Source organism: Erpetoichthys calabaricus, chromosome 13, assembly GCF_900747795.2.
Source record: "Erpetoichthys calabaricus chromosome 13, fErpCal1.3, whole genome shotgun sequence".
NCBI lineage: Eukaryota > Metazoa > Chordata > Cladistia > Polypteriformes > Polypteridae > Erpetoichthys > Erpetoichthys calabaricus.
Genome location: NC_041406.2, coordinates 53,933,629 through 53,994,576, shown reverse-complemented (window position 1 = coordinate 53,994,576; position 60,948 = coordinate 53,933,629). Strand labels below are relative to the sequence as shown.

General features: G+C 41.2%; 2 protein-coding genes across 2 annotated transcripts; both read left to right on the top strand.

Annotated features, from left to right (window-relative positions):
• Window positions 1-24,434: 24,434 nt before the first annotated feature.
• gpnmb (glycoprotein (transmembrane) nmb) lies at window positions 24,435-30,249 on the top strand. The gene is made up of 11 exons (XM_028818284.2): window positions 24,435-24,662; window positions 25,643-25,780; window positions 25,854-25,991; window positions 27,194-27,364; window positions 27,478-27,639; window positions 28,071-28,394; window positions 28,568-28,711; window positions 29,262-29,367; window positions 29,461-29,666; window positions 29,746-29,833; window positions 29,951-30,249. The coding sequence occupies exons 1-11, from the start codon at window positions 24,572-24,574 to the stop codon at window positions 30,087-30,089; spliced, it is 1,707 nt and encodes a 568-aa protein (XP_028674117.2). The 5' UTR covers window positions 24,435-24,571; the 3' UTR covers window positions 30,090-30,249.
• Window positions 30,250-42,760: 12,511 nt separating this feature from the next.
• malsu1 (mitochondrial assembly of ribosomal large subunit 1) lies at window positions 42,761-51,333 on the top strand. The gene is made up of 4 exons (XM_028818283.2): window positions 42,761-43,034; window positions 45,533-45,714; window positions 46,043-46,121; window positions 51,031-51,333. The coding sequence occupies exons 1-4, from the start codon at window positions 42,806-42,808 to the stop codon at window positions 51,189-51,191; spliced, it is 651 nt and encodes a 216-aa protein (XP_028674116.2). The 5' UTR covers window positions 42,761-42,805; the 3' UTR covers window positions 51,192-51,333.
• The last annotated feature ends 9,615 nt before the right edge of the window (window positions 51,334-60,948 follow it).

Sequence of the window (60,948 nt, the reverse complement as noted above, 5' to 3'; positions counted from 1 at the left end):
CTGGATGTCAGTTTTGTTTTTCCTAAAGTCAATAACAAGCTCCTTTGTTTTTTTGTTGTTGAGGAGCAGGTTATTGACTGTGCACCACTCTGACAGTCGCTCCACCTCGTCCCTGTATGCTAGCTCACCCTCCTTGCCCGAGATGAGTCCGACCACCGTCGTGTCATCCGCAAACTTTATAATCTTGTTGCTATGGTGAGTGGGGACACAGTCATATGTGTAGAGGGTGTAGAGGAGCGGGCTGAGCACACAACCCTGCGGCGTCCCAGTGTTGAGGCTGAGAGCAGTGGATGTGTGGAGACCCAGCCTGACCCTCTGGGAGCGACCCGACAGGAAGTCCAGTATCCAACTGCAGGTGAGTGATGGAAGTCCCAGATCTGCCAGTTTGGACACCAGTCGTTGTGGGAGGATGGTGTTAAACGCCGAGCTGAAGTCTACAAAGAGCAGTCTGGCGTAACTCCCCTGCTGCTCCAGGTGGGTCAGGGCAGCATGAAGGGCTGTGGCCACAGCATCCTCCATGGATCTCTTTGCTTTGTAAGCAAATTGAAATGGGTCCAGGTCTGCTGGCAGGCAGGCGATGATATGACTCCGCACCAGTTTCTCAAAGCACTTCATGATGACAGATGTGAGTGCCACTGGGCGGAAATCATTCAGACTGTTCGTGTTGGATTTTTTCGGCAGCGGAACAATGATTGAGGACTTGAGGCAGGATGGGACAGTGGCCTGGGACAGGGACTGGTTGAAAATCCTGGTGAAGATTCCGGCCAGTTGATCTGCACAGTCTTTCAGCACCCGTCCAGCCACACCGTCGGGTCCTGCAGCCTTCCTCGGGTTCACTTTCCTCATCACCCGCCTCACCTCACACTCTTCCACTGTGAGTATATTGCTGTTGTGAACAGGCTGTTGTGATGGAGCTGCTGTTGGTGTCGCCTCAAAGCGGGCAAAGAAGATGTTCAGCTCCTCTGCCAGAGAAGCATCTCCCTCAGCGGCCAAGGAGTTGCTGGATTTGTAGCCGGTGATGTGCTGGACACCCTGCCACACCTGCCTGGTGTTGTTACTCCTCAGATGATCTTCTATCCTCCTTCTGTATGCTGCCTTGGCCTCTCAGATGCCTCTCTTCAGGTTCGCTCTGGCTACACTGTAAAGAGCCCCATCCCCAGACCTGAAAGCAGTATTCCTAGCTTTCAGCAGACTCTGGACATCCCTCGTCATCCAGGGCTTCCTGTTAGGATAAATCCTTATGTGTCTGTCCTTGGTGACGTTGTCCATGCAGAACCTGATGTAATCCAGGACTGCCGTAGTGTGGTACTCCAAGTCTTGGTGATAGAAAACCTCCCAATCGGTTCTCTGGAAGCAGTCCTGCAACTGTTGGGAGGCCTCCTCGGGCCATATGGTAACAGTCCTGGTCATAATGGGAGCTTGTTTCCTGAGGGGAGTATATGCAGGGATTAGAAGCAGAGATGTATGATCAGACTGGCCAAGGTGTGCTAGGGGTTTAGCCCTATAGGCCTGTCTGATGTTTGTGTACAACTTGTCAAGTGTTTTTACTCCCCTGGTTGCACACTTTATGTGTTGATGGAATTGAGGGAGAACTGCTTTCAGATCTGCATGATTAAAGTCCCCAGAAATGATGTGAACAGCCTCAGGATACTTGCTCTGTTTACTGCTGATGGTGTCATGCAAAAGCCCCAGAGCCGAGTTAGCATTAGCATCTGGTGCTATGTACACAGCAGTTAGCAGTATAGCATTGAATTCACGGGGGAGGTATATGGGTCTGCATTTAATTGTCATAAACTCCACGTCTGGAGAGCAGTCTGGTGACTATGGTGGAATTTGTGCACCAGCTATTGTTCACATAAATGCACAGCCCCCCTCCTCTCTTCTTACCGGAGCGCTCTGTCCTGTCTTGTCTGTGTGCTGTGTGGCCTGCTATCTCGATCGACGTGTCCGGTATGAGTGGATTAAGCCACGTCTCCATCATCAACAGGATGCAGCAGTCCCTGATGATCTTTTCTGTTGCAATCCGCAGCTGCCACTCGTCCAGTTTGTTTGCCAGCGACCTCACATTTGAGGAGAAAATGCTTGGAAGCGGTGGTTTGTGTGGCTGCTTCCTTAGCCTCACTAGCACGCCGCCTCGGCACCCCGTCTTTTGTTTACGTTCTTTGCGCTGCCGCCGGCTCCTCGAAGCTGGGATTGTAATCCACGGAGAGCCCGGTGTTCGTGCGATGTCGTCCGGAATGTTGTGGACGCGGAGAAACTCAGAGGTCGAGCAACTCTTGCTCCGTAAACCGATAGATAAAATATCCTGCCGGCTATACGTGTATTTATCCAGGCAGGGTGGAAAAAACACAATCTGAGTCGGAGAGCACACAGCTGCAGCGTCTAAGCGCGCCGCCATATTATGTGCAAAGCATACAATTATTCAACTCAAAATTATATATCGAGCTCATCTGTCTCACTTGAAATTGTCCAAAATGTTTCCAGGGCAAATTCCAACCTGCGAATGCTGCAATCAAGTTCTGGCCTCACTGGGTCACATGTTCTGGAACAGCACCAAACTAACATCATTCTAGACAAAGATTTTTAAGTGCCTCTCAGACAGCCTTGGTGTCACAATCCCTCCTAACCCATTAACAGGTGTGTTTGGTGTTCTTCCAGATGGGCTTAAAGTGGTGAAGGACAAACAAACTGTGATTGCCTTCACTAAACTATTGGCACGCAGACTTATTTTGCTAAACTGGAAGAATCCTAACTCTCCTCTTTTAGGTCAGTGGGTAACTGATGTTTTATGTTATTTATAATTGGAAAAAATCAAATTCTCACTTAGAGGATTTGTGCAGAACTTTTTCAAAACGTGGCAGGATCTAATCAATAACATTTTAGATTAAGCTCTTAAAGCACTGAGGAAGCAGATTCTCTTCCCGTTTCTTTTTCTTCTCCATTTATCTTTATCTGCCTATTAAACTCATCAATTTATTTATTTTTACTATTTTTAAGTTTTAGTCCGTTGCCCATGCTCTCTTTCTCAGTTGTGGGGGTTGATTTGTTTTCAATCCTATTTTTTGTAAAAAAAAATGATCTATTTGTATGAAATGATTACAATAAAATCAATAAAATTAAAAAAAAAAAGAACTGACTTTAAAACACCACTAATAGTTTATAAAGCCTTACATAATCATGCTCCATCCTATATTTTGGAATGCCTGTCCCCCTACACTCCAAGTTGTAACCTTAGATCTTCTAATGGGAGTCTGCTTACAATTCCAAGAGCCAAACTTAAAATAAATAGTGAGACATCCTTTTTCTGTTATGCACCTAAAATCTGGAATACTTTACCTATATAAATTTACCAGGCTAATAACGTAGGATATTTTTAAAAAACTGCTAAAAACCCATTATTTTAAGTTGGCTTTCTCATAACTTCATTTTAGTTGTATTCCTTATAGACTAAATGGGCATAAAATTATCACATTCCTCTAGGATCCGCCATTTTTACTAATCTCTACTTTCTCTGCTGTCTTCTCCGGGTTCTTCTGTGCCACCACCTCCTGATCAAGGCACCATGCAGCCACCTGTGATGATGGCATGAAGGTGGGGGCCTCAGCTGTCCATGAGACCAACTTCATCAAATTCTCTCATATGAGGACTGAAAACAAAAAGGACTGATTTAGGAATATCTACTGTATGTTAGGTTGAAAGCCCAGTGGGGGCTGTGCAGTCATTTTGGCCTTGGAACCCCTGCAGATTTTTTTTCTCCAGCCTAACTGGAGCTTTTTTTGTTTGGTTTTTCAATCCTCCTGGCCATCTGACTCTTATGTCTGAACTCATCCTTAGAGACTTGCATCATGACATTGTCTTCTACTTGATATTTATTTTTTAAGATTGTATAGATTTAGGGCGGCATAGTATCGCAGTGGTAGCGCTGCTGCCTCACAGTAAGGAGACCCGTGTTCGCTTCCCTAATCATCCCTGCGTGGAGTTTGCACGTTCTCCCCATGTCTGTGTGGGTTTCCTCCGGGTGCTCCAGTTTCCTCCCACAGTCCAAAGACATGCAGGTTAGGTGGATTGGCGATTCTAAATTGTCCCTAGTGTGTGCTGGGTGTGTGGGTGTGTGTGTCCTGCGGTGGGTTGGCGCCCTGCCCGGGATTGGTTCCTGACTTGCGCCCTGTATTGGCTGGGATTGGCTCCAGCAGACCCCTGTGACCCTGTGTTCGGATTCAGCGGGTTGGAAAATGGATGGATGGATGGATGTCCCTTTGTCAGTTTGCATCTCCTTAGGATGTACATCAGAAAATGGGTTAATGAGGGTTTACTGAAAATGGGGAATTACACCTTTAAGGGGAAAACACAGCACGGACAGAATGGTTGGGATGAAGATGATTTAACCCGGAAAAGAAGAGGGAGAGAGAGAGATATCGAGCTGTGGAGCAAGAAGAAGCAGCATATTAGCACCAAGAATCTACCTGCGTGCCACCTGCTGGAGGAAGGTTTTATTTTACTCGGGATACAAGGGAGATGCATCTCTGAAGACAAACTTTTTTGTGGTTTCACTGGAGCGATTGACCTTCGGGACGGGTAGGACAGAACAATTATGTTATTGGCATCGGCTGCTGGTGTACTCCATTGGGTTTCCAGCATTTCACCGTGCTCTTGAACCATAAAGATAGTGATCCAATTTGGTGGAACCAGGTTATCTCAGGCAAGAGCATCTCACACCCTAATCTGTGAAAGTTTGTCTTTGATTCTTGTTATGTAGTTCATAGAAACCGTGGTCTGCCAGACAGATAGTCCATTATCCAGGACACCATAGAATCATCCACCTGCATATCTCTGAGTTTACTCCTTAACAGAGATGGCAAGATGGTATTGAAGGCGCAGGCGAAATTAAAAAACGTAATCCTCACAATGCTGCCAGTTTTGTCCAGGGCGAGAATAAACCTTGTAGAGCAGACAGATAATTGCATCTTCCACTCCAATCTTTGTCTGATAGGCAAACTGCAGTGGGTCCAGCTGGTCTAACACAAGAGGGCTCCTATAGTCCTGGACCAATCTCTCAGACATGTTCATGATGTGAGACGTAAGTGCCACTGGTCTGTAGTCATTAAGTGAAAAAGTGCCTGCCTTGGAACAGGAGCAATGCAGGATGTTTTCCACAGCAGTGACACTTTCTGAAGCCTTAGGGAAAAAACTGAACAGGTGACAGAGGACAGCACAAACTTTGAGGACTGACTCCATCTGATGCTGTGGCTTTTCTTATGTGTAGCCTCCTCAGCAGTCTCCTCACTTGTTCTTTAGTTATGGACGGTCCACACTTATGGTCAAGGAGGACTTGGCATTGACCAGTCCAGTTGATGTGGTAGGAGTTGTTGATGTAGTATGGATGGTGTGGGGAGGCTGGTCATTGGAAGAAGATGGCAGTGGGAGGGGAATTGTTTTTAAAAATTGGTTCAGGGCGTTAGCTTTGTCCACATCCCCTTTTTGATTTTTTTAAACTTTATAGATACATTTATTGTATCAAATTCTTAAGCTACCAAAACAATTGGCAAATAACAATCATTTGTTTTATAAATTGTATAAATCTTTTTTTTCCCTTCCTTTTTGGTAAACTAATAATAATTATAAGTACTACAAAACAGTCCCCCATCTACAAGTCCCTCACTCCAGTTATAGACCAGTTAAAAATAAGTATATAGATTCTAAATAAATTCACCACCACTCCCCTTATACATCCCATATTCTTCACATAAATTCACCACATTTTCAGCAGTTTGGTAGTTAATAAATACTAACAAAAAATAATGAAGCCTTCCCCAACAGAGCACTTCACTCTTCTAACTTCACTTGTAAATCACAAATATCAGTTGTGATAAGCTGCCCGGACACAGACAGACGGACACCATGTTAAAGTCCACCACACGTTTATTATACATAATCACAGTCCAATAAAGTGCACAACCCAGTGCCTCAAGCACCAAACTCCCCTAAAGTCAGTCTCTGCCTGCTCTTCAGGCTGCCTCCACTCTCCTGCACACAAACCTTGTCCACTCCTCACCCGACTCCAGTCCTCCTTTGCAGGGAGGCAGCCCCTTTTATAAGTACCCGGATGGGCTCCAGGTGATCCCCAACACTCCCTAGACACTCCCCTGTGTGGCGGAAGTGCCGGCTGTGTTCCCAGAAGCCCTCCGGGTATTCCCAGTCTTCTTCCCCCCAGCACTTCCTGGTGTGGCGGAAGTGTTGGGGTTCCGGGTCCTTCAGGCATGGGGATGCCCCCATTGGTGGAGACCATGGGCCCCTACAGGGTTGGGCTTCCAAGCCCTGCACCCGTGGCCCCCAAAGGAACCAGGGCGGTCACCCCCTCGTGGTCTGGAGGAGGCATGCACCCTCCTCCTGTCTTCCAGGGCGTCCCGGCTGGGTGCCACCCCCAGCCGCGTGCCACACAGTCTATAACACATATACAGTATTCAAGTTTTAGTCTGCTCTTTACTAGAATGTACTCCCCTTTTAGCACCCGAGCCCCAGACTGCCTGAGTCCCGTAATTAAACCCAGTCCATTCCAAACATCTTTTGTGTTATTCTGAGTGAGTTTGTTTACTATTTTAACTTTTTAAGCGTCAGTGTCGTTCACTCAGCTTTTTCTTCAGCACTTCCCTTCAAAGCCTTTTTCTCACCAGATTAGCTCCATGGTGAGTTGCTTTCTAGACAACAAGCCCTGGATTGCTGCCTTTGGGGGTACCACAGTGGTGTCACAGAAGGTTAATACCGCCTGTGATGCAGTGACTGAGTCCTTCAGAATCGTCCCCATGTGACTCGCACTTCATTTCCCAGTCTGTCTTTTGGAAGCAGCCATTCAGAGCCATTTCAGCCTCTGGGCTCCACTTCCTCCATATCCAGCTGGATTGGTGTTCTGTGTACACAAATTATTGTATTGAATTTGGAGATTCCAAATAGGGTCAGAGCAGAGCATTTCCGTTACATTAGTGAATGCTTCATCGGCTTTAGGTTACGACTTCTTTGAAACTTGGTGAATTGCTAATTAGATTTATAGATTGTCAGCAGTCATCATAGGTCATTAATGCTGTTGCTTAGCTTGTAGATAAGTCATCTCACTTTTTCATATACATATAGTTTTAGATAGCAAGAGTATGAAGATTGCCACGTCTACTATATTACTTATTTGTTTATTCCAGATTTGTATGAACAAGTGCTTCCTACAGATTTTCTTTTGAATGATCCTTGCATCTGTGATTTACTATTTAATCGAGGTCACGTTTATCAGTTCCTTTGAAAATTTAGAGGACCTGGATTACTTCCCTGTATAACATATCCCAGTCAAGACTAAAGAGTTTTAATTCTTTTGCTTGCCATTGTAGGAGTTGCTGCTTTTCTTTGCACAACTTCTATCGTAAGTAATCCCCTGACAGTCATATAACCTATGTATTTGGGACCTTGCTTACTCCAAATATACAGTACATTTTGTTAACTAAGCTGTATGTTGAACAGTACATTTTCATTTGATTTAAGCTAATGGTAATGGAAATGTGCCATCATGGATGAGAAAGGGTTTCTCCTCCTGTGCTTCTCCTATCTACCATATCTGCCAGCAATAGTGTGTATTTTTAAGGTCAGCAAACTAATTAAAATAATTTCCCATTTTTAGTCTTTTTGATGGAATTCAGACATAGACCTTTGTGTTTTTTATTACTTTACTTGATCTAATTAGTTCATGAATGCAACTGGTGTCAGAAATATAACCCTTGTGCATATTTGCAATCATGTGATATAAAGTTTCTTCCTTTAAGATACAGAAACACAAAGCAGTGTCAGAGCAGATTGGGGGAATTTAAAAAATGAAAACTATTTATGTGTTCTACTTGGAAGACATGATAGCTGAATGCACTTATTTGTGTTTGCAGTCTACTTCTCAGCTCTGGTAACTGTGTAAGGTATTATTAAGTTGGTGACATGTTTATTTCATGTCAGTCTTCATTCACATTTTGACTTCCTTTAAGTCATATCCATCCACTCATTTACTCAACCTGATTAACCTAATTGTAAGGTTGCAGGGTCACAGTATAAGTAGATAGATAGATAGATAGATAGATAGATAGATAGATAGATAGATAGATAGATAGATAGATAGATAGATAGATAGATAGATAGATAGATAGATAGATAGATAGATAGATAGATAGATAGATAGATAGATAGATAGATAGTGTCACACACGTGCATGGGAGGCAGTCTAAGGGCTTAACTAGCCGTAAGATGCAGAGCCAGGGGTAGATGAACGATACTAATGCTGTTTCTCCCTCTTCCACAGACCACCCAGCTAAGACTCCACTCATGTTCGCTGCTACATCACGCCTTCCAACAGATATCACTTTCACCCAAGATCCCACCCTTTCTTGTCCTTCACCTGCAAAACCCTAAGCCTTCACTCTTTACAAAAGATAGAACTTTATTTGTCCCCAGGAGGAAATGTGTTTTTTTTACAGAAAGTGTTTAAAAATATGGAGCTTCTGTAAAATCTTCAAATCAATGACAAAACACTCCCAACCACACTTACAAATCCACTATCCAGTACGCAGAATCCCAAAACAAGAGCAATAACTCCACAAAAACCAGAAAAATCAAAGCAGTATTCACAACTGTGACCTTTTCTCCACCAACCTCAATGACACCCATCTGGGATCGTCTCCTCAATCTCAACAGATAAGGGTGTCAGCAGGCCCACAGTGGTGTCATCATAGCAGTCCTGCCTTTTGAAGCTCCATCTACAAAACATAAAGAATATATTCAAAGAGCTTTAAATACGCAATACATAAAAACTAAATAGCATAACAATATCAATAAAAAATTGCATAAAAATAAGAAACACATAGAAATAATACTTCAGAAATGTTAAAGATAATAATAAAATTGAAAATAAATATAAGCCAGGGAACACACCCTGGCTGTAACATTAACATCCCCTGTTCTGACCTGAGCCTGAGACTGAAAGCCTGCTTCCTGAGTTTGGGATGAGGCCATTTTGCTGCTAGGCCTCACTGGAGCCATGAATCTGACTTTTTTGGCGTCTCGCCCTTTTTTGAGGTTTGTGAACTGGCAACTAATTTATTTACTTAGAGCTATCTTATATAAGGGAGGCTGTCTGACCTTAACTTAATCGGTGTACGTTCAATAAAGAGTTTGGCATATACTGCGCTGGTAGCCTGAATGTCATTAAGTGCAAAAAACCCATAAAACAAACCAATTCAACTGAGCCATTTAGCACAGCAGGAACTTATGAAATTGTAGAGTAATACTTCAAATGTGCACACAGACCTACAAAGGACACACAAATCATGTGCTTTTAATGTGATCACATGAGAAGTGAAAATGGTCATTAAAGAAAATCATACTTCTAAATACTAGACACTAACCACAGGAAGAATAAACAGAGATGAAAATGAACGTCGGCACAAAATACTTTCCTGATAAGTTTCTCGTGACAGAGCTCAGCAGCACTCTGCTGATGTAGACAGCTTGTGTTCTTTATTTTGTGGTTTAAAGGGTGGCACTGCAGAAAGAAGAAGAGGAAGGAGGAAGAAGAGCTCAAGTTCCTCAGTCCAGGGCACTTTCACCAGCGTGTAAAAGCACAGCTACTTACTCAGTGAGAGGCTCCAGTTTCCAGAGTATTAATTTAGCTTTCGCTGTGGTGCAAGATTTCCTGAAAACGAAGCACTTTTACAAATTCTCCATATTATTTATTTGTTCTATAGCTGATGAAAAGTTTTGATTTCATAAATAAAGACCGCAGGAACGTTGCCAGAAAAGAGAAAAGAGAAAGAAGAATTCTGATGGTTCGTGTGAAAGTCAGTTACTAAAAAAAGAAATAAAGTGGTGACAACTGATGTTACAGTATAAACGCAGAGCTTTTACAACCTCTAAATTATAGTTAAGAACATTATAGCAATCGGGGATTCAAGATGGAGAATGGTCTTGAGAGGTAAAGATGCCATCAGCTGCCCATAGTTGGTGTAAATGCCACATGGGTTGGATGGGCATCCCAACCACAAATGAGGATGGCTCCTTACCTGGATGGGAGGCTCCAAGCAGGCAGATAGGCATCCAGGCCAAGAGAGAGGAAAGAGCCAGACCCAGAAGAGATGACCAGAAGGGATGGATGGACAGCCCATCATTTATAAAAGACACTGCAGGGGATATGTTGTTGCCCCAGGACACAAGATGGCAGCAGCCCTCTCTATCGGCCCCCATTTGGGAACCAGCAGGGAATGCTGGGAGATGTAGTCCGGAAACACATCCCTACTGAGGACCATGGGACTAGGTAGATTTGATAAAGACTGGAGTGGATGAATCAATTGTATAGTACATGTCATCCTATCACCATTTGTTCTTTAACTCATTTTTGCCTTTCATTTGAAATATGAAATCTGAACCCAAACTAAATACTAGTATGCAACATTGTGAATACTTCTTCATTCATCCATTCACTTTCCTTCCCACTATCTGGTTCAAGTTTGTGAGAAGACAAAGACTATCTGGGCAGCGCTGGACACAAGGCAGGAAAAAGCCCTGGATGGGACACCAGTCCACCAGAACCACAATATGTTCCTACAAATGGCTGTCAAAATGATTTAAATGACTGTTCACTGTCCAGTCCGAAGCCATCTGTACAGATTTGTATTTATTCTCTTTGTTATGTATTGGTGTACAGTCCAATGTGTTTTGAAATTAAGAAGAATAACTGTGTTTGGAATTTCAGAACAGCATATCTCACATGCTCTTTTCTGTATTTATTAATCTTCTTGCATCAAAGACATGAGATGGGGTCAGACTGGTTGTTCCAGAGCTGCTGATTTCTTTTCTTTATACTTAGTCATAAACCACACTTCATGCCAACCACATAGCTTATGAGTTTGTCACATGCCACTATGCCCTTGGCTAAAAAGAAAAAAGCTGAGTCATTTACACTGCATCGGGTGTTTATCAGACTCATTTCATTATTAACCGTACTCCTAATGCGCAGGCTCAGTGCTTAATAACGGGAGCGATGACAGTTTGCAGTCCCCACCTTTGGCAAGTGACCTGGCCATTTAAAGGCCTAAAGGGTCCTCTAATGTTAATGTGAATAAAATGGTCTATTGGCTGTTCTGTTTTACAAGCTTTTCCCTTGTAATTTGCCCTCACCTTTTGAAGTGGTTGTATACCTCTATAAGAAAATGATTTCAAATTTTAACAGGAAGATAAATGTTATTTATTATAACAAACCTGGATTTTTAGGGGACTCTATTTTGTTGCATTTGTCAAATGTTCTCTCTGTTTCAACGCTCAGAAGTTACAATGCAGATTTTCACCTCCAGCATATGGTATTTTGGGTGCAAAAGCCATCAAGAAGCCCTGATATTCACTTGGACGTTGACAAGCCCCTTGTAAGCCTTTACTTGACAATTTTTGCACATGCAAAGCCCATGGAGACTGATCACAAAAGACCACAAGCGCTCTAAGCAGGTACAGAATAACAAACAAACATAACCTCTAACACCGTGGGCATCAGTGACAACAGGGGCTTCATTTTTTGAGTTGGGTCCCACTAAACAGACCAGACAAAACAAAAAATGATAGACTTGGAAAGTTCAGGTTGACACAGCAAAGAGAAAATAAAGAGTTGATCAGACAATCTATCTTACTAAACCACAGTTAATTTATGCACAGCGGACGCACCGAGGCACATGCGTACTGCCACCGTGGCGCATGCGTACTGCGCTGTGGTGCCCGCCCCAGAGTCAAACGCAGCGGCTTCCCAAAACACGGCGGCTTCCCAGAGTCAATAGATGGCGCCCAAACAACACAACCTGTACGGTCAAATGCAGAACGAAGGCGCCACACACAAAGAAACCGGTTTAGTTCAAATAGGGTTATTCAATTAAATGGAAACTTTACCGTGCCTACGACCTGTGAACTAAACCTGAGGTGAAGCGTGCATGCCAGGTTGTACAGCTGTCCGGACGTGACAGCCCACACCACCTCATATACCCTCCATGATATTTCATCACGCAGCGGCTTCCCACCGAGGCGCATATTGCGTCGTGGCGCACGCCCCACAGTCAAACGCGGCGGCTTCCCAGAGTCAGTAGGTGGCGCCCAAACAACACGACCTGTGAACTACACTTGCTCTAATCCACTATGCCAGTAATATAGATCACATAATGGTCACAAACTCAAACCCAGCGGCTTCCCCGACTCATTGGCTGGCACACGAACACCACAAACACAAACACCAAAACACAAACACAAACACCAAAACTAAACTTGCTGTGCTCCACTCTGCCAGCAGTCGGTGTCAGCAAAGGCAACAGAATCACGTCTCCACAAAACGAAACCGCTTTAGTACAGATATGCTTATTTAATTAAATGACATTTCCCCAGATGCACCCACCCTCCATGATATGTCATCCATCCAAATATCGGACAGAACAGAAACTGATTGCCATTCTTGGATTTCCGATTCACTAGCGAATCGCGGGCTTACTTGTTTTAAGAATATTGCAAAGTTAGCGTTAGTGCCAGAGTTTTCAAAAGGCTGGCTTTATTACCTTTTAGAATTTAAAGTCTCTTATCTTCAGACTTGAGACTTAAGCTTTACTTACTCTTTGTGCCTCACTGTTATCTGACCATTGCTATAACTTCTGTTCTGATTTGTTGCTTGTTCACCTCAATTTTTAAAACAGAAAAAGAGATCTGTGCTTTTCCAGGTCTGTGTGAAGTGATTCATGAAGCAACATCTAAGGAGGATTTTCTTATGAGTTTCCAGAAGGCCAAAACCACCCAAAGATTCCTTCCTAATATCCATTAATTAATATTAATTAAAAAAAGAATTGAGAATTTAGAGATAGACAATTCAAAACCACAAAATTACAGAATCAGAAAACAACAAAAAAAAAACTGGACAACAACAAACATCCAAAAGGAAAACTGAGGTGTCATTTAGCACGTTTACATGCACTTCAATAACTCGGTTATTCATAGAAACCTGATTTCTAAAATGCCATATAAACCCTAATTCTGGTTAGAGAAATCGGGCTATTGGCCTTTGAGAAACCTGGCTAACAGATGTAGATTTCTCTGTGAGTAATCTGATTATATGCCCATGTAAACCCTTGACTGGGTTACAGTTAAGGATTTTGTAGTCTGTGTATGTCTGCTACCCTCCCTCAGCCTGCGCATGTATTTGCTTCACACAGTAGCCACAGGCAGAAACGTCCACATAATACATTTCCAGAAGTCTGTGTTCAATGAAATGCATTATTCCTTCACCTGGCTGAAATAATCTGTCTCAATATTTCAGAAATCATTAAATTTATGCTAATGAGTTGAATGTACAGTGCTAAGCTCAGGAACACAATCTTGAGAGGAGTGGGTAACAGTGTGTTATAACAGTAAAGTGTGTTATATAGTCAAAGTAACAAGTAACCTAATGCATATCTTGTTGATGTAAAAACACCTGTGTTATTAGTATTCCAGCAGCACTTGTTGTGTAAGGCAAGAAGCACACGTATCAGGTCATTTCTATAACTTAATCCCACTGCCAAGCAGAAAAGAGTTTGCTGCATGAGATCTGGTAACAGTAACCTATAAAAAAATGTTCAATTTGACTAAACATATTTACAAACACAAGAAAATTATCACAGGCATCATGCTTACTTTCAAATTTATGGTGGCCAATAATGACGTGTAACTCTTTTTTGCGCAGTTGATGTCAGAGTGTTTTGACAAAAGAGAACTCCAGAAGATTACTTGTGCACATAAACACGATTTAATAATAAACCAGGTTTATGCCTTAATTGGGTTATTCACCTTAACCCAATTATGTGTGTGCATGTAAATGCACAGAGTATTCTGCCAAAATAGGAAAACAAGGAAGTTTTTAAAGAGGTGAAGTGTTAGTCAAAAGTGAGTCTGATCTTCCATCAAGCTTAATACAAAACGTAAATATCTAAGTAGAAGAATTCAAAGCAGTAAATCTATTGCCAGTAAAACTCTAACCAAAAATACACTCTCCAAAGATTGAAGCTTCTGTCTGAAAAACTAGAATATAATTGGACAACTAACTCCATCTCCATAGTCAGGAAGGCACAGCAGCATCTCCATTTCCTTCAGTGGCTGCAGAAGCAAGCCTACATCCCACCATTCTCACCATATCCTACAAGGGCACCATCAAGAGTGTTCTGACCAGCTGCCCTTTATTAAAAACATCTTTATGAAATGTTTTATCTGCAAAGCCTGCAGGGTTGTGGAGGACTGGTTCCAACCCTCTCAAGGTTTCTATGTTCCATTTCCATGTGGCAGAAGGTATAATAGCTTAAAAAAAAAAGTTCTGCAACACCTTCTACCCCTCGGCGGTCTGTACTCTAAACTCTGTGCTGTACCCCTGCCCTCAGATCTGCTCCAAGTCGTTATATGCAGTACAATTGTTACTACTGTTAATTTTATTATGAGTTATTATTTTTTTATTTATTATTATTATCTATTTAAATTCATTACTATCTATTCACTTACATATTGTTATTTATTTATCTGTTATATAGTATAGTATAGTATAGATAGATAGATAGATAGATAGATAGATAGATAGATAGATAGATAGATAGATAGATAGATAGATAGATAGATAGATAGATAGATAGATAGATAGATACTTTATTAATCCCAAGGGGAAATCCACATACTCCAGCAGCCGCATACTGATAAAGAAACAATATTAAATTAAAGAGTGATAAAAATGCAGGTAAAACAGACAATAACTTTGTATAATGTTAATGTTTAACTGGTGGAATTGAAGAGTCGCATAGTGTGGGGGAGGAACGATCTCCTCAGTCTGTCAGTGGAGCAGGACAGTGACAGCAGTCTGTTGCTGAAGCTGCTCCTCTGTCTGGAGATGATACTGTTCAGTGGATGCAGTGGATTCTCCATGACTGACAGTAGCCTGCTCAGTGCCCGTCACTCTGCCACAGATCCATGCCTACAATAGAGCCTGCCTTCCTCACCAGTTTGTCCAGGCGTGAGGCATCCTTCTTCTTTATGCTGCCTCCCCAGCCCACCACTGCGTAGAAGATGGCACTCGCCACAACCGTCTGATAGAACATCTGCAGCATCTGAAAGCGTAATAGGACGGGTAACAAAAGTTGATTGCCACAACTGAAAAGATGTAATAACTCATACATTTATAACCATAGATTACAATCAATAAAGCAATTAAACTTAAACAAATTAACAAAGAATACAAGTATAGTATAGTATAGTATAGTATAATATAGTCTAGTCTAGTCTAGTTACTAGTCTAGTTTATAAATATGTTGCCCCGCAGTCCATGGGAACATTATTTCGTGCCAATGTATGCTGCTTATTGAATTGATTGGACTATGTTTTGAAATGTACGCATGCACTTGTACTGTATATATAAGGTCTCATAATTCACACTGCATACAAAAACCAAGCCATGAAGTCCAAGGAACTCTCTGTAGACCTCTGTGATAACAATTTGGTGAGGTGTAAAACATGGTAAGGGTATAAAACCATTTCTAAGGTTTGGGTATTCCAAGGGGAACATTGACCTCAATAACTGTGAAATGGTAGAAGTTTGGAACCACCGGGACTCTTCCTAAAGTTGGCCATCCAATCAAACTAAAAAAAAAAACAGGCAAGAAGGGTCTTGGTCAGGGAAGAGACCAAGGACCCAGTGATTACTCACTCTAACGGAGTTTCAGATGTTTTCTGCTGAGATGGGAGACCTTATCAGAAGGACGACCACCTCAGCACCACTCCTTCAATCAGGCAGTTATGGTAGAGCAGATAGGCAGAAGCCACTCTTGAATAATAGGCACATGACAGTTTAAAGGACACTGAGAGCGTGAAGGAAAAAGGTTGTCTGGTCTGATGAGACAAAAATTGAACTCTTGCACAGAACTCCAAACACTATGCCTGGTGAAGACCAGGTACTAAAATCATCTGCCCAGTACTGTCTCTATGATGAAGCATGGTGGTGGCAGCATCAGTCTTTGCTGACTAATTTGATATAGTGCCTTTGGCTGTAAACTCCACCATAAAGTGCTCACACTTGCAGCCACTTGTCCATTCTTGTTTTCCAGCCTGTGCAGGGCTTAGCAGAGCCAGAGTCTGTCTGTTTGGATAGCAGAAGCCAAGGCTGAACAGGACACCTAAAATCACATCTTTAGACTGCCGTGTGAACACAGGACACTATGCAAGTACCTAAGCATGGGACTCACTATATGAAAATACGTCATTAAATAAAATGAGTTTCTTTGTTTTCTGTCATATGGCATTGGTTTGACAATGCAGCATTGTGTCCCAAATTTCCAGTGAAATGAGCTGTAGGCATTTAAGGATATGGCAGAATGGGTGTAAATTATTGTAGGAGGAGACTTTTAAAGGATGTTTCAGCTTCTTAAGAATTTCAAGTGACATGCTTTATACCCATTTAAGACCATAGCCATGTTTTATATTCTATTCCTTACATCTGATATTTTATGATGTAGGTAGGAAAATGTGCTCCATGTTATGGATTATGAGTTTTGTTTCCGGCAACACTGAGTATTCCTAATGGAGCATTAAACTGACTTGTTTCTTACTTTTAAATCCCTTTACAAGTTCTACAGCTCTGTGATGGCCAGTGCAACTATTTAGTCTGTGGTGTACTGGGCCAGTCACATCACTTCAGGAGAGACCCATCAAATTAATAGGCTTATTAAAAGGGCAGGCTCGGATATGCGGTACACTCTGGACCCCCAGGAGGTAGTAGTAAAGGAGAGAAGGAAAACAAAACTGACAGCCATTATGAACAATGCTGCACGTCCTCGTTGTAACGCACTAACACTGAGGAGTTTCAGCCAACAAATTATTCAGCAGAAGTGTCACAATATAAACTGATGGACTGATGCATGAGTGTGGGTTCCTTCATGCCTACAGCAATTTGCCTTAACAGTGCTCTCATATCTACAGCCAAATCAGAAGTGTTATTTTTGTATAGTGCTCTGTCTGAGTGCAGACAGAGTGCTGTGAACAATTCTGATAAAATAGAAGTACAGATTACACTAATTACTAAATTCAAAACTGGTACACATATAAATACAGATTTGTTAAAACACACAGAGAGTAAGGTAGAAACTGATTAAACATAAATGGAAACCAACAACATCGGTTCATGAATTAATTGATGAAATATAAGCAGTTAACAATGGAGGAAATTAAAATTGTAAAAGAGAAAGTCAAAAACAGTCCTGAAGACCTCAGCTGACTGTCCACCTACCTGCTACTGGGTTTTCTATAGTGGAGTATATGCTGGCCTTCCAATCTGATAAGAGAATCTTTCCATCCAGTGATTCTAATTCTCCTTCATCCGAGGTGACTTTTCCATACGCAGGAGAGCAACCTGGCAGTAAAGCAGTGGCACCATGAGAAACATAATAGAGTAGGATTGGTAACAGTTTTCAAATCTTGTGATACTTTTAAATATTGTGATACTTATAGTTCAGTACAAATGACTAACAAACAGAAATGCAATATGCACATCTAACCAGCAGGTCTAGTCAGGGTATGGTATTGAATGTCTTCAGCCTATCTATCTATCTATCTATCTATCTATCTATCTATCTATCTATCTATCTATCTATCTATCTATCTATCTATCTATCTATCTATCTATCTATCTATCTATCTATCTATCTATCTATCTATCTATCTATCTATCTATCTATCTATCTGTCTGGAGGTGGTCACTCTCATCATTAGCTGAATTGTCAGATCTTGGTAGGCCTGCATGTGGGTGTGTGCCCCTTACTCAAGTCCCATCCTGGGTCAGGTGCAGCCCTGTAATTGATTATATTTTTTAAGTTTTATTTTACTGGTTTTGAATCATTCATAAAATACACACACTATCAGTTATTGATAAATAGAGCATGGGAGACAGCTTAGGAAGTTCATGATGGTAATTACCTGCCGTACCAGGAGTTGGCACTGCTTCTTAATGCCTTCTCTTCTCCTCCCTCTACAGAACAAAAGCCACTCTATCTCTGTTGTCACTTATGTGTCCATCTGCCTGGACCCTCCCCTTCCTGTCCCTTGAATTCATAATCTGGGAATTGGCCATCTTGATTCAGTTCCTATTCAGAACTCCAGTCTGAAAAAACTATTTTGCATTTACTGTGTGTTTTCTTTATTTTCTCCTCTAATTACAGAGGGTCACCAAGGTGGTGTCCCAACTCTTTATCTTTTTGTCCTATTTTTCAAAGGATATACTGTAACTGAACACATAAGAAAGATATTGTTTATCCTAATTTTCTATCAACAATAAGACCTGCCCCATGTGGACCTGATGTACCAATTCCCTACTCCACCTAACAGTCTTGATTCTGTGGAAACTAACTCAGAGGGAGAAAGTACTTCAGGTCATGATGAAGAATTTGTCCCAACATAGTCAAGTAAGCGCGGCACGGTAACACAGTGGGTAGCGCTGCTGCCTCGCAGTTAGGAGACCCGGGTTCGCTTCCCGGGTCCTCCCTGTGTGGAGTTTGCATGTTCTTCCTGTGTCTGCGTGGGTTTCCTCCGGGTGCTCCGGTTTCCTCCCACAGTCCAAAGACATGCAGGTTAGGTACATTGGCGATCCTAAATTGTCCCTAGGTTTGGTGTGTGTATGTGTGTGCGTCCTGCAGTGGGTTGGCGCCCTGCCCGGGGTTTGTTTCCTGCCTTGCGCCCTGTGTTGGCTGGGATTGACTCCAGCAGACCCCCATGACCCTGTAGTTTGGATATAACAGGTTGGATAATGGATGGATGGATAGTCAAGTAATGAGCCACATCCATTCACTCAGGATGAACATAATGATTTAGTAAGACATCAAGGTCTTCTCAAAGATGCTTTAGAACTTGTGAGGTCCTAATTAAAAGATGAAAATTCATCCAGAGAATAAGAGAATAAGAATTTGCAATCCATTTAAAAAAGATGGATCCTTGGCTTACTTGGCTTAGAGAAGAATGGAGAATATTTATAGGCTTATCTAAAAGAAGCCGAAAATGCATACTTCTTCATAATGGTAATACGTACACATCAATACCTGTGGGTCATTCCATGCATATAAAAGAAACCTATGAGAACTCTGAAAATGTTCTTGAGAAAGTTAACTACAATGACCACCATTGGTTCAATTGCGCAGACCCGAATATTCTGTTTGTTTTCTAGAATCAGCAGTCAGGACCAAGACCTGTCATTGTGTTGAGAAGGAATGGCCAGCTAGAATAACACTACAGCTTGGTGGTTCCAGATAAAACACTCTTGCTACCCGTTCATTTTAAGCTTGGTTTAATGAAGCAGTTTATCAACGCACTCTCAGACGATGGAGCTTGTCTGACGTATGTGTGTGCCTGAAGTTTCTGCTTGTGTCTGAGGCTAAATTCAAAGAGGACATTTTTGCCAGAAACTGATTACTGATGCAGAATTTGATAACGCAATGAACAACCTGAAATGAGAGACTTGAATTTTTAGGTAACAATGTAAATTCAGGTTATTAAGAAATTGTGAAAAATGTACAGGTTACTTTGTAGGCACTGGGTTGCAACATGAGTTCACTTTTTGGATTCACATTTGGAATTTTTCTCTGAAAATATTGGAGCTGTGAGTGAAGAGTAGGGTGAAAGATTTCAAGGAAGTGGAATAAAAGTACCAGGGACGCTGGGATGTCAGTATTATGACGGACCACTGCTGGATGATTTATAGGGATGCACAAGAAGAAAGTGTGCAAACGATGGGCCAGCAAATGAAAAAACTAAGACGTGACAAAAACTAGAGCAGCTATATGTAAGGCAATGAATGTGTGGTGTTGTTTCTCCACATATACCCTGGAAGTTGGGAGTGTGATGGATGAGAAAGAAGATTTCTGGAGTGAGCTGGATGAAGTGATGAACAGTGTACCCAAGGGACAGAGAGTGGTGATTGGAGCGGATTTCAATGGACATGTTGGTGAAGGGAACAGAGGAGATGAGGAGGTGATGGGTAGGTATGGTGTCAAGGAGAGGAATGAACAAGGTCAGATGATAGTGGATTTTGCAAAAAGGATGGGCATGGCTGTGGTGAACACGTATTTTAAGAAGAGGGAGGGACATAGGGTGATGTACAAGAGTGGAGGAAGATGCACACAGGTAGATTACATACTATGCAGAAGAGTTGATCTGAAGGAGATTGAAGACTGCAAAGTGGTGGCAGGGGAAAGTGTAGTTAGGCAGCATAGGATGGTGGTCTGTAGGATGACGTTGGAGATCAAGAAGAGTTGAAAAAGTTGGTGGAAGTTGAAAAAGGAAGACTGCAAGGTTGAGTTTAGGGAGAAGGTAAGACAGGTACTGCATGGCAGTGAAGAGTTACCAGACAGCTGGGAAACTACAGCAGAAGTAGTAAGGTTGACAGCAAGAAGGGTGCTTGGCGTGACATCTGGACAGAGGAAGGAGAAAAAGGAAACCTGGTGGTGGAATGGGGAAGTACAGGAGATTATACAGATGAAGAGGATGGCGAAGAAGAAGTGGGATAGTCAGAGAGATGCAGAAAGTAGACAAGAGTACAAGGAGATAAGGCGTAAGTAGAAGAGAGAGGTGGAAAATGCTAAAGAAAAGGCGTATGATGAGTTGTATGAGAGGTTGGACACTAAGGAGGAAGAAAAGGACCTGTGCCGATTGGCTAGACAGAGGGACTGAGCTGGGAAAGATGTGCAGCAGGTTAGGGTGATAAAGGATAAAGATGGAAACATACTCAAAAGCGAGGAGGGTATGTTTAGAAGATGGAAAGAGTATTTTGAGAGCTGATGAATGAAGAGAATGAGAGAGAGAGAGAAGGTTGGATGATGTGGAGAGAGTGAATAAGGAAGTTGAACAGATTAGCAAGGAGGAAGTAAGGACAGGTATGAAGATGATGAAGAATGGAAAGGCAATTGGTCCAGATGACATACCTGTGGAAGCATGGAGGTGTTTAGGAGTTTAATGGAATCTTGGAAAGTGAGAGGATGCCTGAGGAGTGGAGAAGAAGTGTACTGGTACCATTTTTTAAGAATAAGTTTTAAGAGCTGTACTAACTACAGGGGGATAAAACTGATGAACCACAGCATGAAGCTATGGGAAAGAGTAGTGGAGCTAGGTTAATAAGGGAGGTGATGATTAGTGAGCAGCAGTATAGTTTCATGCCAAAAAAGAACACCATAGATGTGATGTTTGCTCTGAGGGTGTTGATAGAGAAGTATAGAGAAGGCCAGAAAGAGTTGCATTGTGTCTTTGTGGACCTGGAGAAAGCATATGACAGGGTGCCTCGAGAGGAGTTGTGGTATTGTTTGAGGAAGTCGGGAGTGACAAAGAAGTATATAAGAGTTGTACAGGATATGCATGAGGGAAGTGTGACAGTGGTGAGGTCTGCGGTAGGAGTGACGAATGCATTCAACGTGGAGGTGGGATCACATCATTGATCGGCTCTGAGCCCTTTCTTATTTGCAGTGGTGATGGACAGGTTGACAGACGAGATTAGACAGGAGTCCCCATGGCCTTTGATGTTTGTAAATGACATTGTGATCTGTAGCAAGAGTAGGGAGCAGGTCAAAGAGACACTGGAGAGGTGGAGATATGCTCTAGAGAGAAGAGGAGAGGAGAGGAATGAAGGTCAGTAGGAACAAGACAAAATACATGTGTGTGAATGAGAGGAAGGTCAGTGGAAAGGTGAGGATGCAGGAAATGGAGCTGGCGAAGGTGGATGAATTTAAATACTTTAGATCAACAGTACAGAGTAATGAGGGTTGTTGAAGAGAGGTGAAAAAGAGAGTGCAGGCAGGGTGGAATAGGTGGAGAAGAGTGTCAGGAGTGATTTGTGACAGACGGGTATCAGCGAGAGTGAAAGGGAAGGTCTACAGGACGGTAGTCAGACTAGTTTTGTTATATGGGCTGGAGTCAGTGGCACTGACCAGAAAGGAGACAGAGCTGGAGGTGGAAGAGTTAAAGATGTTAAGATGTGCATTGGGTGTGATGAGGATGGACACGATTAGAAATGAGGACCTTAGAGGGTCAGCTCAGGTTGGACAGTTGGAAGACAAAATTAGAGAGCTGAGATTGCGTTGGTTTGGACATGTGTAGAGAAGAGATGCTGGGTATATTGGGAGAAGGATGTAAAAGAGAGTGCTGCCAGACAAAAGGAAAAGAGGGAGGCCTAAGAGAAGGTTTATGGATATGGAGAGAGAGGACGTGCAGGTGAAAACAGCATAACTCAATGGAAACTTTATGACTGGGCAGAAGGTTTAAAAGAGGAAGGACAAATGTAACCGATGAAGGACGATCTGATCAACCATCAACATCACGCACACAAGTGCACACCAACATGGTGAATACCTTCATCAGAGAAGACCAACAGACTAAGTTGACCAATGCTGCTGCACATTTAGATATCAGCTATGGATCTGCACATGACTTGGGGTATTGTAAAGTTTGTGCAAGATAGATGGGTACCCAGACAACTTATTGATCTACACAAGCCAGCATCCTTCAGCGACTAAAATGTTAGTGTAAATAGCTGAAATGGGGAGTGTTTCAAAGTATTAAATGGTAAAATGTCATGCCACTCCACCTCTGGATGGGATGGGCGCCCATCACAAATAACACTCACTCATACAGGGCCGGCTGAAGGGTGCCAGTCCAACACCTTTAGAAGGAAACAGAGCTACCTGAGACAGCTACACAGACAGTGGGGAATAGCCCTCATAGGTGGGGATGTTGAACCCTGGTCTCTGGTTCCATGAGGCCCCTTCACAGACATGCCCAAGTGTGCAGCATCAGTGATTCACTCTTAAAAATAAAGGTGCCATACTGGTTCTTCAAAGCAATGCCATAGGGAAACCATTAAAAGAACTCTGCACATGAAGGTTACAGGAAGGACCTTTTAGTTTGATCCATAACAGGCTCCACAAATAGCCATGAACAGATGATATGAGATTTGTGAAACACCAACAGTTTTATGATTTTAAAAGAACTCATGCTGCATACAATAACACACCAGCTAAGTTCAGGTTTTCATGATCTGTTTGTATCCTGTACCTTACCTTACATTAAAGATTTCTATTTTGTACACATATTAGGAATCTGTACAAGGCTCAAAAAACCAACTTCATATGTAAAGAACCCTTCCCAGAATTAAATAGTTCTTTACCAAGCAATGGTTCTACAACAAACAACAAAACTCAGTTCAGTGCCATTAGGCAACCAACGAACAAGAAAACTCAGTTCAGTGCCATTAAGCAACCATTGTTTTTAAGTGTGTAGACTCTCTGCTATCATCTCATGGCTCCAGTATCCTACACCTAGTTATTGTTCTCCACCATGTCGGTGTCTCCCAAAGCATGCAGGTCAGGTTCACCAGCAAAGTGCAAACTGGCCGAGTATGAGCGTGTGTGATGGACTGGCGCCCTGTCCAGCATGCTTCCTGCTTTGTGCCCAGTGCTGCCAAGATTGGCTCCAGCCTGACACACCCCTAAACTGGATGATGCCAGGTTGAGAATGTTCTGTTCCATTCATTTACTGACTTAGCCTGATCATTTAATAAATACTTATTAGAAACAGTAATTTACTTTCATTTTATATTAGAATCTACAACATTTTCTCCAAAGTTCTTCCAAGTCTTATATAAAAAAAACTTTGTTAAACAAAACAACATGATCCTCAATTAACTGGAAGCATTAGCATTTCAAATTACATAATGAAGTTGTTTATTTTATATGAAGTTTGAAAACAGCAGAATTCGCCAAACTCTGTAACTTTGAAGTGCATTAGATCTTCACCTTTGCAATAATTTCAATAGTCTGCTTTTGAAGTCCTTAGTAAAGGTAGACCGTCTGCACTGTCCGCCCGTCCGTTTAGTGACCCTGCCGAACTGAGATGGCTAACGTGCACTGGAGCCCGCAGAGAGCAGTCGAGCTGTACGCAGATCGCTGCTTGAGCTTCAGTGCACACGCGGCCTTTTTGGAGTTGCGAGACACCGACGTGCTGCAAAAGCGGTGCAAGCGCGTACGGAATCAATAAGCGGCATTTACTGATGGAAGGCTGGCGCGATTACAAGTGAGCTTTAGGAGTATACATTGTAATGAAGCTACATTTCGCCTTTTGATTTAAGAATTGCAGATAACTTTGTTGTTCATCCAGATTTTTAAACTGACTTGGCGCCTCATCCCTTAGAAGTAGAATCGTCTTCTTTGAATCCAAATTGAGAGAAGTAAGCAACAGGTTAAGCGGATGACTCATGAGCATGAGTTAACAAGTCAAATGGTCTGTAATGAGAAATAAGACGGCTCCCATTATGAGGGTCACATGACGGGGGCCCCCGCCACTGGGCTATAAGAAGGGGGGGGGGGGGTATTTATCTAGTATATGGTGTTAACGGGATGAGCTGATCGAGCTGGCACAGTGTTGGCCAGCAGACTAAGGGAGAGTCTTCTGAGATTCGGCTTTTTCCAATTTCTTCATTTTATTTTACTTGTTCTGCTTGTAAATGAGTAAGGAAAGTGCCGCAATGGGAAGACTGCCGTGGGTTTGCTGCCTCTTGATCTTTGCTTTATTCGTTGCAGTGGATACGCACAAACGTAAGTGTGGTTGGCCACCTGCGGAGCTTCTCGGGGGATGGCTGCAACTTTTTTTAATGGCTTGGATATTTAGTAACCTGTCTGTTCGGAATTCGCTCAACGATTCGCTGTCCTGCTTTCCTTTTCTGTCATTAAATCGGAGCGAAGCTGGCGGAATGCCCCGGCGCGCAGTGACACTGGGGTGGTAAAGCGGAATGTTTCCGTAAATTATCATTCATTCATTCTACGGACTTCAATTCGTTTTTGCCACCTCGATTTAAAGAGCTGACTCGTGTTTTAAAAGTATTGGATTGTTCAGGTACAGGTTACCCTTGATGATCTCATTGGATTATATATATTTTTTTAACCTTGTCAGTGGAGGCGGAATGGTAAAAGTGTCTCGCTGCAATCGTTACCAACAATAAATAACTGGTCTTGTGTTGACCACCTGATTCCTTTCAAAAATCTTCATTGGTTGATTTTTCTGTGCTGCCTTCCTTTGATTTACATGAAGGGTCTGTGGTGGCTTTGGTTCTGGACTTGTCCAAAGCTGTGTGCTTTCATGTGCACCCCATAGCAGCTTGTCTTGTTAAGGTGGTATTTAATGACCATCTGGGGTGGGCGTTTGGATATGTATGAAAAGTGAAGAAATGCCAAAATGTGCCTGGACTTTATTCCTACTGACTGTGCCCATCCCTTAACACCTGCGGTTTCATTCCTGGAAATGAATTAAGCATTGCAAAGCGGTCTAATTTCATGTAATGTCAGATTTGATTTAACAGGTTTGTGTATATCTACCCTTGGTAAATGATCATGAACTCCTTTCGATCATGGTACTCTGAGAGATGCACATGGGGGAAGAAGGCAATCTGGTGGCCCTGGGCTGTTAAGTGGCTGTCTAGCATACAGTATATTCTCATATGCTGGTGTCCGCAATAAGTGTGTGTTTCTTTAAGTTGTACCACATTTTGAGCCTTAAAGGTCTCGCTTTTTGTGTGTAGGTGTCAGTGATGTGATGCCCAGTGGCTCCCTTAGAGGTGCTAAAAACTCTCAACATATTAAAGGTTGGGCTCCTGACACAAACGCCTGGAATGAAGAGTTGTATCCTTGCATTAACCACAATCACAGACGACGACGAGGTACGTGTATCTGGACATGCTTCTGGCAGATGCAGGGTGTGATCTGTACTCTAACACTTTGCCTTTCTTATAGGGAATTTTTCTATTCAGCTTACCAGTGACAGTCCTGCTCTGATTGGCTCAAACATCACCTTCACTGCAAGGGTTATGTTTTCCAGATGTCCAAAGGAAGATGACCGTGGGAATGTCTTGTATGACCGCGAGTGTGATGGTGAGACTTGATGTTTACTTGGCTCAGATGTTGGAATCCTACTGGAGCTGGATTTTCCTTTCCTTGGCATCTTATTGTATAATGGCTGAAGGAGTGCCTGTGCCAGCCTTTATATAGTGCAGCCTCCTACAGAAAGGTGTTATCCCAGTGTACTTTAGTTATGGGCTCTTGAATTGTTCAACTGGTGCACTAGCAACCTTGCCCTCAATTCCATTGTCCAGACCTGCATTTGCCTTCTGACATGGCACATGTTCCACACTTAACTGTCATCAATAACTGGGAGTTGATAGTATGGTCATTGCTGGGCAAAATGTCACCCTAGGTTGGATTTCAAATGGCTTGGGGAGGTGGTGTACACAAATACCTAAACAAGCTTGACAAGGTGTCGTGTCTGATGCCCTCCTTTTGTTCTACTTGGGCATTTTATTTTCTAATGGATTGCCTCGTTCAGATGTCTATCCTGGTATTTGGAGGTTAAAGTGCCTACTTGAGTATTTCCGAGGCACTTGTCTAGTGGAAATGGAGGTAACTAGTGAAAATTTAATGAGCACTCAAGCTGCTTTTTCATCAGAACAGCAAACAATTTGCTATAAATTTTAGCTTTAACATACCCAACCCTCACCAGCATGATATTCACTTCTTCCCAGGATCTGTGATGTTAATCCAGAAGCAGAAAATGTTTGCTAGTCCGATTGAATGAGCTGCAGTCCCAGTAGGCTCCTGAGACAACCTTCATACAAGCAAAATGAGTCTGCAGCGTCCTAGTGGGTCATGCTGGAGATTTAGTGTGGAGACTGCAGTTGCTCCATTGGATCGATGCATGGGGTTTAAAGTCTAAATTCGCAGGATCTTGCACTTGACTAGTCTAGAGGGGTCCACCAATTTAATGGAACAACCTAGATTGTTCTAGTTACAAGGCATAGCTACTTGATGGTGGAGAGATTTTAATGTTTTAAAACTTTTGCTGCTTTCAATGTTGACCTGACTGCTTAAGAACCATTCTTGCTACTTAACTTGGGCAGAGGGTGTGCTTTGGACATAATGGACTTGAGAAAGTTGAAGATTACACATTTTTGGTTTCACCAGCAATCAGGTCTGACTAGCTTAACTTGGATTTAAAGTATGCAACAGAGGGGTGAAATGAATCCAACAGTTTTAATGGTGTTGGACAAATGGCTTTTAACCAGGTTCTCTGATTCCAGATGCTGAATCACTTCAGTCCAGATCTGGATACAACTGGACATCCTCCCTGGACGATTATGGCTACAGCAATTGCACTGGCATACTTTGCAATGTATTCCCCGATGGCAGGCCCTTCCCGCAGCACTCTGACTGGAGAAGGCACTCCTTTGTATATGTCTGGCACACAATGGGTAAGGGGGGGGGGGCAGTGTGACCTCCACTAAGATCCTTTTGGTCAATGCTAACTTGTGCAAGTTTAAGTTCTGTAAAGGTTCACTGATTTCCAAAATGGATGTCTCCTTAGGCCAATATTTCCAAACCACTGGAGGTCCTGTGTCCAGCGTTTCTCTCAATACCAGCAGCTTCACCCTTGGCACTCAACTCATGGAGGTGCTGGTTTATGTCAAAAAGGAGCATCGCAGGAACATTCCTATTGCCAATACAACAGATCTCTATGCTATTGTGGGTATGTTATCTGAATTGTGCATTTTGTCCCCTAATGGGAGCCATTAAGCAAATCGAAGGCTGTGGTTTTTTAATGTGCAGGTAATAGCATTAAAATGACTTCATTGTTTGGAAATCTGTTGGGCTAAATACTTTGGTTGTGGAGTAGAACCTTTGGACCTACAGTGCTTGCTTATTAGGATCTTGCAACATTGACTTACTGGATGGGGTGTGATTTAGGAATTTTTGTTAACACCAGCAAACCTGGTCTACCCTTAAGGGTGTAAGACCAGTCTCCAGGTAAGGAGATGGATTCTGGGAGGCCTAAAGACCCGATTGACTAAACTGGGGTGTAAGTGCATCTTTTCCGGCAGGTCAGAATTCCGTCAAGGGCTAACTGTAGTGCCACTGATCCTGAATAACTAGGTTTCCATGTGTTGTTTTTTTTTGTAGATTTCATTCCCCTCTTTGTGAACATTTCCCAAAAGAATGATCGCAATGCTTCAGACTACATCTTCATCAAGGACGCAAATGTCCTCTTCACTGCAGTGCTTCATGATCCCAGCCACTATCTGAGCAATGCAGTGGTGCTTTACCAGTTTAACTTTGGTGATAATCGCACTGTCAACAGCTTGAATAGCTCATTCAGTCATATCTATAGGTTGGAGGGAAATGTCACAGTCAATGTAACTGTTGAGGCAATTATTCCTGTGCCTTGTGGCCCACCAACTCCAACACCAGTGGTACCAACATCTGGCTCCCCCAGTACAACTACAGGTAAGCTTGCTGCAATCTTCAGTCTCCTTTCATATAGAACCTGTTTAAGTCCCCTACTGTTGAGGACATTTTCAGGCAAGTCCACTGTGGCAAAAGTGCTTGTTTACAGGTATATTAAGTGGGGTAAAGACTAATTTTGAAACTGTCGACCTCTCCATATCTACCCTTTTTAGATGAACCATTCACAACCACACTTCCCCTCTCCACTGCCTCCGTGACTAGCAGTGCACCCACTACAGAGCCTTTTCTGGATGGATGGATATCAAATTGCAGCATCCACAGGTTTGGCAACTTTAAGGCTGACCTGACTATTGTGGGTAAGTGTCTAAGCTTTGGGTCAGTTGAGGTCCTCCTTTTCAAGAGGAAAACTGGTTTGCTTGATCCTGGATCCATGATCACTGCTGAGCCTAGTGGGGTGTGACACAGGCCTATCCAAAAGGATTTGTCAATCAAGGCTATGACCATTTGGTTGTAGACCTTGCTGGACACCCTTTAATAGTAAAATATCCAGGCTAGAGTGGCTTGGTATAAAACCCAATCCCTTGGCATTATTCTGTTTAAGGTTGGCTTTAATAGCCTGGATTTGGAAATGCATAAAGCAAACTGGTTTCCTCCCACAGTCCAAAGACCTGCAGGTTAGGTGGATTGGCAATCCTAACTTGTCCCTAGTGTGTACTGGGGGTGTGTGTGCCCTGCAGTAGGCTGGCACCCTGCCTGGGGTTTGTTTCCTGCCTTGTGCCCAATATTGGCTGGGATTGGCTCCAGCAGCCCCCTGTGACCCTGTAGTTAGGATATAGCTGGATGGATGGATAAAGCAAACATTACTCCAGTCCATTACAATCTTGCCTAATTTTTTTTTTTTTTCAGCTGGAGTTGTTGCTGTAGACAGTGTCCAGATGACCAGAATGGTGGAAATCTCAACCATTCCAATGACTAGTGTTGCAGTGGACTTCTTGGTGTTGTGCAATGGAAGGCAAGTCTGGGTTTTCTAATGGTGCAAAGGCCAACTAGGAACCTATTCAGTCTTGTAATTCCCTTTTTTAATGTGGGCAATTCCTACTTGCAGCGTACCCACGTCAGTCTGCACCACAATAATGGATTCCACATGTGCAAGTGTAAAAGATATCACATGTGACGATGTTCAGTCTTCTGACCAGTGTCAACTTGTTGTGCATCGTTCCTTCAACCAAAGTGGCATCTTCTGTGTGAACTTCACCCTCAGTGATGCAGCAAGCCTGGCCCTCACTAGTCTGTTTGTGGACATCCAAACAGGTAACCGTGGGATTAGTCGACCATCTAATTTAGGCAGGGGGAACTGTCGACTTTATACTGAATTTCTTTTTAATCCTAGAGAATGGATCTGTCCCTGCAGCAGGCTATGTGCTAACTGCAGTCCCTGTTCTTGCAGTTTTTGCTGTGGTGTTATATGTGCTCAACAAGTAAGTTGCAAATAGTGGGAATTCCAATACAAGTGGAGACTTCAAGATTAACATTGAAAGTGGTGCACTATGGGTTAACGGAACTAGGATATTCACAATATCTCCTTTTGCTTTCAGGCGTTACAAACGGTACAAACCTGTGACTGAGGTGCCTAATGTTGGATTGGCTGTATATTTCAGTCAGCTGAAGGCCAGCTTTTTCTCTGGGAATGAAGAAAACAACCCACTGCTGCAGACCAAGCCCTCCAGCGTGTGAAACATGTGGACTTTAGATATCCAGTGTGCCTTAAGGTGGCTATAAACTGCATGTAATCTATAAAGGCTTGTAATATAATGCTGAACCAGAAGCCTTTGCTATTCTAACATTAACTAATTTTGCCATTTATAAGAAACCTATTAAATTTTTACATTTGTAACTTTGCATTTTGATTCCTTCCAACTGCATTACAAGACTACTTGCTGGTGTGGTGGGTCTTGATTCCTTCTAGAAGGCAGCAACAGACTAGACTTTAGAGAATTTGCAGTCAAATGCCCCTATTGAAGACCAGCAGTGCAATGTTCAGTGCAGCTAGGACTGAAAACATTTAGGAAGTTCAGATTAAACCAACGGTATTAAGAGGTGACATGATGGATGTGATGGAATTGCCATTTTGGATGCAGGCTTGAGGTTTTTGAAATGGGTTTCCCCAAGAAAGTGGGGAATGGTAATCACAATGCATGCATTCATAACACTACCATAGTGTGGTAGATAATAAGACCTTTTAAAGGAGACTGGAGATCTGCTGGCTTGTATGCAGCCCAAAGCACAATCCCTATTTAATCGGGCTAGTGAAGTGGGAAACTTGTGAAAACTCTTGCTACCAAGTAAGTGGTGGTCAAGGAAATGTATAAAGTGTGGTCAATTTGTACCACTAAAAATGCTCTGGTACAAGTGTGTAAAGCTGAAAGCCAGCGGTCTCTCCATACTAGGATAGCTTGACAAGCTGAAAGGTCCTCCTGTAGATCTGGCTACATGCCCATTTTGAACTTCTGCTAGAGTTCTACATTTTTAAGGAGTTGATATTTCTGGGCTTGGTAACCACCTGATCTGGCCACAACTATTGACCAGGTAAAATTTATTATAGCTCCTTAACCTACCCAGCATTAACCCTTTTGTGTGTGTGTGGGGGGGGTTCTTCTCTTCCTCCTCTCTCCCCTCAATTACAGCCTATTTTAGACATTTTGTTTTGTAGTAAATTTTTATGTGCTTTTATTAAAGATCTATTAAGGGAAATCAATAATACCACAACTTTTCTAGTTCATTTCACCATTTAAGGCGAATCTCAATTGACTTGCAGTGATTTTCTGCAAATTGCTCTGCCATAGCCTATGGAAGTACTCTGATCCTACAGTCTTTGACTCAAAGTTGGAGCTGTATCTCTGACTTCAGTAGAAAATAGAATCTCCTCCATTTTATTAGTTTTCCAGCATAGAATCAGCCTGTACGTATTTACCTCCTAGGGCAAGAAATACAGAAAGCTCAGCATTTGGGGCTAATGTTATCCCTTTAAATGTAGTGGGCTCTTTACCAACATTTTGTTCCCATTAAATTTAAGGAATTCTAACCCTTTTAAATTGCACAGGTTATTAAAGATGGATGAACAGAAAATGCATACCCTACATTCTCTAAAGTTTAGGCTAATGGACTTGCATGAATAAAGATCTTACTCCTATCTTGGAGTTTTTAAAAGTGTAACTCTGGACTACACATCATGTGTGGACATTTTGCTGTACCCTGGGCAGTGTCTTTATCTGCCCCAATAGGATTGCTTTTGCTGCAGAAGTACCCAGCTTCTGTGGGGGCTAGAGCTCCACTACTTCTTGATTTGTGGGGGGGGGGGGGTGGGGTAAACAGGCTCGGGGCTCATTCCCTGGTAGCTGATCTTCAGGAACATGTCACCAGAAATTTCAAGCTTTAAGCATTCCATTAAAAATCCTGGTGTCTAAACTCTTGAAGACCACTTCTCACCATGGAGTGGGTAGACTATCCTGATTTTTTGGCTGTGCATTTGGAGCAAGAAATTGTGACTAGGCATCCTGAAGTTCCAAAATGACTATATGAAGAGCAAGCTCTTCTGTCATGGTTTGTCTTGTATGCTGGCTATATAAGGAATTTATCCTACACCTTCTCAATAAGATATGGTCTTCGTCTTCAAATAGTGTAAGGCTCCCACTATACTTTCTGTAATGTCTTTAGGCAGTGCCAAAAGTAACACTGAAATCAGTGCACCATTCATTTTATAACCATCTACCATGTTTGGAAATGGCAAGATGCAAATCTTCTAGGGTTCTAAAGTGGTGTCCACTAGGGGTGCTCACTTCCTGGTAATGAGTTCTTTTGGGAGTGCAGCATTTTACTTAACCCAAATCCATATAGATATAACATTAAAAGATATTCCATGATACAGTGGTTATTTATTTAAAAAAAACGCATAGGAGAAATAACTTGGCTTTGTTTTAATATCAGCTTACAATGAAGATAGTACAAAGACTAATGAAGCCAGTGACAAGATCGGGTTCTGGAGTAGTCTGTTGGTGGTGTCAATGCAGATGTGGAATGCATTCCCAGGAACAGGTGGCAATGTCTTCCATCTGTTGGCCAGGGACACCTTTGAAGCAATGTTCCAAGGCTTTATACGGTTTCTCCATGCATGCAATTCAAAACAGGCAACAATTCTCTCCAAACAAGGATGCAATTCTGTGCTGACCTAACAGATGGACTAATGGAAACCATGTGCCATTTCTATCTTTGTTGCTTGCATGGCAGTTCTCTGTCAGCATCTGTGCTTAATCTGGCCATGTGAGTAAAAATTGGGTTTCAAAAGATATTTGCACAGTGACATATTAAACGTATGCATACACTTATGTATAGTAGCTGTAAAGAGTAGAAATGACTAGCTGAATTATTGTTAATTGGTGTAATATTCTCCAGACTGCATTTGACAAGTTCAAATTATGGATGGACTTTCTCGGCAGCAAACAAATCATCATTCTTATGGTTAACTATACCCTTATCCATGTATTGATTTAAAGTTTATGTATAATGGGGGGGGGGGGTCACAAGGTAAGGATAAGTTTTGTCTTGTGCTTAGTTCTAATATTTAATATGCACTGTAAGTAAATCAAAACAAAACCATGTTGTACTGCGATTATCTTTCAAGAGGAAACCACAGCAGTGGGAGTGAAAGGTCAATGCAGAAGACAAGTACCAAGGTAGCATGCAAAGCTAGTTTTTTTTTTTTTTAAGCCATGGCTGATTCTCAAAATATATAGATTGTTTTATTCAAAAATGGCATGTAAAAGTTATTTCACAATTGTGTGTGTGTGAGGCTTGGCTTGAAAAATTGACATTAAGTTTTAAGGCTTTTGTGTTCTGGCTTTTTCCATGTCCTGTTAATTTCAATGTAAAATGGCAGTGCAGGCAAGATTTTTTTAAATTTATAGAAAATGCTTTCAACTCTATTTTGCATGGCAAATGCAAATATACCATGTTTTGTGAATAAACAAATTTTGATTTGAAAAATACCAAACATTATCCTTTTAAATAGATGTAATAAAGTACCACTCTTTGTGATGGCATCTATAATGAAATATGTCCTCTAACACCCAGCACACTGTAATATGAAAAGGTCACATCTGAGTCCACAGTCCTTGGTTTGCTTCACCAACTGATTAGCCACAAGCCCACCTGCCAAACTGTTCATAGTTCGGATAGGCATACACACCTAATAGAGGAGTGGGACTTAGTGCATACAGCTTCTTGCCATTTCTCGGGCATTTACAAGGTGACTCTTCTTCTAAACAGTTTGTATGCTGTTGGTTTTGTTCAATAAAGGATCAATTTTTATAAATGTTCACACTTTGGTTTTGGCAGTATTAAATATTATATTTTAAAAAGCTGCATCTCACCCTAAAGGACACCCAGGACTGGAGGAAAAAGACCAGAGAACAAATGGCTAAGCTGGTAAACCTGGAAAATGGCCATTAAACTAGTGAGAAGGATGCAACATTATTAAATGCTAATGACGTTCTGCTTCTCAGAATTACTGTTACATTATTCAGGTATGTTAACATGGCCTCATGAATATTCATGTAATACTTTGCATTTATATAGTACTTTTCTCACTACTCAAAGCGCTCAGCAATTGCAGGTTAAGGGCCTTGCTCAAGGGCCCAACAGAGAAGTCTCTTTTGGTATTTACAGGATTCGAAAAGGCAACCTTCCAATGGCCAGTGCAGATCCCTGGCCTCCGAGCAAATAGTTGTGAGGAAGTGGAAACAGTATTGCAGAAAGTTATTGGTAGAAAGCAAGCTTTCAGAACTGTCTGTGAGTCCCATTGAAGCAAATCCTATTATTGTTGTTCTAAGTTTACTAAGTTTAATTATTTGTACTTCATTTCGGTTTCACTATGACTTGATAAAATCGATGTAAAATCGGAGCAAGACCCTACCTCCTGACTGTATGAGCCTTTTGTGAAGTAGGCTTTGGCTGCTGCTGTTTAGTTTCTGGTTCAAACACCAAAGACAAGAACAGTACAGCCATAATTCTGTTTAGTCTTTTATTGTTATTATTTGCTGTTTGACCGTGGGCAGTGACATTTTGTGTGGATTGTTGCTGTCACGGTGCCACAGTTGCTACTGTGTGGTTCAAGGAAGTGCAAAGCATGATGTCACAGTTTTAAACTCCTAAAAGGTGGTGGTGCCCTCTTACCGATGTCCAATGTTCTGGATAAATCACCAGATGTGTATGTGATTAGTTATTTGTCATTTTAGTTTGTTAGGACTTTTTTTTGTGTTTCTTCGACTTGATTTTTGGTTAGTGCATTTGCCTTTGTTATTGTTAGGGTCAAAACCAAAAATTAAGTTTCTAACTCAATTAAAGACTCATGGCTTTCTTTCATCTGCCAGTGCCCCTGTGGTTCTTGTGGTCTGCCCTTTCAATCCTGACAGAACACATATGAAGTGCACTTTTCTTTTCTTGCTTCAGTGATCTCCCAATTTCCCATACTGTTTCATATAGTGCCATGGTGTTTCTGCATGTCACAACAAACACATCACTGATCCCAACTGAAGATAGCAGGCACATTCTCATAAACCAGGATGCAAAATAAGGGATCTGGCCAAAGTACTGAAAGAGTCCAAACTGCCAGGACACCGACTGATCATGGGAGTATCACAGTGAATGCATCAGTGAGAGCGTTCTGAAGCACTTCACAGCCATTACACAGATTCTTGCTGCAGACTTTAAGATAACATTACCAGACCCTTTCATTGTAGAATACCAATGTTATGCTTCGATCAAGAAGGCTCTATATTCCCAATACACTTTCAACAGAAAACTACGCTCACTGGGCAGATTATTAGGAACGTCTGTACTCCTGCTTATGCATGCAATTTCCTAATCAGCCAATCATGTGGCAGCAACACAATAAATAAAATTCTGAAGATACAGTGCAGGAGCTTTACAGAAAACACTAGCATGGGGAAAAAATGTGATCTCAGTGATTTTGACTGGCGTGACTGTTGGTGCCTGACAGCCTCGTTTGCATATTTCTGTACTTACTGATCTCCTGGGATTTTCATCCACAACAGTCTTTAGAGTTTATTCAATATGGTGTGAAAAACTAAACACATCCAGTGAGGGGCAGTTCTGAGGATGGAAATGCCTTGTTGATAAGAGAGTTCAGAAGAGAATCGCCAGACTGGTTTGAGATGAAAGAAAGCCTATGGAAAATCAGAAAACCCACTCTGAGATGCTTTTCTGTTCATCTCAGTTACTCAGAGTGCACATGTCGAACCTCGAGGCAGATGGGCTACAACAACAGAGCACCACGTCACGTTCCGCAGAACCAAAGGCTGATGCGGCAGTGGACACCGGCTCACCAGAACTGGACAGTTCAGTACTCAAAAAACATAGCGTGGCCTAATCTTGATTTCTGGTGAAGTACGCAGAGGTTGGGTCAGCACTTGGTGCCAATCACATGAAACCATACACCCAATCTGCCTTACGTCAACAGTCCAGGCTGGTGGTGGTGGTAGAGTAATGGTTTCTGGAATGTTTTCTTGGCACTCTTCAAGCCAATTAATACCAATCAATCATTGCTTAAATACTACGGCTTATTTGAGAACTGCTGCCGAATATGTGCATCCCCTTCCTGGGTGCAATTTACCCATCTTCCAATGGCTACCTTCAGCATGAAAATGCAAAATGTCACAAAGCAAAGTCATCTCAAGTTGGTTTTATAAACGTTACAATGAGTTTAGTGTCCCTCAGAAGCCTCAGATCTAAAGTCACTAGAACATATTTGGGGTATTTTAGAACAAGAGATTCACAGCATAAATGTGCAGCTGACAAATCTGCAGAAACTGTATGATGAAGTCATGTCAACATGAAATATTTCCAACATCTTGTGGATCCATGCCATGAAGAAATAAGGCTGTGTTGAGAGCCAGTATTGGTACAGTGAGTATATGTACATGTGTTCTCTGTGAAGCAGTTCCTGTATATTATAAAGTCTTACATTCTACAGTAGCTGTATGGGGGGAATCCATACCTCTGAATTACTAGAAAATTGGTCTTGTCTGTTATAAGAGATGGACATCTGAAACAGAGCTCCGCTAGCAGCGGCTTTATTTTACCACGTATTTCATATTATTTAGAGGTATCCTGTATTTAACCCGACCAAGGAACTTCCACTACAATATACAAGCATGAGTAACAAGAAGAAAAGTCAGAAAGAACCGGAAAAGAAACTTAAAGCTGAATCAAAGTCTGGACAGACATCCAGCCCGAGTGCAAGGTATGGACTCTCGGAGACTGACCTGGAACAGGCAGACAAATGCGCAGATTTCCTGGGACCCACTCCATTGTATCGTCTCCAGTCGAGAGTGAAAATGGGAGCGAAGGTGCAAGTGATACAGGTCGCGATGTATCGCCGATTTCTGAGGATCATTCGAGACTAGAAAAGGCCCTGCAGGATGTGCTCTCATCTACTCATCGCGAGCCCACAGCACCTGCTGTAACAGGAGCTGCATTTCCACTCACGGAGCACGAAATCCGAAATGAACTGTCCGAACTGAAAGAGATGATCGCTACACTGGCCACTGCCATGGCTACGGCCATAAATGAGCTTAAGAAGTCTAACATTGAGCTTAGGAAGGATAACAAAGACCGGGAAACACGTCTATTTAAATGTTTTGACGTTGTAGAAAAGGCACTATACAGGCGCCCGACCCAGCACAGAAGGATACAGAGGCACGTAATAAACCAAGGACTTTTATTTTCTTCTTCACCTGTGGGCGCACGTCTTCCCCGTGACCCACAGGCAATACACAGTCCCACAAGCACTCTTTTTCCACACACCAACAATTCTTTCTCCTCTCCCACCACTCCTCCACAAGCGTAGTCCTCCTCCCGACCCTGGCTCTCTGAGTGGTGGTGGCTGGCCCTTTTTATATCCTACCCAGAAGCGTTCCAGGTGCTTGATCACCTGGTCCTAATTGCATTTCCGGGTGGGGCTGAAGATTCGACCACCCGGGCTACAGACTCCATGCAGCTCCCCCTAGCGGCCATCCGAGCCCCCAACCAGGCTGTGGAGGACTCCATCTCCAATGGAGCCATGCGCCAGGTTGGGGAATCATCGTCCGCCAGGGAGGCTGCCACCAAGCGTCCCGGGGGAGGTATTGAAGTGTCCATGACTGCTCCCCCGGAACAGATGCAGCAGGGGCGTCCCTGCTGGGCATGGGACCTGCCTGTCCTTCACAACGTGAACTTTAAAAGCTTGTTGGAGAAATTAGAGGAACACATCGAAGAAAATAGATCCAAACTGAAAATACTTACCGACCAGATTAATGACGTTACAGATCAGATGGATGACGTTAAGCAGGCATTCACTGCTCGAGCTGAAACAGTGGAACAATTGGCGTCTAACACCGATGAAAAAGCTACAGCTGCGAATTCCGAATGCAAAAAACTCGGAGACAGACTTGCAGCCCTGGAAGATGGGTGCAGAAGAAATAATATAAGAATTGAGGGTATACCTGAGAAACGAGAAAGCTCAAACCCAGTGAAATTTGCAGTAGAATTACTCTCTAAAATAATTAGAGATGATTTTAAACTCGACATTGAGATAGCAGCAGCTTATCGCATATACAGATCAAGCACCTTTAAACCTAGGTCTTTTATTGTCCGCTTCGAGCGATTACGATGTAAGCTTGATATGATGGCACTTCTCAGACACAAGCAAGAGATTATATTTGAAAATAATCTTATTCGTATTTTCCCCGACTTCTCACCATTAACAGCTGCAAAACACACAGCCTACTTTAACATTAAAAAGTTGCTACAGAAAGCCGATATCAAATACAGCCTCTTGTATCCCGCCAAACTGAAAGTGGAAATTCAAGACCAATATTATATATTTTCAAGCATGGAGGAAGCTGAAAAGGAACTAAAGAAGCTGTTTCCGACAGTCTTTTGAAAGTTAATAAGGAACCGTATTCTGTCAAGGCATGGGAAGGACCTATCATCTGCTATCGGATCCACATTTAAAGAGACTGGTATTATAAATATACATCCTTTTCTTTACTTGGACACTATATGTTTATGTCTTAATTACAGTTATAGACGTGAGTGTGGAAGTGTAGAAGTAATTAAAGTAGGGTTTGATTTTTTTTTTTTACTACCTTAAAGTAGACTGTTTAACATCATACTCTTGGTTTATTGCTATTTCTACTATTACATTACTATTACTATTACATTACTATTACATTTATACTATTACATTATACTATTACATTAGGATTTACTATGTTTATCCTAGACTACTTTTTAAAATCATTCCCAGGGTTCATTCTTTTATTATCTTAATATCTTAAAATTGCTGAAGATTATTTTAAGCTTAAAGACTGTTAATGATTATATTTTCAGCAGATAGTATTTACAATTCAGCTGCAATAGATATCTCTTTGTTTTAATTCTCTAATGCCGCTGCGGGGTGGGGTTTGTTTTGTTTTGGACGTGCTGTGTCTCTTTGTATGTCAGAGGACCGGGACATCGCGAAGTGGGATCAAGCCTCATGTGGGGAGGCAAAATGGGGGGGGGGGATAAAGGGGGGAGAGAAGGAGAGCAGGCTATATCTAATCTATTCTTCTAATCCTTATAACTATAAATATCAATGCAACAATAGGCTAAAATGCAATAACTCATGGGGAATTTTGAAATTAAGATTAAAACTGCCTCACTACCAGTTAAGACTATAAAATGACATTAAAAACTCAGAATCAATGTATCCATGATGGGACAGTTAACTTAGTGAGCTGGAATGTTAAAGACCTTGATATCACTTTCATGATGAAAAGCATTAAAGTATGTATAGATGGATACTTTATTAATTCCAAGGGGAAATTCACATACTCCAGCAGCAGCATACTGATTAAATTTTACAGATAAATCGGTAATTTCGTTTAAATAATACTGTTATTTATACTGTTAAATAATTACACACATGAGGGTGACACAGGGGTGGAGCGTTAGCGCAGCTGTTTTGCAGGGAGTCACGTCGCTGATATTCCCAAGCTGTAGTTTACATGTTTTCCTGCTGGGTTTCCTCAGTGTGCTCCAGTTTCCTTCCAAAGATATGCAGAATTGGGGATTTGGTGCCGGTAAAATGACGCTAGTGTATGTGTGTGCTTGTATTCACCTTGCGATGAGCTGAGGCCTCATCCAGGGATTGTTTCTCATTCATGCCCATTGCTTGCTGGAATGGACACATCCCTGGTTTTAATCAATAAACATCCTTTTCGGAGATATTGCGATCAGGGGGGTATTTTTCGTACGTCGCTTAAATCATCCGAGATCAGGTGCCTCATCTTGGATAAGTTAATGCCGGTGACACTCATCCGGGATAGGTCGGTTTTTCAAACGCAGCCGTGTATTAGATTAGTGTAGCTGGATCTAATCATACGAGATGAATGCGTGCGCCCGCGCTGATTGAAAAGCCCAAATATATTGAGTCTAGAAAACATGATCAGCAAGTCTTTGGTAGGCTGTAACAAAATGATGAAAAAACGGCCGCATTTTTTTTCACACACGCGGCGCAAGACCTTTCATTCGAAGGACATGAAGAATTTCAAGGTTTAATATGCACAAGGGGTAACACTGCAAAAGCAGCCCAGACCAGAAAAGACGGCTGGCAAGAAGTGGCCGACAAATTAAACGCTGAGTAGTGTGCATTGTACTCACTGAATGCAGCGTTTCATTTCCTATGTGTCAGATTATTATTTAATATGTCATAATTCCAGATCAAACGTGAGCACAAGGAGAACATGGGAACAGGTTAAAGTGAAGTACAAGAATATACTTCACACTGGTAAATATTGGTATATAACTATTTAAAGAATTGATGACATAAAGAATCATATATAATATAAAAAACATTAATTTTAAAGCTAATAAGAAGGCAGACAAGCAAAAAACAGGTGGAGGTCCACGCGGTCCAGACCTAACCCCTGCAGAAGAGTTGGCTCTCCAGCAAAATGCCCATCGCCCTGTTTCTGAGGGCATTCCAGGGGGAAGCTCCTCCTCAGAACCAGTGGCAGGATGCAGTGGTCACTTCATTTCAGGTAAAGGATGGTCATTTCATATATTTGTCCTCCATGTGTGCCATAGGTATGTTCCATATAGCCCTCTTTTTTGTTGGGTCAGTTGCAGGGAATGTCATAGCCCTTGAACCTGTGTCTGACCAACGAGATATTGACGACGGTCAAATATTTCATGAAGACACTGTGTCTGATTATTCATCAGGAGGAGAGGTACATTTTCCAAATAATGTTTGATCAAACTCCACTCTGATCAGTCCCATGTGCCCCAATCACATTTGGAAATCCTGGTAATGAGAATGTTAGGCTGATTGAGATTCTTCATGGAACTGTGGGTGTTTTAGCCTGTGTATTAATAATAATAATTCATTACATTTATATAGCGCTTTTCTCAGTACTCAAAGCGCTACCTACCTGCAATGGCATGAAACGCCTCTTTTATTGTCTGCACACGCAGGTGTCCAGGAAACACTATGAAAACCTGAAGGAAATTTTTCAGAGCCAAACAGACTTTACGAATTGCCTGGCAAACTGCACTTTTAGTTAGATTTTCCGCATCGCCTACAGTATATAAAAAAGTGCCGCTTGTAAAAAACCTCAAAGCAATGCATACTGTCTGTGTGGTTGTGAGAGCCCGACTTCGCTTAGTTTGACTTTGAATATAAGGTGGTAATAAATCTTTGAAGTACAATGTTCCCCCTCGGCTAAAGCGGTATCTTTCGAAAATAATTTCCTCCGGGAGCAATAAAGGATCTTGCCAATAGCACAAAACCCTCTCTATATGAAATTCTCTTCTTATAATTTGCGCACCACTATCAATTGGTCGCTCATTCATGAACGGCGAAGCCCTGACTGGATGACTTCCACGCACCGTCACTGATCACGTGTGTAAACCAATCCTTGTTTACGTAGAACAAACCTGCTCCGTGCAGGTTTGCGGATTAGGATGTGTTGCTATGGCAACACTTCCAGCAAGAGTTTCGAAAAACTGACAGATCCAGGATCAGGCCAAATCATCAACAATTACATCCGGCTAAACGACTAATCCACGTACGAAAAATACTCCCAAGATGTCATCGGAATTCAATGGGTGTTGTAGGCCAGGGGTAGGCAACGTCGGTCCTGGAGTGCCACAGTATGTGCAGGTTTTTGTTCCAACCCAGTTCCTTAACGAGAACTCAATTATTGCTGATGAAGCACATATTGCTTAAGTGACATTTTAATGCTTCATTTTAGTGGTCTCGCTTGTTAAGGTTCTCCAACCTTAATTGCTTATTTCAATCTTAAACTGCTGCATTCAGTGTTTTAATTGCTCCTTATTAGCAATAAGATGTAAAAGACAAAGCAGCCAGCAGTTCTCCAGCTAGCTTTTTTCCAATTACATCTGTGTGTGTTCATCATGCACGGTTTGATTTAATAAAACACTTAATAGAAAAATGTGACAGACTGAAAATGATCTGTTTTAGGCTTCATATCATTTGGATGATATCCTTGGAAAGGAAAAGAATCTACGATATAAAAGCCTTACATTGCACAGACTAACAAGCCATAAAATTAAATAAGGTCTGAGATTGGCAATGATTGGTTTCTAATTAAGCAATTGGGTTGAATGAAAACCTGTAGCCACTGCGGCTCACCAGGACCGACATTGCCTACCCCTGTTTTACATCTTATTGCTAATAAGGAGTAATTAAAACACTGAATGCAGCAGTTTAAGATTGAAATAAGCAATTAAGGTTGGAGAACCTTAACAAGCGAGACCACTAAAATGAAGCATTAAAATGTCACTTAAGCAATATGTGCTTCATCAGCAATAATTGAGTTCTCGTTAAGGAACTGGGTTGGAACAAAAACCTGCACATACTGTGGCACTCCAGGACCGACGTTGCCTACCCCTGTTGTAGGCAATTCACAACACAGAGAAGCCGAACCTGTTCTCGTCGTGATAATATCTCGCACTGCCACCTGGCGGATTCCTCCAGATTTACGTAAAGTACGCGTGCAAGTATACACACTACAACGCTTGCGTAGCAGGAGCGTCCGCTGCAGCATGCGTCGCGTCGCGATAAGTATAAACCTTGTCTCCAGGCTGTCATATCACTCATTTTGCTCTACGCACACATGTCATTTGAACTACGTCATCAGATGCGTTCCTACATTCTCTTCCTGCATGGGCGAGAACACCAATAGAAAGGCAATCATTACGTCAACGTATGTCATGTGACATTGTTACTCCCCAATGAAATCCTTGCGCTCGGCGGGAGTCATCCAATGAGGTTTCTGCTTTTGTACGTCGGGGACGTAAGAAAGTCACGGCTTGGGGATTGGATTCAAATGGCGACTGTTCGGCTTGTTTCGTGTTTTTCTAGAAGTACTTATTTTTTAAGAGCTCGGAATAAACGTCTCCTGCAACCATTTTCACGTAATTTTGCCTTGCGACAAATTTTAGTGCAAAATGCATTTACTAAAACGTCCTTGCGTCGGAGTTATAATCTCGAAGTGGAAGACCCAATGTTTCAAGCGAACAGACTGGCTGCCTCATTGCGTGAGTCTTCCGCATTAAGTAAGTGTTTTTATTTATTTTGGTTTCTTAAACATTTAAAAGAGAGTACATTTGGTTCGCGTTTAACTTTTATGTATACATAAACCCTTCCTGTATCCTGGAACATGCTTTTCAGTGGTCAGAAAACTAGTTGCACTAATAATATCCTATTTCTGTGAGCACAAGGTTTAACTAGCTGCAAAGCTGCACTACATACAGGTGTGTTATGGAAGTTACTTTTGGCACGGAAACGGGCGGAAGAGACGTTGAGGAGAAACTGATGACCAAGGAATAACGCGATCTCCAGAAACTGGCAGGCCATCGTAGGGTACGCCCCATAGACACCCGGTCCGATTTTCGAGTCATTACTTAGCGAAGTGCCGGGCTGTGATGGAGGAAACCAATCAAACACGCGGACACCTTAAACATGATGATTCCAATCTCAAAAGACAGGAAAGTTGACAAATTTTCTACATATGGGAGATAGGAATAAATGAACGAATTGACAATATCATCGTATCGTAGCATGCCACTGCCGTATCAATTTATCCCTATTAGAATTAACTATTGCAGTACATTACACAGATCTGCAAAGTTAAACTCATTAAAGTTGTATCAGTTGTGAAGTTGTTTTTATTTGCATCCATGAACACAAATGAGGATGTTTCTATCCTGTCCAATTTCAGTACACAATTGAAATGATTTAATTAAAATTGAACAGATTGCACACTCACGTATTCAATACTGATGCAAGTCAATTTAATTTCTAAATGTATGTAAAGAAAACCATGCTACATACTTGTTGACTTAGAGCTTGTCTAATTTTGGTAGTTTTTAATTTATTTGCTTTTTTTAATCCAAAATTTACTTTGTGGCCTGTCAATTACACACTTTTTTCTGGTGTGTCCCTAATCATCCAGCAGTGGCCCACCATCGTACTGACATGCCAACGCTTCTGGTACCTTCTTTCCATGTCCTTGTCTTCCTGGTGGAATCTTTTATCCTGGACTTCACACACCACTCCAAGATTTTCAGGGAATAATTCCACGTATGAGTCCAAAATGTGAACTCTTTGGAATTACTGCTAGGAAGAAGTACGCCTGTTAGGGCTCTTTTAGATGGGTCTACACATAATCTCAATATTTTTGCATTGTAACCTCTGCCAAGTTTCTATAGTAAGCCACTTGCATCAGAGCATTAAACCAAGGATCAGTCTTTCCCAAAATATGCTGCCAACTCGTTTTCTATACAGTATTTCCGTATCAAGAGAGAGGTTTGTCTGGATGTAATAAGTTTACTTTTTAATCAAAACTCCAAGAGCTCTGCAGCATTTTGGGAAGGACTTGATCTACTAAATCATTCGTTCATTCAAGTGAATGGCTATGGCTCATCATTGATCTTGTTGAAAGCAAATTATCTTTAAAATAAATAGTGATATTTAAGTATAGTGCAAAACAATACAAAATACAATTGACAATTAAAAATGTTGCAGAATGGAGAAAAGTGATTTTCATTTTCATCCAATAAAAATATAAATCACATGAAATAATCAAAAAAAAAATCACTGTATAGGTATGTTATGCTTAGGTTATTTATCATTCAAAACTTTAATTTATTTCAAAATACAATGGCAGTAACTATTTGGTCAATTTGGAGCTCAGCCCAGTGATGTGCAAGTTTTTCAAGGAAACTAATATTGTGTTTTTTTACTTGACATAAACTACTCTATTTATCTAAACTTATTAATGCATACAGATCGGAGTAAGAAGCTGATTTACACAAGACTCTAAGGAATGATAAAGCTGTGGCAGGTTGAGCTTTTAGCTATAGGGATGTGGGGTTATCCAACAACCGGCGTAACAACTGCTGATTAACTGTTCTTACTGCATCTGTGCTGTTAATCATTTGTAGGCAAGTATAGATATAACAATATTTTTTTATTCTCTTTGGAAACTACCCCGTATGCCAAAACACAACTCAATAAGACCATTGAGAGTATACTGTACAGAAATTAAATAAATTGAACAGACTATGAGTTTGCAAGAAGTGTATGGAAAATCAATAAACTGGAACAGAGAGTCGGCATTGCTAACCACAGTGCCACCCTAAATTTTTACATTCATAGTGATGCCTTATTTTTTATGCTTTTGCCACATTATGGTGGTGAGACAGTCGTGCTGTGTGTTTGCATTTGATGCTGACCTGTGCAGATGTAATCTACAGCCTATTTTCTGGTTTTGGTAAAGATTTCCTAATATACTGAAACGAAGGATATGCATCTGCAAAAATGATTCAGTGCTTTTATGTAATTATTTAGTGTGATGTAAACATGTTTTCACTGCAGTAGACTTAATTTAATTACCAGTAAAGCAGATGGCTATATGCTAGCTGGTAATTCTTATAGAATTACATACAGAAAATATATGATGATTACAGGACAAATTTAGAAGTTCACAAGATTCACTTGTTTGTTTTTCAACAGGGGTATAAATTTAACGTGTGATTTTTTTGCTCCACAGCTTCACAAATAAATCCCAAGTTTAATATTGATGTGTTGGTTTCTCTTCTGCGGCAAGAGAATGCAGCTGATATTTGTGTTATAAAAGTACCAGAAGAGCTCAAGTATTCAGATTACTTTGTCGTCGTAAGTGGCACTTCGACTAGGCACATTCAAGCAATGGCACAGTATGCCTTAAAAGTGGTAAGATGTACTTATTAAGCATTAATTGATAAGTAAAAGAGGATTCAAGATTGCTGTACACTTGTAAATATTTTCAAAATCTTACTGTATCTATTTGGAGTCATACGTTTTTAAAATGTATTTTTTATTTAAGATTCTTGGATAAAGCAGTTGAATTATGTAATTTTCTTATCTGCTGGGTAGTTTACATTCCATTTGTAGAGTATTGTTATGTGGAAATGTATTTTTAAAACTTCATTTTTTGCTGTGTTAATATCCAATACGAAAAGGGCTTAAATCAGTGCAACATGTCAGGCTTCTAACTCTTTATTTCATATCTTTCTTTCAGTACAAGTATCTTCAGGAAGACAACATTCATGCCAACATTGAAGGAAAAGATTCAGAAGATTGGCTGTGCATAGATTTTGGTAATGTCACTTACTCTAGTTACACATGCACATCAGCAGCTGCTTCTGTTATACGGTTTGGTAGTCTTAGAATTGAGAATTGAACCTTGGGAAGCTAAACATTGTATAATGAAATGCTTGATAAGTAAATGGTATCCCAGAACATAATGAGCATTATTCATTTGCCTTAAGCGTACATACGTGTAGCTGGTAAAGCCAACAGCACTATACTGCTGAAATGGAATATTCTTTTAGAAAATGTTAATTTATGAGTAGGCAGCATGGTGGAGCAGTGTTGAGTGCTGCACTGTCTCAATTCCAAGGAGGCTGGGATCAGATCCTGACTTGGTCTCTGCATGTGTCATCTTAGTGCCGTATATACTCATGTATAAGTTGGGTCTTGAAACCCGAAAAATTGAACATAAAATCAGACCCCGACTTAAACGCCTGTTCAAAAATGTGACACTTAAATTATTTATTTATGTTTTACATCTTCTTGCCTCCTCCAATCTCGCATCAGTTTCTCAGCTACATCGAATTTTGTTGCAGCAGTGCAGTTACCAATTTCTTTCGCTACTTCAATGACGTTTAATTTAAAACCAGCTTCATATTTTCTTCTGATCGAACGCTCCATTGTTGATAAGAGATGCTCTTACGATAAAGGTGTATGAGGGTGTGAGATACAAAAAACTCAGATCAGTGCAAGTGTTGCTTCGGAATAGTTTGGGTATTACTGTGTGGTCACTTAGAGGGAAAAAAAAAAAAGGCCGCCTGCTCTGTGGTTACTCTCTCAGGTGGGCATTAGAATATCATAATCTCTGGGACCAACAGAGTGAGTTTTCTGCATTCGACTTATACGACCGACATTATAAAATACCAGAAATTATACAGTAAAATCAAGTCCCGACTTATCTGCAGGAGAACTAATCTGTATATAGTATAGTATATAGTATATATGGTACTTCCAGAATTTGTATGGGTTGTTCTCCTTTTTAGAATAATGTGCATGCTAGGTTAGTTGGTGACACTAAAATGGCCCAGTGTGAGTGTCTGATTGTGTCCTGAGATGGACTGCTTACTTCTTAGAACTTCTTCCTGTTTTAGGCCTGATTATGTTTGGGTATATTGTGGGTTCATGCAGCTTTAAATTTTGATTTGACAAGTGAATAAATGGAAAGTGCAAATCGCTGAGGATAAAATTTAATGTCTTTTACAACCACAACATTTATTTATATAGCACATTTTCATACAAATATTGTAGCTCAAAGTGCTTTACATGATGAAGAAAGACAAAAAAAAAGACAACAATAAGAATTAAAATAAGAGAACACTAACAGAGAATTTGACACATTTTTAGGAAGTCAATGCGCACTAGAGAGATTCTGAAGGACTGGAAAATGGCAAATATCATCCCATTATATAAAAAGGGTGACAGGACAGACCCAAGCAACTATAGGCCAGTAAGCGTAAATGCATCACAGGAAAATTAATGGAAGGAATTATTAAGGATAGGATTGAGCAACACCTGGCAAGGACAGGAGTTATTAGGATCAGTCGGCATGGGTTCAGAAGAGGGAGGTCGTGTTTTACTAACATGCTGGAATTCTATGAGAAGGCAACAAAATGATACAATCAAAGTGGAGCATATGATATTATTTATCTGGACTTTCAGAAAGCATTTGATAAGGTGCCACATGAGAGGTTGGACATCAAACTAAAAGAAGTGGGAGTCCAGGGTGATGTTTTTAGATGGGTGCAGAATTGGGTGATGTTAATAATGGTGTTCCACAGGGGTCAGTGCTAGGGCCGCTGCTATTTTTAATATATATAAATGATTTAGATAGGAATATAAGTAACAAGCTGGTTAAGTTTGCAGATGATACCAAGATAGGTGGATTAGCAGATAATTTGGAATCCATTATATCATTACAGAAAGACTTGGATAGCATACAGGTTTGGGCAGATTTGTGGCAGATGAAATTTAATGTCAGTAAATGTAAAGCTTTACACTTAGGAAGTAAAAACGTTAGGTTTGAATACACAATGGGTGGTCTGAAAATCAAGAACACACCTTATGAGAAGGATTTTTGGAGTTCTAGTGGACTCTAAGCTATCGACTTCCCGACAGTGTTCAGAAGCCATTAACAAGGCTAACAGAATGTTAGGTTATATAGCACGATGTGTGGAATACAAGTCCAAGGAGGTTATGCACGACCTTTATAATGCACTGGTGAGGCCTCATCTGGAGTACTGTGTGCAGTTTTGGTCTCTAGGCTACAAAAAGGGCATAGCAGCACTAGAAAATGTCCAGAGAAGAGCGACTAGGCTGATTCCAGGGCTACAGGGGTTGAATTATGAGGAAAGATTAAAAGGGCTGAGCCTTTACAGTTTAAGCAAAAGAAGATTAAGAGGTGACATGATTGAAGTGTTTAAAATTATGAAGGGAATTAGTACAGTGGATCGAGACTGTTATTTTAAAATGAGTTCATCAAGAACACGGGGACACAGTTGGAAAATTGTTAAGGGTAAATTTCCCACAAACATTAGGATGTTTTTCTTTACACAAAGAACGATAGACACTTGGAATAAACTACCAAGTAGTGTGGTAGACAGTAAGAATAAAAGTAAGGTCCGATCATCATGTATGTGGCCTGAAAGTTTGCATTCAGTACCTTACTGTATTAGAAAAAAAATTGCAGTGTTAAGGTGTGATGGGGATATTTTGGTTTATGCAGCTTTCCTATAATTCTGATTTGAATATTTATATACTTTGTTTTAAGGGTTTTCTCAGCTGTGAGAATGATCTTGTGATAATAATTGAAAGGGAAAGGAAAATGCCACTATTCCCCCTTATTAAAAGCACAGTCAGAGCAGGTAATTTCAGGTTTTCTCTGTTTCAGTCAACAAAAATATATTTAGTGTTATTTAGGTAGCTCTGAAGTGCAGAAAAATAGAACTTTTGTTCTCATTAATCCCTCACTAATGGATGGTTGCCTTGTAGTCTAAGAAGTGCCCTTAGCCTGAGCATGGTTGGTGGACGCTTACAGCTTCATTGAGTTACATGGCCATACAGTGATTGTTTTTGCAGATTCAAAAATGTATTTGTAGTGGGTTTTTGTCAAAGACTGTGCCATTTTGTGGTAGGGTTTGCAGATTACTGGCGACTGAACATTGTTGGATTTAAAAACTGATTCCAAATAATGGATGTGCCACTCATCTTGGGCATTGCATTTTGTTTATGTTGTGCATTTGTGGTGTTTGTTCTTCTTGGTGCCTTTTTTGTTGTTTGTGAAATTCAGATGTTTAGTATAGCAGACTAGCAGTAGGTGGAGGTAAGCTGACTTTTTCTGTTGTTCCTTGGATTAGCAGCCGGTGACACTTAATTAGTCCAGTATGACTGAAGGACAGTGTCTGTGTCCCGTCTAGGGTAATATGTAAACCACATCATAAAGGAATTAGATGCAATAAGCCAACACTTAAAGCGCCTAATGTTACCAATTCAACAGAATTCTCAAAGGCAGGCAAGACTCTTTTTAACTCTCTTATACCAACACAATGTTTCACACTAATCTTGGCATAGTGTCTGATGTGAAGAGTGCTGTGCTGGCACATATTGCCTAAATACGTGAGGTGTGCCTCAAAAATAGTGGATCAGGTTTGTTCTGGAATTGGAAAAAATGTTTGACATAAAATTGTATTACAAAGAATGAGGTGCTGTGTGGCTGCGGTGGATTGGCACCCTGCCCAGGATTGGTTCCCTGCCTTGTGCCCAGTGTTGGCTGGGATTGGCTCCAGCAGACCCCCGTGACCCTGTGTTCGGATTCAGCGGGTTGGAAAATGGATGGATGGAAGGTGCTCTGTGGTAACCAAGGAATAAGATGTAAAACTAACAATTTCAAGTTCAGTCCCCTGGTAATACAGGCTTCTGCCCAAAGTAATGCCAGCTCTACTATTTCTTGATTTTTGGCATTCTGGAACATGCTTGTTTATTTAATTCTTAAAATACATTTTTTAAGATGCCCACTTAAGAAATTTGTAATCAATATTTTCACAAATATCATTGTCTTGTAATAGAATCCCAATATTTTGATGGTTTTGTCTCTGTGATGAACATTGTTGCTAGATATTTGCATGAGCTAAATTCTCTTCCATATTTGTTTTGGGAAGTGCTGATCTATAAGGGTGAATGTCGGTTTATAGAACTGATAGACCCACCAGTGGTATGCTTTAGAATGCAGGAGTAATGTGAAATTGGTTAAAATAAATCGGATTCATCAAACCTGTGTTTCTAGAACAGATTAAGCAAGAACTGTATGATCCATGAGGCCAAAAATGCAAATCCCTCACTGATCCTGCTTTTTGGAACAGGATCAGGATTTACGTATTCCAGAATGAAAGATATGTTGAAATCTGGCTCAGTTTCTGGAACAACAAGTGTTTTGAAACTGAAGTGCGAACAGTGGGTTTAATGTTTAGAATTAATGGTTTTGAGATTGCAGTAATTAAGAAACACAGCATCCAATCATAAGACCAAAGGCTGGACATTACATGTTTGAAACATTGATAAAACTCCTAAATTTCCATCACAAACCTTGTTTTATTATAAGGGTATACAGTCGGGCTTCAACAGAGCAGTCTGTGGCTGCAGATAAAGTTGAACTTGGGTTTGTTTGCTCACTTCTGTTCAATGCAAGTTCAGACTGCTTTGCTTACATGGCTGTTCTTTGAACATCTTTGAGAATTTAAGTGGAAAGAATAATAATGATCATATGCTGGCAGATACTAAAATGTTATGGTGTATTACTTTAGTACTAGAAGAATATCTGTTGCATGCATAAAGGTTCATGTTATGGAAAGTTACTTTTGAAAACCATTTTTCCATGTTCAAAGTACTAATTTCCTAAAAATATCACTGTTTTCTTTTTTTAAGGCCAAATTGTTGTTCATTTCATGCTTCATGAAACCAGAGAACTCTATGAGCTTGAAAAATTATGGACATTGCGTTCATATGATGACCAACTGACATCGATTACTCCAGAAACATTTCCTAAAGATTTTATTCTTGAAGAAGTGGAGGATGTTCAGAGTTGATAATGCAGCACATCAAGATGGATCTGAAATTCAGATTATAGTCAAGTCCTGCTTCTGTGTACATTACACTTGGGACCTTCAGTAGGGTGTGCTTTTATATATATATATATATTTATATATATATATATATATATTATGTGTGTGTGTGTATATAATATCTTAGTTCCTGAATTCAAACTCTTTGATTTTTGGGGAGTGAAAGTGATAATGGTTAGTTTTGGCAGCAGAACACTCCCATTTTGAATAAAGTCATCGTTCCGTATTGGATTTTTCATTTAAATGTAATCTAAGGAGAAAAAAGAAAATTGGATTTATATGTGGTCCTTTGAAAGCAGTGTGGCTGCGTGAAGTTGTACATCAACCACTTGGGGATTAATAAAGTATCTATCAAACCCTCGTCATTGTCAAAAAATACAATTCTTCCATTATTCTTCCTTTTATCTATGTGTAGAAATGTGGGCTTTGGCCTTACTTTCATACTGTTTCTAGATAAGGTAAATATACGTAAATGTTGTTAATATTTGAATTTAAAGTAATTTATTCTGAAACGTTTGGCTGTTGCTTACAAAAATGAAGCAGACTGATATTTTTGCTCTGTCAAATGTGCAGATATTTCAGTGAAGAAATCACAATTCTTGACTCTTCCCATTCAGCCTTAGCACTGAGCTCGCTGTTGTGATGGCTGCATTTTTCTTTCAGCTGCTTGTAGAGTCACAGTTACAATGTACTTCAAAATGAGGTACAACATGGGATAAAGTGGTGAGTAACAAGTCCGCATGCCGTAGTCTAATGAGGTGGATTTAAAATCAACTGCAGGTTGTCATGGTCAGGAATGGACACTTTCTGAGAAAGATAGTAAAAAAATCAAAGCAGCAAAATTCTTCACTGGCTCATTGCTGTACCTTTCTTTGGCTGTGTGCCTATTGTGTAGGGTCTTTGCACTTAAAACCTTAAAAGGAGGGTTTGGGAGAACAACAGAGTAGAGTACAAATGAAAAACATTCATGTTAGGGCCGAATCTGTAGTAAATGTATTCTACTGGACAGTCCTAAATTCTGTTTTAAATCCATATCTATTGAAAGGATGGAAAGATGTAAATGGAATTATTCAGAGTGCTGCAAAACAGCTGGATGACCAAAGCCGTATTTTATGAGGAGAGAGAACAGCTGGATTTCCTTGTTTGGGTGTAAGGGAACTTCCATTGAAGATAAATGTCTACTTGCCCACTCAGTCCATGTGGTACACCACCAGGTATTACATTTGAAACAGTGCCCGCAATCTTAAAAAAAAAAAAAAAAAAACTTACACAAATACAGGGACTTGTGTCTCACGTTCAAACGACCATTTACTCCATGCCAGCTCAGTATGCTGTGACTAATCTTGCTCAGTGACATTTGTCTTACAATTATGGGAAAAAGAGGCAATTAATTGTCACATAAAAATGAAGGGGATATGATCACAAGTGATGTTCTCCATGCGCCGTACTGCTGTGCTGTGTGAAGTGATTGACGATGTGCCGCTTTGTATGAACTGCCAGGACAGGCATAATGATACCACAATGAACTCCTTTATCTGTTAATGTTTATTATTAACGGGCTGAAATATTAAAAATAGAAAAGATGAGCGCTCAGACTGTCGCTGCAGTTCCTCCTCACACAGTGAACACAGGGAGAGGCTCACACTGACATAACATGACACAGACCAAGAAAGGATTCATGAAGCTGTTAAAAGGTTTGGCACCCATGCAAGCAGCCGGAATAAGGAAACAAAGTAAAATAGAATACACAAAAAAAGAACTTACACCATGTGCTAAGAATGATGATAAAAAGAGAATATCCAACAAAACAATATGGCTTGAGGGAATACATACACTGTCCCTCTTATGTCTGGTCCATTGGAGCCGAACGTGATGGTAAGTTGATGACTACTTGTAGCAGAGTTATGTAAAAAAGACAGAATGTTTCCAAAGATTGGTACGTCTCATGCCAAACATAACTTTGCAATTGTATGGGATATGCCATGTAAAACTGGCACAGAGGCAGCTGGCAGATTGGGGTTGTGTATCAGCAGTTGTCTTGGTTATGTACTGGAAAATCCTGTTTTTTTGGAGAGAAAAGCACAAAATTTGTGTTTTATTTAATTGATATTTATGTTAACAGGATTGAAATCTGGTAAATACTTTTTAAGAATTTGGTTTGCCACACTACTTCACCCACTTGCAGCTCCTTCATTACATAAGATGGACAATAGCTGTTTATGTAATTCAGGCACAATCCTGCCAAAAAAATCCTTAGTGGATAAAGGGTTAAATGAGACAATCCAATATCTTCACTCATCACATTTTTAAAGAACATAACAACCACAGCATTGGTGAAAGCAAACGGACTTTTTAGGCATTGAAGGGAAGCACAAACATCTGCGTGAAAATTGCCAGCATGTGTACCAGATCAGGCTTGACTAACATCATAAGTTGGGCATATCTCAGATTACAGAACATTTTGTATTTTTAATATTTTAGTGGAGGGGGGTGCAGAACATGCAACTATTATAAAATAAGAGGTTAAATGCATTGAATTATTGAGGTATGCAATTGGATCTTTTAGTAGTGTCCTCCATAAAGACACATTTTTCCTTGATTTCCCCCTCTGCTCCACAGTTGAAGATTACAAATCAACCAATTCAGACGTGATTAATGTGCACTTTGCCTGTCACTAATGTTATTTTCATACATTTCACTAACAGCATGTAGAAATGACAACACTTTTTCCACAGGATCCCCCCATTTCAGGGCACCATAATGTTTGGGACAATTGTCATAAATGTTTGTGATTACTGAGATGTGTTTCAGTGCTTCATAAGATACCTCAGCTTGCTTCTACCCTTTGGAGTCTGTAGTAGCCATTGTAGCAGCCAATGAATATCAAAGAAGCCATTATGAGACTGAAAAACAAAAATAAAACCATCAGAGACATCTGTAAAACTTTAGGATTACCTAAATCAACTGTCTGGAATATCATTAAGAAGAAAGAACACACTGGAGAGCTCAGTAATCACAAAGGGACTGGCAGGCCAAGCAAAACCTGCACTGCTGAGGACAGAAGAATCCTCACAAACACCTGTCTGACATAACAGAAACAGTCCTTAGGAGGCAGATGTGTGTGTTTGGGGGACTTCATGAAAAGAAATACAGAGACCACAATCCAAGATGCAATACTCTAGTTAGTTAGTGGCAAAAACAGGAGGACCAGATTAGAGTTTGTGAAAAAGTACTTTAAAGCACCTGCAGAATTCTGGAAAAAAGGTCTTGTGAAAAGACGAGACAAAGATGAACCTGAATCAGAGTGAAGGCAACAGCAACGTGTGGAGATGAAAAGGAATGGCCCAAGATCCAAAGCAGAGCACCTCATCTGTGCTGGGGGGTGTTAAGGCTACCACAGGTCCTGGCACACTTGTCTTCATTGATGATAGAACTGCTGACAGCAGGCCCGGCCTTAGGCATAGGCGAAGTAGGCGACCGCCTAGGGCCCGGCGTCTGGGGGGGCCCCGGATCGATGGCGGCCAGGCTCCTGGCCCGCCCCTCCCCTCGCAATGCATTCCAAAAGTTTCAAATATCCCAAAAAATAAAAAAGGACAAAAAAACTAAAAAAAAGAAAAAATACAAAAAAACTAAGCTGGGCTTAGCTACATACCGCCACGTGGTGCCCAGTGGAAACAGTTCAAACTGGCTAAATTGTAGCAGCTAACTACTCCGGGCGAATAAGGGACGCAGGGTGATGACCTCGTAACGTTACAAGAAAACGTCTCCTTGGTCTAATTTTCACGCATTTTGCAGAGCTTCCAGGGGGCCCCTGGACCCCCCTTTCGCCTAGGGCCCCATAATACCTAAGACCGGGCCTGCTGACAGCAGTGGCACAATGAATTCTGAGGTGAATACAAACATCTTACCTGCTCCAGTTCCAGTAAATCCTTGGATGGTACTTCATCCTACAATATCATAATCCCAACATACTGCTAAGGCAACAAAGAAGCTTTTCAAAGCTAAAAAATGGGAAATTTTTGATTGGCCAAGCCAGTCACTCACTTGAAATCTAATTGAGCAGGCCTTCCATATGCTGAAGACAAAAACTTAAAAGGGGGGGATGGGGGCTTGGTGCACAGGGGCAAAAGACCCCAAAACAGGCAGGAGCTGAAGATGGCCGTATTAGTGGCTTGGCAGAGCATCACCAGAGAAGATCGTCAGCCCCTGGTGATGTCTATGAATCGCAGACTTCAAGTGTTGCATGCAAGGGATATGTGACATGATGATGTTAACAGACCTGCCATCGCGGTGTCTTAAACATTAAGGTGCTCTGAAATGTGGTGGGGGGACGGGGGCGCATGTAGAAAAAGTGTTCTCTACATGGTGTGACCAAAATGTATGCAAATCCCTATAAACAAAAGTGTTTGTGGTGCACTTTAATCACATTTAAAATGTTCGACTTGTAATTTTTAACTGTGGAGATGAGGGGGAGGAATAAAAACTAAAAAAAAAAAAAAAAAACCCCCAATGAAAGACGTGCTTATCCCACACATTATGGAGGGCACTGTAAGGTCCCAGCTTTTCCTAATGACTGAATTAATCCAAAAGTCAGAGTGTAAAATACATAAGCAGAATCAGGTTGATATCTGTAAAAAAATGTGTCAGTGCAGACTTCACCGTAGAGCACAAGTTCAATCTTAGTACACAGCTTTGTTCCCCTTTTGGACTCTCTGGTAACAAGGGTAGGTGCAGTTACAGTGTGCTTCCCAAACACCCGGACTAACTTTGGGGGGTTTAGTGCTGTTGCAGTGCTCCTCGGAGCTGCAGACCAGCAGCGTGGGATCTTGTCAAGCCAACAGCCCACTGCAAATGACCCATCATCTTTAAATTTAGCACTCAGCCCAAAGAAATTCTTCACGTCTCTTGGTTGCTGGGCATTTGTTCACTCCGAATGGCCGATGGACACATCAACACTTGTGACAAAAGCTCATTGACTTGGATGGTTTAGTAGAAGGGGGGGGGAGTGAGACAAAACAAACATTAACTACCCTTTGCCCAAGTAGGATTTTTCCAAATTGAATGATGGGAGGACAACAGAATTCGCTTTTGACCTGCTAATTCTCCACGTTCGGCCTAGCAGAGTGCCTGTGGGACTGGACTTGAACCAACTCAACCCTCTATAAAAACGGTTATGCCCTTCTAGACTGGTGCCATCTTTTAGTTATTCATAAGGCGCCTTGCTCAAGTGCCAAGCGCTTCATTTCCACGAGGCGTCAAGGGCTTCTCTCAACACACAAGAACCCACATGCTCATTTCAACATGGACTCTGCTGGAGAACACTTACGATCAAGGACAAGATTTTAGGGAAAAAGCAAGAAGTCAAATTCTATTAACTGACCAAACCTTTTTGAAGGTTGCATTAGTTATGCAAGGCAAAAAATAAAATTAAAATTTTTTCCAGGAGGAGGAGATGATTGCCTCTGTATTCAAGTCTCCTTGGCCAGCGGGACTGTCGAGCTTCATGACAGGTTTTGTCCTGGTGTCTACACGCCACGTACCACATTGAATAAGCAACAAGGTTGGAACTAGGGAATAAAACAAAGTTTTAAAGATCAAACATCTAACTAAACTATATCTATCTATAAAATTAGAAATTAGAAAATGAATCTAACATTTCCCTATTAAACTTACACAGTGCAAGTACAAGAACATTTGATTTACTGTATACATTTGAATTGAAAGAATGAAAGTTAAACACCCAGTATAACAAATCCTTTCGAGGAAAGCTGCCCCCCATACCTTAAAAAACACAAAAGTACACACAATCCTTAGTGAAAACAGGATGGATTAGACAAAGTCCAATAAGGGCACAGAGAAGCAAAATGATTGCAAACCAGACTTCTCTGCTACTCCACACAATCTATGCAGATAGATGGTATTTGTCCAGTTAATAAGGAACTGGACACTAGTTTGCCCCACCAGTAGGATTAATGCAGGCTTAGAAGTTTCCTTCCAAGTGATCAGTGGCTTTAGCTTCATTTTCCTCTTCTACACCAGCTTACTGCTGTGACAACCGGTTTTTCCTCCCACGCTGCCACCGCATTTAACACGTCTGCTCCTGCCTAGACTCCGCCTCTTATTACCAATGTGCATTTCCCATTGGTTCTCTCCCCTCCTTGGTCCTATTGTGGGCATCTCAGTGGAAAGGAGCCATTTGGAGTCTAGCATTTTTAAACAAGCAAGCTGGATGACAGAACACCAACTCAACCTCGTGAAGATCTTCTCGTTAGCCCAGCTTGTGCGTCCATTCAGACACCCATCTCTGCTCAGCTTGGCTCATTAGCACTGGCACCTGCTAAGTCAGTATGCAACCTTGGGGTGTTTGTTGCAGCTGGTTAGTGAAGAACAGCTGGTCATCAGTCGTAGTCTTGCAGATACAATCAGATCTTACTAACATATGAAGTTTATCTGACAGTATGCAGCACAATGCCTGGTCCGGGCTTTGGTCTTTCATGTCTTGAGTATCAGCAAGTGTCACCAAGCCGTTGCTCAGGACTGAAAATGCAACCGCATGTCTTGTGTGCCCACCTCGGCTGGTTGTACACGTCACTCCCCATCTTCAGATCACTATGTTGGCTCCCTGTAGCGGCACATATGAAGTTCAAATCCTTGGTGTTCGTCTATGGACTAGTCAGTGGGACAGGCAACACCAACATATATGGAGACCCTTGTGAGGTCTAATGCTCATTCTCGAGCACTATAGGTTTGCTGATGAAAAAAATCTGGTGATGCCACTTAAGTGGCACCAAATCTCCTAAAAGGGAGAAACGAGCTGCCCACAAACCCCTGGCCCTGATGAAACATAACAGTGAACATAACCTGAAGACTAATTTGGTGAAGCCACTAGGTTATTATCTAATAATAATACTACTACATTTTATTTATACAAGGCGCCTTTCTGAGAACTCGAGGACACCGAGCAAACAAATAAATAAATAAAAGACACATTATAAACAACTTAAAACATCAGAAAATATAAAAAATAAAACCAAACAAAGCCACCGTAATCATAAAGAAAACGCCATTTTAAACAGATGCGTTTTAAGTTTACATTTGAAGGATGAAAATGATTTGGTATTTCTGAGCTCGGTAGGTAATGAATTCCAGAGCTTGGGAGCAGAACAGCTGAATGCTCGGCTCCCCATGGTGGTCAGATGAGTAGAGGAAGAGGATCCAAGGTTACAGGAGGGAATGGCAACATGGAGAAGGTTGGACAGATATGGAGGGGCAAGGCTATGAATGGCCTTAAATGTTAACAGCAGAATTTTAAAATCAATTCGAGACTTAATCAGGAGCCAATGAAGCTGCTGCAAGACCGGAGTAATATGGGGAATAGATGAGGTTCGAGTAGTGATGCGTGCTGCAGAATTCTGGATTAGATGAAGCTTATGGAGAGATTTATTAGAGACACCAAAGAGGAGTGAATTGCAATAGTCGAGACGATAAGTAACAAGACTATGAACGAGAATGGCAGTGGTATGAGGAGTGAGGGAGGGGCGGATGTGATTAATATTACGTGGGTGGAAATAAGCAGACCGGGTGATGTTATTAATGTGAGATTGGAGAGATAAGAGTACTGTTGAGGATGACACCCAGACTCTTGACCTGAGATGATGGGGAAACAACGGAGTTATCAATAACAAGAGAAATATTATTGGCTTTAGATAATGATGATTTTGATTTAAGAAAATTCAAAGAAAACCAGGATTTATTTTCAGAAATGCAGGCGACAAGCAAAGATGGTGGAAAGGAAGAGGTGGGTTTACTAGCAAGGTAGAGCCGGGTGTCATCAGCATAACAGTGAAAGTTAATGTTATATTTACAAAAAAATATTGCCAAGGGGAAGAAGGTAAATAATAAAAAGAAGAGGCCCCAGGACAGAACGCTGGGGCACACCAGAAGTAACAGCACTGGGTTGGATTGTGAAGGTTTTAAGCTGAATGAACAGAGTGTGGCCTGAAAGGTAGGATCTAAACCATCCATCCATCCATTTTCCAACCCGCTGAATCCAAACACAGGGCCACGGGGGTCCGCCGGAGCCAATCCCAGCCAACACAGGGCACAAGGCACGAACCAATCCCGGGCAGGGTGCCAACCCACCGCAGGACACACACAAACACACCCACACACCAAGCACACACTAGGGCCAATTAAGTGGAATATGGGTAATGCCAATCAAAGATAATCTATTAAGGAGAGTGGTATGACAAATAGGATCAAAGGCCGCACTCAGATCAAGGAGGATGAGAATAGTGATTAGACCGGAGTCAGCAGCCATAAGGAGGTCATTGGTAATTTTAACAAGTGCTGTTTCTGTACTGTGAAGAGGGTGAAAACCAGACTGGAACTTTTCATATAGATTATTATGAGATAAGTGGGAGTGAAGTTGGATAGCTACTATTTTTCCAAGAATTTTAGCACTAAAGGGCAAATTAGAAAAGTTAGTAGGATCAACACCAGGTTTTTTTAGTATTGGGGTTATAGCAGCAGTTTTAAAAGATGAGGGAATGATACCAGTAGTAAGAGAAGAGTGAATGATGGCAGAAATGAGAGGGACCAAAGAGGGGAGGCAGGCTTTAGCCAGAACTGTATGGAGGGGGTCCAGCTGACAAGTGACTTAGAATGACTTAGATTTGCAGATGAGATCTGAGATTTCTGAGGAAGTGGGAAGCTGGAAAGAAGAAAAAAAAAGAGTGAAGAGGGGAGTGTAGTTCAGAAGGAATACAGAGAGGATCTGAACCAAGGAGCGGATGTATGCTCTGGATTTTCTCATTAAAAAAAGGACATGAGAATTACAGAAAGCAGTCGAGTAAAGGTGAGATGGTAAAGATTCTGGAGGTTGTGTAACATTATTAAGTAGTGAAAACAAAGAGTTAATTACAGTACTTGTAATACAGGTAAGACCGAGTGTAATAGTTAGATTTGGTTTGGACTATATACTTCTTGTAATAAGAGTACATGATTTTTATACATCGCTCTGTGGATAGAGAGTCCAGATTTTTTTTATATAACCTTAAGTTGCCTGCCTTTAGCTTTCAAAAGCCGAAGTTCAGGCATAAACCAGGGGGCAGAAAAAGAAACAGATCTGGTTTTTAACAGAGCAAGAGAATTAAGAATATCATTGAGACAAGTGTTATAATATGAGACCAGTTCTATGGGAGTGGATAAATGATAAAAATCCACTTGGAAATCAATTCTAGAAGACAGAATTCAAGTTAAAATTCTTAATATTACAAAAAGATAGGTGATGGGGGGGGAGCTTAGTAATAGAAAAAGGTTAGCATTGAAAGAAAGGAGAAAACAATCGGTTCTAGTGAGTTCATCTGCTGCAAGATCAAAAGGAAAAACACCAGAGCAGCACATCAGGTCCAGGGTATGTCCTTTACAATGGGTAGGAACATCAGTGTGCTGCTGGTATCCAACACTCTCCAGGCAAGATAAAAAGTCCCTAGTGAGAGGGATATTGATATTGTCCAGGTGTATATTAAAATCCCCCAGCAGAATATTATACTTGAAGGAATTCCAGATAAATGGGTAAAAAAAAAAAGGTAGCAAGATCTAGGAATTGTAACTCGCTTTATTTGAGAAGGGCAGTCAGGGCTCTGTGGCAAAGGATATGCACTGGTATCTGAAAGGTTGGAGATTCAAATCCTGTTACTGCCAGAAGGGATCCTAATCT

What these genes read in the sequence shown, in the direction of transcription:
- malsu1 (XM_028818283.2), top strand. Translation starts at nt 42,806, where the DNA reads ATGGCGACTGTTCGGCTTGTTTCGTGTTTTTCTAGAAGTACTTATTTT. An exon ending in CACAGTATGCCTTAAAAGTG is followed by an intron (nt 45,715 to 46,042) that starts GTAAGATGTACT and finishes TCTTTCTTTCAG; the next exon opens with TACAAGTATCTTCAGGAAGA. An exon ending in TTGGCTGTGCATAGATTTTG is followed by an intron (nt 46,122 to 51,030) that starts GTAATGTCACTT and finishes TCTTTTTTTAAG; the next exon opens with GCCAAATTGTTGTTCATTTC.
- gpnmb (XM_028818284.2), top strand. Translation starts at nt 24,572, where the DNA reads ATGAGTAAGGAAAGTGCCGCAATGGGAAGACTGCCGTGGGTTTGCTGC. An exon ending in TGCAGTGGATACGCACAAAC is followed by an intron (nt 24,663 to 25,642) that starts GTAAGTGTGGTT and finishes TTTTGTGTGTAG; the next exon opens with GTGTCAGTGATGTGATGCCC. An exon ending in TTGGTGTTGTGCAATGGAAG is followed by an intron (nt 29,368 to 29,460) that starts GCAAGTCTGGGT and finishes TCCTACTTGCAG; the next exon opens with CGTACCCACGTCAGTCTGCA.